The following is a 72,089-nucleotide window of genomic DNA, read 5'->3' as shown; positions in this document are numbered from 1 at the left end:
ACAAAAGAAATACAGTTTTGCTTCCGAGCAACAGTAGGCCATATAGAAAGAGGTGGACAAACTTTTAAAGGTAGGATTTCGAGAAGTCTATTACCCAGAATGGTTAGCTAATGTTGTCCTCGTTAAGAAAGCTAATGAGAAATAGCGCGCATACTATACCGACCTCAACAAAACTTGCCTAAAGAACATCTACCCTCTCCCTTGCATTGATCAGCTGGTGGACGCAACCTCAGGGCATCAACTCTTATCATTCATGGATGCATTATCCGGACTCTCATCATTCATGGATGTGTTCTCTGAATATAATCAGATACAGATGGCTCTTGAGGATGAGGAGAAGATCTCATATGTCATCGACCAAGATCTTTTTGGCTACAAGGTTATGCCATTTGGTTTGAAGAACGTAGATGCAACCTACCAACGACTCATCAATAAGGTCTTCAAGAAGCAAATCAGCAGGAACATAGAGGTATATAAAAGATATGCTTATCAAAAGTAAAACTGTCGAGCACCACATCATCAACCTTGAGGAGATATTTTCCATGCTGTGACACTTTCAAATGAAGCTTAACCCCAGCAAGTGCACGTTTGGTGTTACCTTCAATAAATTCCTTGATTTCTTGGTGTCTCAATGAGAGATCGAAGTAAACCCAGAAAAGATTCAAGCTCTCCAAGAAAAAAAACCTCCGAGGATGATCAAGAAAGTATAGCATCTAACTGGAAGAATCGCAGCTTTGAACAGATTTCTCTCAAGGTTGATCAAAAGAAGTCTCCCCTTCTTCAAAGCTCTCAAACAGACGAAGAACTTTTAATGATCAGATAAGTGTCAAGCCGTATTTGATGATTTAAAAAGATACCTCAGCTCGCCTCCTCTCTTAAGCAAACCAAAACCTGGAGAAGTACTATACCTGTACCTTATTTTTTCATCCTCGGCAATCAGTTCAGTCCTCATCCGACAGGAGGTCAAGGTGTGGGGAAATTCAGTGCAGGGGTAAAATGGTAATTTTAAAACTTTTCAAAATTACTATTTTACAGTAAAAATTATTAATTAATCTAATTAATTAACATGAATTTACCCTACACTAGGATCTAAATATGATATATAGCATGCATTCATTTAAATTTGAAATTCAAATGCAAACAGTAAACACTTTATTGTAATGTGTTCAGAACACAATACCTTTGTGCGGGTAGTAGATCGTCGCAATCTGATCATCGTCGGAAGAGTCTGATCATTGTGATGCAGCCACACAGTATATCTGGTCTCTGTGGATCATCCACATGAAGCTTCCAATCTGATCGACTCACGAGTGCTAGCTCGTTGTAGAGCCCTTTTGACGGTCGATGCTGATCGAACTCCTTCGATCGATATTTGTCGATTCTTCGGATGCTTCAAATCATCAACAGACGTGCTTGAGAGGATGTTGAAGATCTTTCTAAAATTTTGTGGGCTCACGATACTCGTAGCTCATTTTTTCACTTCTCGAACCCCAGGCTAAAACTCTAGGGAACTCACCGAAAATCTTGCACCCAATTTTTTTTCTTTTCTTTCTTTTTCTCTTGGAAGGATATGGACTTCCTTCTCACGTACAAAACTTCTCACACCCCAAAATTTTTCTCCAAAAATCTTCTTCTTGCACGCCCCACTCTTCTCCTCCTTTTATAACAACCTCAAACATCTTATCCAAAAGAAAGGATAAAGATGAGTAATTGCACATTTGAATTTCAATCAAATTTTGAATTCAAATGGACACCAACTCATCCCTTATTTACTAAAGGCGTGAGGCATGGCTTAAATTATGTATGGAGTGATTTCATGAGAAACCTTTTCTCATGTAATAAATGGGGCGTAAAAAAAGGGATAAGGCGCAAAGATTGATTGCCCATTCAAATTCAAACTTTATTTTGAATTTGAATGGCCAACTAATCATCCTTATCCATTCAAATGGCACATTAAAGTAGGGCGTCGAGAGGATTTGGTGTGAGAAAATAATTCATGAGAAATTCCTTCTCATGAATTCAAATGGGTGCAATGGAAGTGAGGTGGCGCATGGAGATTGGGTCAAGATGGTTTAATTATTTAAACCAACCTAATTGAACCAAATAAGTTAGGTCCAATTAGACTAATTTAAATCCAACTAAATTAGGCTTAATTAGGCTCAATAAAATTTTAATCAAATCAGGAATTGACTAAGTCCAATCCCTGATCAAATCAGGGACCAAACCATCTTGACGATTAGGTCAACTCTTAACCTAATCGGGTCAAACCCAACTGAATCTAATTCAATTGGATTTGTTTCAAAAATAATTACTCAATCAAATTGAGTTAATTAGCGATCAAATCACTAATTAAATCTCTCATAAATATTGAGTCCAAATCCGATGGGCAATCGAGCATCAGAATTCATCAATATGTAATCCTGATCGAAAAGTCCCAACCAGTGGGACTCTTGACCCCGGTACCAATAATATGTGAAACTCGTGATCAGAGAATCCTGATTTTCGATCACTGAGTCTCAAACATGTAGGATTCTACATCAGCCATCAGATCAGATAGGAACCTCTAATGCGTGTGACCCCGCAGGTTCGAACCTAAGCCGGTAGCACAGGAACCAATTCCTGTACTAATCGAAGTGACCATCTAGCAATGGTACCCGACATTCGGATAGGTCGAAGAGTCGCAATCGCAACACTCAGAACCTACATGAATATGGTTACTGTATAATTCATCCTTTTGACCCCTGTATTTAGGACGACTCAGGGTTAAACTGTCAACCCTGATCAGATCATCCGAATCGTGCTCAACTCAAACAGTCCTGTGACTCCTCACAAGGACTATCCTGATCAAGATTTTGTTAAATTAAAACACGACTGTACACAGCTCCTAAACTGGAGTGGTCAATCCCATCTTGACACACACACAAACAAGTCAAGTACTTGACTACACTCAGCAGCCTTCCATCACTGAATTAAAAATTCAGGTAGTCCAGTGCCTAGTGCAGTGAGTTGCTTGCAAGTCACCGTGGCGGTCTCAGATCGGAGGGATATTTATACTCATATTCCATCGGAGCAAATCTTGACAGCAGAAATAGCTCCGGAGTCGGTCACGTTCAGTGCAGATGTACCCTTACATCTCACCTATATGCCATACCAGTGTCTCCACACTCATTGGTTAAGAGGACAACCAACCTATATGGCACATAACGATCTATGCTTGATAAACATTGTCGTCCTTGGTAACAACGTATCATTTGGTCGCGAACAGATTTAAGGACTAAACGATAAATCTTCCTTTGTCGAGTCTAAATAGTCCTAAGGACTTCACCACAATATAGGAGTTCATTAGAAGATGAAATATTTTGTGATGAAAAATATTAAAATAATTTTTATTAATTCATAATTCATGTACATATACAAAAATGAGCACAACCGTCAACAGGCTGACGATTGGCTTTGAGACACTATTCCCAACACAAGGTGTAAAAGCTGACTTATTATGTCAGTCGGGTGCTCCATGATGTCGAGACTAGATATACAAAGCTTGAGAATGTAGCCTATGCTCTTATGATATCTTCTAAGAAGCTACGTCCATACTTTCAAGTACATACCATCGCTGTCCTCACCGACCAATCTATCAGATCAATACTTTATCAGTCTGATACTTCAGGATGACTAGCTAAGTGGGCTATCGAGCTAGGAGAATTCAAAATCAAATATCTATCTCAATCATCCAACAAAGCTTAGACATTGATCGATTTCATCCTGAAGTGCACCATCCCGGAAAAGGAATAAAATGGTAAGGAGGCGGCTCCAATGACTGACGAATGCTGGGTTCTCCATGTAGATGGTTCTTCAAATACCATGTGCTCGGGAGCTGGACTAATCTTAACTAGCCCAGAAGAAGTGGTCGCAGAGTATGCTCTATGATTTGGATTTTCTGTCTCCAACAACGAAGCTGAATATGAAGCATTAGTGACTGGTCTGAGAATGGCAAAGAAATTGGGCATCTGGCACCTCAGAGTTCATAGTGATTCTTAGCTCATCGTCGATCAGGTTCAGGGAGAATATGAAGTGTGAGAGCCGAACATGATAAAATACCTACAAAAGATCAAAGATCTTGCCTCCAACTTCGTTACCATGAACATCCAACAAATACCGAAGACAGAGAATGTACGGGCTGATCTTCTCTCAAAGCTCACAATGCTCGATGCAGCCAATCTGAAAAGAAGCTCATATCTTGAAACCCTTGAAAAGCCAAGCATTGAAAAGCCCTCTATGATGCAAATCGATCTTGAGCCGAGCTGGATAGATCTAATCTTGCACAACTTGCAAGATGGAGTGTTGTCTGCTGATCAAGACGAAGCCAAAAAGTTAAGACATCTCGCATCGTAATACCTTATCTACGACGAGAGATTATACAAAAGGTCCTTCACCTTGCCCTTGCTTCGGTGCCTTCGTCCCTCAGAAGCTGAGTATGTTCTGTGAGAAATTCATGAAAGGATCTGTGGTGGTCATTTGGAGGGCAAGGCCCTCGCCCATAAAATGCTACGACAAGGATACTTTTGGCCGATCATGCAGAAGGATGCCGTCAATCTGGTGAATAAATGCGACCAGTGCTAGAGGACCTCAAACATTCAGCATCGACCTTCGATCTCTTTGGCTTCAATTACTACATCTGGCCCTTCGCCCAATGGAGGATGGACATCCTTAGATCTTTCTCCATCGTAGTGGTGCAGAAAATTTTTTTACTGATCGTGATCGACTACTTTACCAAATAGATGGAAGTGGGAGTATTGGTGACCATTATTGAAGCAAAGGTCCATAATTTTGTATGAAAGTCGATCATCCACCATTTTGACTTACCGCGGGCCACCATCACCGACAATAGGTGCCAGTTCGACAATCCAAAGTTCATGGGATTCTATAACGAACTTGATATCTCCCACAAGTTGACTTTAGTAGCTCATCCTCAGAGCAATGATGAAGCTAAAGTGACGAACAGGACTTTGCTGCAAGGACTAAAAGCTCGATTAGGTCAGGCTAAAGGATTACGGGGTGAAAAACTATACCATGTACTTTGGACATATCGCATGACTTAGTGAATTTTGATTGGAGAGACCCCCTTTAAGCTGACTTTCAGAACCGAGGCCGTCATACCTCTTGAAATCGACTTGCCCATACTGTGGGTGGAAGAGTTCGACGTAGATAACAATTCCATTAGACTGAGAGCAAATCTAGACTTGCTGAAAGAAATCCAACAGCAAGTACGGATTTGGATGGCCAACTATCAATAAAAAGCAGCTCGATACTACAATTCATGAGTCAAGAAAAAAATCATTCATCGCTGGACAACTAGTTCTTTATCGAGCTAAAATATCTCATTCGACCGAACGATCGAAGCTTGCACTGAACTGGAAAGGCCCGTACCGCATTGCTGAAGTGGTTCGGCTAGGAGTCTATTGTCTTTGTCGACTGTATGGAACTTCGATTCTGAGAATCTGAAACTCTGACAACTTGCACATTTATCACCTATAAATTATAAATTTTTATCAAATTAAATAGTAAAGAATTATTTTTGCAGATCTACACATTTTCTTGAAACAACGTGTGCTCCTCGACCACGATCGAGGAGCAGAATGTGTCTCCATGTGGTTCTCCATTGCGTACTCCTTGACTACAGTCGAGAAGTGGAATGCATCTCTAATTGATCTCCATCATACGCTCTTTGGCCACGATCGAGGAGCAGCATGCATCTTCATGCAGTTCTCCATCGCACGCTCCTCAGTCATGAGCATCTCCATGCGGTTCTCCATCATGCACTCCTCAGCCATGATCGAGGAGTAGTACATATTTTCAATCGATCTCCATCGTGTGCTCCTCAGTCACGATCGAGGAGCAAAACTTATCTCCATTTGATCTTTATTGCATGCTTCTCGATCACGATCATGGAGTGGTATGCATCTCCAATCGATCTCCATCGCATGCTCCTCGATCACGACCAAGGAGCGGAACACATCTCCATTCGATCTTCAATGCACGCTCCTCAGCCACAATCGAGGAGTGGTATGCATCTCCATTCATCTCTATCATGCACTCTTCAGCTATCACCGAGGAGTGGTACGTGCCTCCATTCGGTCTTCAACACGTGCTCTTCGACTGCGGTCCAGGATCGGATGTCCCCAAGCTCGGCCTTCCACCTACTGAACTACGACAGTTGGTTTCACTCAGAGATAAACGATTTCCATTTCTCACTGCCAAGAAAATGACCTAAAGATGATGAACGGCCTTGCAATACTTGATATAGGTCGGATACCGAACCCAGTTACAATAAAGCGATCGATCTCCATGACTTCCATTATTGACACAATAATGAAGAAAAAGGATAATTTCATTGAAAGAAAGATTTTTATAAGATTCTGATCGGTCTGTTACAAAATACCTTGGTAGATTCTGAGGTTCCCAAAAGAGACTGACCAACTTTTAAGCTTGGACATGCCCAAGCTAAGATATAAAAACTTAAGCTCCCTCAAGAGAATGGGATTCTCCAACCTCAACATGGTCAAAGAGAATGATGACAGCTGAAGGCAGAGCCGATGTGACATCTTCGACGGCCTGATCTTCATGAACTGGGCTGAAGAGCTCCTTGACCTGCAACCCTTCATCTCCAACCTCACCGTCTAACTCTAAAGAACTGAGGTTGAGGTCAGAAAAGTGGTTCCTGACCTTTTTCTTGAAGTCCTTGATCCCCTGTAGGTATGAAGCCAAGCCGAACTCTGCCTTGATGTTTTGGAATTCGATCAAAGAGTGAAAGGCTTCGACCACGACGACCTTAGCAACCTCTAGCTTCTCCTTGCATTTATCTTTCTCGATGGACAGTCGAGCTTCAGCATCAGCTTGGGCCTTGGCGAGCTCAGACCCCAATCACTTCACCTCTTCTTTCAGTGATCTGGCCTCATCGTCGGCCTTCAGCTTGGAGAGCTGGGCATCATCCACCCTTCGGATGGCCTGAGCGGCCTTCTCCTCGACCCCCTTTGAAATTCGCTGAGCTTCATGAATTGTCTCCAAGAAATGATCTACGTGGTGGATGAGCTACAAAAAAAAAAGAAAGAAAAAGAGGAGGGAGATTAGTAAAGAACTAAATGAAAAGATCAGATCAAATTGAGGAATGGTGGTAGATCGTCGATTACCCTGAGGAGGGAGTCCCACGAATCGTGGATTCGGAATGCCCCACCTCCAGCATCAATGGGTTCAACATCGATAATATGGCCGACCTGAGTAGAGACCAGGTGATCCGGTAGTTGCTGATGGCCTTCTTGGTATCCGGGGCCTTGGCATCCGATAGAACCCTCCATCGAAGGGGATGCCTTAGTCGGTAGGTCGGCTGGCCGAGAGGACATGTGCACCAAAATTCGGAGGATGCCCAAACTCCATTTTAATGAAAAAGTAGAAGGTCGGGGGGTCGATTTTCCCGGCACAGCAGAATGGAGAGGCTGTACGGCCTTCGCTGGTGCCAACTCCTTCCTCGATGGAGCACTCTTGGGCCTCGAGGATTCCTCAACCCTAAGCTGGGCGAGGACAGCTTCAGTTCGACCACGCTTAGGAGCTAGGGCCACACTTGCCTTCTTTCTCTTTGCAGCCCAATGAAGAGCTTCCAAGTCTTCGGGATTCATCTATGCACAGAAGATGAGGTTAGTTAAAAGAGGTAAGTGCTGAACCAAAAAAGATGCAAAAAAATACTTACTCTTAGGATCGATCGGGCTCAACCCGACCTTGAACAAGCTTTCCTCAGTAAGAAGCTTGGACAGTGGAGGGGGAGTGAGACGAAGATGTGCGCCAATGCCTCCTCCTAGACATTTGATAGTGTAGGGGCTCTGACTATCGATTTATGAGGTCGACCCTATGACGTTGAAGTTCTAGGGTTGCTCGATTGAGACAAAGAAGAAATGCTCCTTCCAGTTATGCACTAAGGAAGGAGCACCTCGGAAGAGACGATGTCCCTTTCGAAAAGAGGCATACCACCATCCGACCTCTGTAGGATGCTTCTTCAATGTGAAGCAAGTTCGAAAGAAATGGGAGGTCGGTTCGACCCCGAGGAGAAGGTAGTAGGTGAAAAAGGCCAAAATTTGATGCCACAAGTTCGATGCTATGGTACAAGGATTTATTCTATATAGGTTAAGAAATTCTATAATTAAAAAATAGAAGGACATCCTGAGATCGGTCTTCAGAGATTCCTCATAAAGGCCTACTCAACCCTAACAAGAAAGAGCTATCCATTCTCTGGGAACAACGACCTCCAGCCTGAACTCGGTTGGGACTTGGTATTTCAATCTAATGATCTCCAAATGTTCCAAGGTGAGGATGGAGTTTCTCTTTCTGAATAGTAAAAGCAGTAAAACTAAAAGTTATAATGGCCTCTATTTATAGAAGACCTGGATGGCTCCGATCTATTGTCGATTTATCTCCTTCGGCCAATATTCGATAAATGACAGTTTCTGATTGGTCAAAATATGGCTCCTATGGATCCGATGATTCAACGGCCCAGTTTTGAAGATGGTTCGCCTCAGAATGCTGATCTTCGACACATGTTAATAGAAGGCAACTCGACGAGATCAGTCTCAACCTCGAACTGGTACTCTCTTCAGCCGCCCTATCGAAAGTTCGATCTCAAGAGTGGGGGGCATCTATTGTGGATCTATACCTCGACTTCGGTGTCACATCCTCAGCTTCGGTCGAGCTATGTGAGATATGCTGCGAGTATACGATAGATATGAAGATCGTTAGGCATGACCTATTGAGTTTGCAGCAGTTCCTGCTCCCCAGCCCGATCTTGCTCTACCTTGTCTTAGACGACCTACTATAGCTCGTACATGACCGACCAATCTCAAATAATTTAAAATCAACACGTGCTCCACGATCTCCAGAACCTCAGCCATGGATGATCTATCATAGTTCATCCGTTGCCAAGCTAAGCTCCTTGCCACCAAATCCATTTCTCTTTTAAATTAAGAAAGTCCAAATAGAATAGCATTCTTTTGCGATCAAATCTCTCATAAAAGAAAAATATCTTATCCGAATCAATTTATGCAACAAATCCGAAAGATTATCAGGACTCTGAGATGGATTCGACTCCAACTCCTCTCTTATAAATAAAGGAGCTCTGGGATCCTCAAAGTAAGCTCTCGACTCTCTACTCTCTCCTCTCATTATTCTCCATCCCCTAACTTGAGTGTCGGAGGGTCTTCACTAGAGAACACCCCGATGAGAACTTCTTTGCAGATATTCGAGTGGAGCTTCAACAATGGTCCCATTTCAGCCACATCCACCTCGACGGCCAACCTCAGGCTAGAAGATCAGGAGCAACAGATATGATTTTTTGCAACTGTATTCGTATTTGTATGCGTTAAAAAAAAATATATGAATATGAATGTGCTAGTATCCGATCCGATTTCAGCCCTATCTTGGAGTGATTTTTTTATTTTTTAATTTTTTTTCCTGATACTTTACACCATTTTTTTTCTTTCAATAATTAAATAATATCTCATCATTATTTATGATAACTAAAAGTACTCTCATGAAAAATTAAATAGATCCTAATTTATGTTGCATAGAATGATATCAAACTTTTTATATTAAAATATTAATCATTATTGACTGCTAATCGAGGAATAATGATATTTTTACATGCTCTAATAGAAATCAAATATTAAAAATAGAGAATTAGAGATAAATCTCTAGTTCTACTTTTATGTAAAAGTATCTATCCATTCCAAACATAAATTAAAAATAACTATCCATTTTTGACTGAAATTATTCTTATACCCTTATACTCTTACACCCTTTAAATTACTTTTATACCCTTATACCCTTATAGTATAGTATTATTTTATAATATACAGTATTACTTTATAATAGTTTAGTATTGCTTTACAATTGCAAGGACAGTTAGGTTATTTCATCTCATTTGAGTAGTTACTTTTAAATTATATTTCAAATGGAGAGGATTTTTTATTTGAAACTTAAGTGGGTAGCTGTTTTAAGTTTAAACTCAATTTGATATTTTTTATTAATTTTTTTATTAAAAATAGATAGAAAATAATTAATTTTTAAAATTTTTAGTTCAAAAATAAAAAAAAATAAAAATTTGGGTTGATTCTGATTTTTATCTTTATCTGAATCAAACAAGAATAAGAGGAATCATTCATTCCATTCTTATTCCAATTCTGATTACGAACTAAATATTTGAGGATATGATCATTTCAACTTTTATATTTTAATTTTGATTCTGATTCCATCTGAGAATTAAATTAGTCCTAAAATCTAATTCTAATTCTTTCTTCCCATTACACGGCCATTCTAATTTTTATTTTAACTAATTTTTTATCTTATACATTGTGCACGGATTATAAAATCACATCATTGATTATATGATAAAAAAATAATTTATTAAAAAATATTTTGAATAAATAGTAAGAGCATATACATTCATGTTTTGAAGATCAATAACAACAGACTTTAATTATCTAATTAAATAGACAAATAGATTTCAATACTATCCATTAATAGCACAATATTTATATTTAATACTGAAAGAATGGTTAGGTAGGAGAGTCTTGATGCGTAGTGTTGGGTATAAAATACCCCCTCGGCCGAAGTTTGTAAAAGACCGATCCTTCGGGGCTCTTCCGGCTCCCGACCTTGTATGTGGCGCCTCTCCGAACTCCCTCGGCCGTCCGGGCTTCTCCGATAATGGACTTCTGCGTTCACCCACTGGGCCACCCCAAAGGCCTTCTGGGCCTCACTGACAGTCGACCTCCTACAGCAGCCAACCATTCTCTGAGTCTCTCCTGGACTTCTTCCGACCACGGACGACCCTACTCCAAACTTCTTCTGGGCTTCGTCAGCATCCGAGCTTCCCCAACAATGAGATTTCTACAGTAACCAGACTCCTTCCAAGTTTCTGCGGCGGTCGACCGCCTTTCAGATTCCGATCGAGCTCCTACGAGAGCCGAACTTCTACTACAAATAATTTACTCCGAACTCCTACAGTGGGCTGTCTATCCCAGACGTCGACTGTAAGTAAATTCTGACTTAAGCCTCTACTATAAATAAATTTCTTTCGAATTTCTACTACAGGTAGACTTCAACCGAGCTACCCCGTAGCGAGAGGGCTCTGGACGAGCTTCTACAGCGGGACACTACTCCGAGCTTCCACAACAACTAGTCCTCGCCCGAGCTCCTACAATAAGCGGCCCCTTTTCGACCTCTCGCGAGAACCGAAGCCCATCTGAACTTCTCCAGCGGATGGATTTTGGACGAGCTTCTATGACGGACGAGCTCCAGCAACTGGGTCCCTGCGATAGCCGATCGTCTTCGATGTCTATCGAGCCTCCCCAGCGCTATCCGAAGTCCATCATCGGCCAACCTCCTACCAGGCTCCCCATAAAATCGGACTTCCCCGACGGACGATCTTCAGATGAGCTTCCGCATCAAATAAATCCTAGAAGGACTTCTCTGGACTTCGTCAACAAAAATCTCCGTTCGAGCTCCTATTACAGGTGACTCCCGTCTGAAACGTCAGCACCCGAAGCATCCGATAATAGTAGATTCGTCAGTGACCTCGGAACATCCGAGCCTCTCCTAGAACGATGATGTAAAGAGCCATTCTGCTCTATCAGGCATCCCAGTCGAGCTTCAGCCGATGGATCCAAACTCTCTGGCAAGTCATGACAAGGGCCACTACCTTACTCCACTCGCTGCAACGGATTCCACACGGTTCCACCATTCTCTGACAAGCCACGACAAAAGCCGCCATCCCGCTCCACTCGCTGCAACGGATTCCATACAGCCCCACCTCTCTCTGGCAAGTACCGACAACGGACACCACTCCACTCTCCGCAACTAGCTCCACGTGGTCCTGAACAACCCCTGACACCACTACTCTCCGTAACAAACTCCACGCGACTCTGAGTGATCCACTACCAGACAGTTACAGATGTCGCTGTCGATCAGTTACACCCTCCATCTATAAATAAGGATCCCCAGATACGTTCTTCTCTAAGCTGGTAACTCTATCTCGAAATTCTGTCAAAATTTTCGCTCGAGCACTCTATTTTTGTTAAAGTAGAGTACTGACTTGAGCATCGGAGGGTCTTGCCGGAGCACCCCCAACTCTGATTTAGATTTTCTTTGCAGGTCCCGACGGCGGCCGCGGTCATCCCAGCTCTAGCTTCTCCGACTTCAACGGAATTCTGCACCAACAGAATTGGCGCTAGAAAGAGGGCCTGTATCTTTGCAGTACCCTTGTTCTTAAAGGAGTGCTCAACGGGACTGATTTCGATCATCTTCTCTGACATCCTCTTCTCCTTCTTCTACTAGATCTTCACCTGATGCCTCCCCGCAGAGCATCCACCAGGCGATCCATGGCCTCCGCAGCCAGATCTTAAGCTCCGACCTCACCTCCAGTTTTTCAGGCCCTTCCTCCTCCTCCGACAATAGTGGTTGACAAATTCATCCGACGTCGGCTTGAAGGTAGGGAGAATCGACCGAGGGCCCCACCACGATCGGAGCCGTCGAGGAGGGAAGAACAACCTGAAAACTGACCTCCAATCGAGATCGTCTGCACCATCTCTGGAGAGCCCCGGAAGGGAGCGGCCAGCGGATCGATCGGACCGCCCAAGCGGTAAAGAACCGAAGGACCCATAACCTTTACTGAAGAAGACGCCCGAAAGATCCGATTTCCCCAAAATGATGCGGTTGTAGTTTCTTTAAATATTGCTGATTATGATGTACGCCGCATTCTTGTTAATAGTGGAAGCTCGGTTGATATTTTATTTTACGGTGCCTTCTCAAAAATGTCCATCCCTGACGGTCGTTTGGGGCCAATTAGCTCCCCTTTAGTAGGGTTTACCGGTGATGCTATCCTGGTGGAGGGAGTAATAACCTTGACTGTAGATGCAGGTCGATATCCAAAACAATCCAGGGCTCTGGTGGATTTCCTGGTGGTGAAGGCGCCGTCAGCCTACAACGCAATTCTCGGCCGACATGGCCTCAACGCTCTCCGGGCTGTAGTATCAACCTACCATCTGAAATTAAAATTTTCTACTAACCAGGAGATTGGAGAAGTTAAGGGAGATCAAGCCCTGGCAAGGCATTGCTATAATATAGCCCTGTAGAGAAGTGGTCAGCCTGACCCCTGTCCAATTGATGGATTGGACACCCGCGACGACCTGACAGAAGAACGGGGCGGGCCAATAGAAGATCTTGTCTCAATTTCTTTGAATGATGGGAATGAGGAACACGTGATGAAGATCGGCTCCAACTTGGGGAAGGAGGTGCGGACGCAGCTTATCAATTTCCTGCAAAAGAATGCGGACGTTTTTGCTTGGACTCCGACGGACATGCCAGGGATCGATGCTGAAGTCATGCAACACTACCTGGCCGCTGATCCCAAACACCGACCGACGAAGGAAAAAGTTCGAAGTCATGCGTCGGAGAGACAGGTGGCAATAGTCGAGGAGGTTGATAAACTCCTGAAAGTCAGGTTCATCAGAGAGGTCAACTATCCGAGCTGGGTTTCCAATGTGGTCTTGGTTAAGAAGGCGAACGACAAATGGAAGATGTGTATAGACTTCAAAAAACTGAATAAAGCCTGCCCCAAGGATAGTTATCCTCTGTCCAGAATCGACAAACTAGTAGATGCAACCTCGGGCCACGAGCTTCTCACCTTCATGGATACATTCTCTGGCTACAATCAGATCAGGATGGTGCCTGAGGACGAAGAAAAAACCGCTTTTATAACTAACCGTGGCCTTTATTGTTATAGGATCATGCCTTTTGGCCTAAAAAATGTAGGGGTGACATATCAGTGGCTAATGAATAAGATTTTCAAAGAGCAGATCGGCCACAACATGGAGGTCTACGTAGACGACATGCTCATAAATAGCAGATTCTCGGTGAACCACGTCGTCGACCTTGAGGAGACCTTCAGCGTCCTTCGAAAATACAAGATGAAGCTAAATCCAGCCAAATGCGCTTTTGGAGTAACCTCAGAAAAATTTCTGGGCTTCATGGTATCGGGGTGCGAGATCGAGGCAAATCCGAAAAAGATTCACGTCATCCAGGAGATGACTGTCCCGAGGTCAATAAAGGAGGTTCAGCACCTCACCGGGAAAGTAGCGGCTCTAAATTGCTTCATCTCGAGATCGATTGAGCGATGCTTACCTTTCTTTCGGACCCTCAAGCAGCCCAAGAACTTCTGTTGGACCTTGGATGTCAGCAGGCGTTCGAAGAGCTGAAGAACTACCTCGGCTCATCACCATTATTGGCAAAGCCCGAGCCTGGAGAGGAATTGTTCCTATACCTGGCGGTTTCCCCCGTGGCCCTCGCTGCAGTTCTGATCAAGGAAGAAGCGAAAATCCAACGACCGATCTACTACATAAGCCGAGTATTGAGAGATGCCGAAACTAGGTATACTAAGTTAGAGAAACTAACTTACGCCTTGTTGATTACAGCTCGAAGGCTCCGACCTTATTTTCAAGAACACACCATAACGCTGCTCACCGACTAGCCGATCAAGGCGGTTCTGCATCGAGCGGATGCCTCTGGGAGAATCGCGAAATGGGCAGTCGAGCTCACAAAGTTCGACATCAACTATCGACCTCGACCAGCGATCAAAGCCCAGATATTAGCAGACTTCGTGGTGGAATGCACTATCCCAGAGGAGGCCGAACTTGGACAAGATGAAGCCGATAATCCCGGGCTCCGACTGAACTCCCCCGAAGAAAGAGCCGATCTCCCTGATGGTTCTTGGGCCCTCTACGTGGATGGTTCCTCCAACATATCAGGCGCAGGCGCGGGCCTGATCTTGGTCAATCCAGATGGAATTGTCGCGGAGTATGCACTGCGCTTCGAGTTCCCCGCAACAAATAACAGAGCAGAATATGAAGCTCTGATTGCGGGACTGAAGGCCACCAAAGAATTAGAAGTAGATCAGCTTCAAGCCTACAGTGATTCTCAATTAGTAGTGGGACAGGTCAGTAGAAATTATGAAGCTCGGGAGGACAGTATGGCTAGATATCTCGAAAGGGTAAGGGAGATCATCCCTACCTTCAGCAGCTTCGACATCAGGCAGATCCTGAGATCGAAAAATATCAGGACCGACCTTCTCTCCAAGTTGGCTACACTGGCTCTGGCTGAACTGCCTAAGGAAGTCTTCTTCGAGGTTCTAAAGTGCCCAAGCACGGAAGAATTACAGTCTGTTATGGAGATCAGCTATGAACCCAATTGGGTCGACCCACTAGTTACATACCTCAAGGATGGGGTTCTTTTTTCTGATGCAAAAGAGGCTCGGAAGCTTAAGAACCAGGCCTCCCGATATATCCTCTACGAAAGCAAGCTATACAAGGGGTCGTACTCCTTGCCCCTCTTGAAATGTCTCCGACCTTTCGAAGCCGACTTCGCCTTGAGGGAGGTACATGAGGAAGTCTGTGGAAATCATATGGGGGTCAGATCTTTATCCCATAAGCTGCTCCGACAAGGTTATTACTGGCCTACCATGTACCATGACTCCATCGAATATGTCCGAAGATGTGATCGGTGTCAGAGATATGTCAATATACAAAGGCAACCTGCCTCCGAACTGACACCATTGAGTACCCCGTGGCCGTTCGTGCAATGGGGGATGGATATCCTCGGACTTTTTTTCATGGCATCAAGGCAGCGGAAGTTCCTCCTGGTGGCAATAGACTATTTCACCAAGTGAGTCGAAGCTGAACCTTTGGCAAAAATCACGAAAGCCAAAGTGCAGGACTTCGTCTGGAAGTCGATTGTCTGCAAGTTCAGCTTACCCAGAACCCTCATCACTGATAATGGGCGATAATTTGCTGGAGCAAAGTTTGCTGAATTTTGTGAGGACCTAAACATCTCCCACAACTTCACTTCAGTGGCCCATCCTCAGGCAAATGGCGAGGCCGAGGTGACCAACAGGACTCTGTTGCAGAGCATCAAAGCGAGACTTGAAAAGGCAAAGGAAACTTGGGCTGACAAGCTCTATTATGTGTTGTGGGCATACCGGACTACTCAAAGATTGCCCACGGGGGAGACCCCCTTTGCCTTAGCTTTTGGGACAGAGGCCGTGATCCCAATAGAACTCAAGCTTCTGTCAGCACGAGTCATAGCGTTCGACGAACAGCGCAACCCACAGGATCTCAAGGCCAACCTCGACTTGTTAGAAAAAAAGCGGGAGACGGCTCAAGTTCGGATGGCGGCCTACAAATAGAAAGTAGCCCACTACTACAACTCCCGGGTCAAAAGCAAAGTCTTCAGAGCGGGGGACCTGGTGTTACGGCGAGCTGCTGCCTCACGACCTCAGAATCAAGAAAAACTTGCCCCAAACTGGGAAGGCCCGTATGAAGTCAAGGAGGTAGTCCGACCTAGAACATACTATTTAAAAGAGCTCAGAGGAGCAGAGCTTTCACAACCATGGAACACGAAAAATCTACGAATCATGTTAGGAACAGGAAGAGAACCTCGCCTTAACATGAGCAAAGTCGAAGGCCCGATTTCTAAAAGATCGGATGGGGGGAGAGGCCCTCACAATGGCCCTGATGTGCCCCCACAGCCTTGTTAGGAACAGGAGAACCTCGTCCTAACATGAGCAAAGTCGAAGGCCCGATTTCTAAAAGATCGGATAGGAGGAGAGGCCCTCACAACGGCCCTGATGTGCCCCACAGCCTTGTTAGGAATAGGAGGAGAACCTCGTCCTAACATGAGCAAAGTCGAAGGTCCGGTTTCCTAAAAAATCGGATGGAGGGAGAGGCCCTCATAACGGCCCTAATTTGCCCCCATAGCCTTGTTAGGAACAGGAGGAGAACCTCATCCTAACATGAGCAAAGTCGAAGGCCCGATTTTCTAAAAGATCGGATGGGGGAGAGGCCCTTACAACGGTCCTGATGTGCCCCCACAGCCTTGTTAGGAACAGGAGGAGAACCTCATCCTAACATGAGCAAAGTTGAAGGCCCGATTTTCTGAAAGACCGGATGGAGGGAGAGGCCCTTACAACAGCCCTTATGTGCCCCCACAGTCTTGTTAGGAATAGGAGGAGAACCTCATCCTAACATGAGCAAAATCGAAGGTCCGATTTTCTAAAAGACCGGATGAGGGGAGAGGCCCTCACAACGGCCCTGATGTGCCCCACAGTCTTGTTAGGAACAGGAGGAGAATCTCGTCCTAACACGAGCTGAATCCGACTGTCGAGAGCAAGGGGAAGACCTCGTCCCGACGCAAACAAAGACTTGGTTGATCGATAAAGAGGAAAGCTTCCTCAACGACACCTCTACGCTTTCACGACCCCGTTAAGAGCAGAGGGAAAACCCTCACTCGAACACGAAAAGGAAAGGAAAAGATGAAAGAGAAAGGCCGACGAACTACTTCTGCGACAAATAAAAATAAACTACATCAAAGACATAAAGAACTTCGTCCCAGTCGCCAAGAGGGAACCTGACATGGGTCGAGGATAAATCGACCTCTTCTAGGTAACGAGAAGTTCGGATCTCCAAACTCGAGCATCGGGAGAAAGCGTCAAACTCAAATGATCTTAAAAGAACCTACGATCATAAACCAAAGGGCAAATCGACAGTGCAACGATCGGGAACCCCCAAACAGCGTCGGCATTGAACACGACGAAAGACAAAAGGAGTCCGATAAATAACCGGTTAATACCAGAATGGGCGAGGTAATAAACAATTTCATTCTCATTTCATTAGTGAAGTATACATTACAAAGCCTTGAAGGCCCAAAAAAGAGGGGGGATGAGGTAACGAAAAATTCTCTTCTCATTCCATTGGCAAAGTACATATTACAAAGCCTTAAAAAAAAAAAACAAACAAACAGCTCTAAAGAAGCTCGGCTTCATCAGACTTCGAACTCTCGGTTCCAGCCATCGTCGAGAATTACTTCAAGTATTTGGCTTCTTCTTCCAGTCCCCCTTTCGGATCAGCAATTACTCTAGCATTATCTTCGAAGGACATGTAGACACCACGATGATGGTGAGCATGATCAGCAATTACTCCAGCATTATCTTTGAAGTACATGTAGATGCCGTCTTTGCCGCACCATGATTTTTGCTGCCTTACGATGACGGCAGGCATGACCTTCTTTCTGAGGTCAGGTTCCCCCTCACAGTGACGGCGGACATGACCTTCTTCCTGAGGTCAGGTTTCCCCTCACGATGACGCGCACCGGGAAGCCCTCGCGGTCGAAGATGTGACATAAGCGTGGGCTCTGGGCCATCAAGGCGAAACACGGCCAGATCTGTCTCTTCTATCCTCACCTTCTTCGCCAACCCGAAACTTGCAACGTCTTCCCGCTCGTGGGCTTTCAGGCTCTGGGCTAACATCAGAGCCGCATCCGCACCCATATCTACAACGAAGGAAGACCAGCGCAGTCTACAAACGGGGCCGTGGAAGCAGAGAAGGCTTTGAGGCTAACCCAAGCTGGTCTGAGGGATGCGAGGGTACAGAGATGAGGACAACTCGACGGACGCCTAAAGCTAGGAAGGAAAGACTGAAGAAGCTCCCGTACAAAGTGAGATCCCTAAAGGAGGAGGCAAGTTTAAATAAGCAATGGGAGCCGGTGCAATAATGACTGTAAAACTCCTCAGACCAGACCGTGATCGCCATGTGGCCCACTCACCGTGGCAAGCGGCTAGAGGTGGCCGACAATTAGTAAAACCATTATGGCACCGTACCTGGGACTGCACTCTAGCTGGAATTCCAAAAAGAAGAAATCTTTTTCGAAAAGGTTCCAGTATCAGTGTTCCGAACGTCAAAATATCTGGCAATCGTCGAGTACGAAAATCGAGGAGAGCAGCTTCGACCGTGAGAATTTCTCTATACTTCCTTCATTCGGAACCCGAACTCGAAAGTAGGGAGACTGGTGTTGGGTATAAAATACCCCCCCGACCGAAGTTTGTAAAAGATCGATCCTTCGGGGCTCTTCCGGCTCCTGACCTTGTATGTGGCGCCTCTCTGAACTCCCTCGGCCGTCCGGGCTTCTCCGACAATGGACTTCTGCATTTACCCATCGGGCCGCCCCAAAGGTCCTTTGGGCCTCACTGACAGTCGACCTCCTACAGCAGCCAACCATTCTCCGAGTCTCTCCTGGACTTCTTCCGGCCACGGACGACCCTACTCCGAACTTCTTTCGGGCTTCGTCAACATCCGAGCTTCTCCGACAACGAGATTTCTACAGTAACCAGACTCCTTCCAAGTTTCTACGATGGTCGACCGCCTTCCGGATCCCGATCGAGCTCCTGCAAGAGCCGAACTTCTACTACGAACGGTTTACTCCGAACTCCTACAGCGGACTGTCTATCCCAGACGTCGACTGTAAGCAAATTTCGACTCAAGCCTCTATTATAAATAAATTTCTTTCGAATTTTTACTACAGGTAGACTTCAACCGAGCTATCCCGTAGCGAGTGGGCTCTGGATGAGCTTCTACAGCGGGACACTACTCCGAGCTTCCACGACAACTGTGTAGGAACCAGATCTAGGGTTTCAGGGTTAGATCTTGAAATTTTTTCAAGATCATACAGCGGAAGACTAAAATAAATCAAAATTTATTTTTTAAGATCAGAAAATCTCTAGATCTAAGATCCTATTACATGATTATTACATAGCATTAAATCAAAAATTAAAATATATATAAATATAGTATGAACTACATGTTGATCATATCAACATGTTTCTATACTAGCTACATCTAATGTATGTATTAAATAATAGATCAGATCTATTACCTTGCAAGTTAGACGCTCTAACCTCACTGATCCGGGCTTAAGGATGATGTTGCAAGCCGCATACGCGTCCGGGCTCTAGGAGTCATCCACACGAGCCCACGAATCTCGATCAGAAGTCCTGCTTCAGGAAATCAGCACAGTATGCTAGTACTGCGCTGATCCTTCTTTGATGGTTGATCAGGTGCCTCATTCTTCTTGATTTGGACTCTTCCAAAGATGCAAAGTAGAAGGAGGAGTTTCAGATCTAAGATGCTCTCAGGAAACTCAAGATAAAAGGAGGAAAGATATGAAAATAAAAACCCTAGAAGAAGACCCTCTTCTTCTTCACGTTTTTCTCTCTAGACACCCAAACTTGCATCTTTTATATCTCCATGACCCAAAGGTATTTCTCTCTAATTTTTGGATGGCAGAAAGGTCTCTCAAATATATATCTCCCCTTAAAATTTCACGAAGAAACTCATCTTATATAGAGAGATATGATAGAGTCCTTGTCTAGGTCAAACACCTAGTCAAGGCTTATCCAAACATGGCAAGTTAAGGGACGCCCAACTCTTGAGCACCTCCTCCATATTTTCATGCATGGATCACCAGAAAAGGGTGTACAATGTAAACCCTAAAAGTCATGAAAATTCCAAAAAAAATTTGGATAAATTCGGTGCAAAATTGAAAGAGTTTTGGATTTCTAAAACTCTATCTCATAGAATTCGAAATCCAAACTTATTCCTTTTAGATTTGATCCAAACCACCTTCCATGTAAGAAAGAAGAGAGGAGACCTTTTGTGAACGTGGGAGAGATCTGGGAGAGGGCTTTTGTCGCACAAAATAAGTGGAGATTGGCGTTGAATAAGAGAGAGGGCGTGGAGAAGGTTTATGTGGCGCAAGGTGGAATCCTAGTCCTACTAGGATTCTGTCTCATAACTTGTTTTAATTTGGTTTCCCAAACCAAATCAAATCAAAATTAGATCAACCAAATTAAAATAGGTCTTAACCCAATTAAGAACCTAATTTAATCAGATTAAATTATATTTAAATCTGATTTAATTTTCTAATCAAATTAGAAATTAGATTGACCCAAGTCCTAGTTGAAATAGGACTAGTTTTTCCTTGCACTTGGCTTATCCAATAAACCAATTGGACTTGATCCAATCAAGCCCAAACCAAATCTAATTAAATCATATTTAATTAGACTTAATCTCAGCCCATTGGCTTAATCAAATTAAGCCAATTAGCAATCAAATTGCTAATCGATCCTCCTGCAACACTTGCACTGGGTTAAATGTCAATCGTATTGATTATTTAACCCTATAATGATTCTTAATCGTTGATCAACCATCCGATCGGATCATGAACTCTAATGTGTATGACCTCATAGGTCCGAACCTAAGCCGGTAGCATAGAAATAAATTCCTATACCAATCGAAGTGACCATCTAGCAATGGTACCCGACGTCCGGATAGGTCGAATGTGTAGAACAACATCCTTAGAACCCATGCGGATATAGTTTTCATATAATTCATCCCCTTGACCAAAATGATCATAGGACACCCCAGAGCTCAACTGTCAACTTTGATCAGGTTGTCCATATTGTATTTCAAAATATCAAATCCATCTGATGGATTACCCTGGCCAAGGTTTTGCTAAATTGAAATACAGCGACTCATTCTTCTCCAACTCTTGGAGTGGTCAATCCCATCTCGATCACACTCTGACTTCGCAAGTACTTGACTGTGCCCAGAAGCCTTCCGTCCCTGAATTAAAAATTCAGTTAGTCCGGTACCAAAGCACAGTGAGTTGCTTGCAAGTCACTGAGGTAATCTCAAGTATAAGGGACACTTATACCTATATCCCATCAGAGACATTCTCGACAGCAGAATGCTCTGGAGTTGGTCACGTTCAATGACGATGTACCCTTACATCTCACCTGTATGCCATACCAGTGTCTCCACACTCTTTAGTTAAGAGGACAACCAACCCATATGGCCTACAGCGACCTATGCTCGATAGAAGCTGTTGTCCTTATTAACAGCCTATCATTTGGTCGTGAACAATTTTAAGGACTAATCGATAAATCCTCTCTTTATCGAACCTAAATAGTCCTAAGGACTTCATCATAACAACGGAGTTCATTAGAAGATGAAAGCTTATGATGAAGATGCCAAATATATTTTATTTATTAACAAATCAATTACAATACTTGGTCGCTCAACCGTCAACAACTTGACGATTGGCTTTTTGGGACACATTTCCCAACAACTCCCACTTGTCTTAAAGCCACTCGGCACAGTATCTAATACCCATCTTCGACTTGTGGTTGTCGAACTCCTTTATTGCCAGGGCTTTAGTGAAGGGGTCGGCTAGGTTCTCTTTTCTGTCGATCTTCTGAAGGTCGACGTCACCTCGATCCACGATCTCTCAGATCGAGTGGAAGCGGTGTAAAATGTGCTTCATCCGCTGGTGTACTTTGGATTCCTTCACCTGAGCTATGGCACCAGTGCTGTCGCAGTAGAGCAGGACTAGACCATCGAGGGAGGGTGCTACTCCGAGCTCGTTGATGAATTTCCTCAGCCACACAGCTTCCTTCGTGGCATCTGATGCTGCGATGTACTCTGCTTCACAAACAGAGTCTGCCACAGTATGCTGCTTGGAACTCTTCCAGCAGATGGCTCCACCATTCAGAGTAAAGATATAACCCGACACGCTCCTGCTGTCATCATGGTCAGATTGAAAGCTAGAGTTTGTGAACCCCACAAGTTTCAGATCTGACTTGCCATAAACCAACCATTGGTCCTTAGTATTTCTCAAATACTTAAGGATGGCTTTAAACACTTTTCAGTGATTCTCTCCAGGATCAGATTGGTATCTACTCACTACTCCTAGTGAGTATGCCACATCTGGTCTTGTACATGTCATGGCGTACATGATAGATCCCACGGCTGAAGCATATGGGACTCTACTCATACGCTCTCTCTCTTCAGGAGTTGTCGGACAATCCTTCTTAGAGAGAGAAATTCCATGGCCTATCGGTAAATAGCCCTTCTTGGAATTCTCCATGCTGAACCTTTTCAGCACAGTGTCTATGTACACGGACTGGGATAATCCAAGCATCCTTTTAGATCTATCCCTATAGATCTTCATCCCTAGGATGTAGGATGCTTCACCCAAGTCCTTCATGGAGAACTGTGATGACAACCAAACTTTTATTCCCTGTAGTACGGGGATGTCATTCCCAATTAAGAGAATATCATCTACGTACAAGACAAGGAATACCACAACTGGACCATTTTCTCATTTATAGATGCAGGGCTCTTCTCCATTCTTAATGAAGCCATACGTTTTGATCACCTTATCAAAACGCATGTTCCAACTCCGAGAAGCTTGCTTCAATCCATAAATGGATCTCTGAAGCTTGCACACCTTGGACTCATCTGTGGATGTAAACCCTTCAGGTTGTATCATATACACCTCTTCAGTCAGCTCTCCATTCAGGAAAGCTGTCTTTACATCCATCTGCCAGATCTTATAATCCAGATGGGCAGCTATTGCAAGCATTATCCGAATAGATTTGAGCATTGCCACAGGGAAAAATATCTCATCATAGTCAATACCATAACGTTGACGATACCCCTTGGCAACCAGACGGGCTTTATAGGTCTCCACCTTTCCGTCTGCGGCCCTCTTCCTTTTGAAGATCCATTTACACCCAATGGGTTTAACTCCTTCAGGTGGGTCAACCAATGTCCATACATCGTTGACCTTCATGGACTCTATTTCGGATTTCATGGCTTCAAGCCATTTCTCGGAATCAGGTCTCTGCATAGCATCCATATAGGTGATCGGATCCTCATTATTCTCATCAAGTTCGATGGGATCACTGTCCCGGACCAAGAAACCGTAGTATCTGTCCGGCTAACGTGGTACTCTACCGGATCGCCTTAATGGTGCAGGTATATTGGGCTCCGGATCTGATCTAATCATATCTGACTCAGGTTCAGCTATTGGTGTCGGTCCTTCTACCTGTTGAACTTCATCAAGTTCAACCTTAGAGGCAACGGTTCCTTCACCAAGGAACTCCTTTTCTAAAAAGATTGCCTTAAGGCTGACGAACACCTTTTGTTCATCAGCATGGTAGAAAAAATATCCTTTTGTCTCTTTGGGGTACCCAATGAATGAGCATTTGTCAGACCTAGGTCCAAGTTTGTCTGTGACTAATCGTTTGACATAGGCCGGGCACCCCCAGACCCTAAGATGTGAAAGTGCTGGCTTACGTCCCGTCCATATCTCATATGGAGTCTTAATTACAGACTTACTTGAAACCCTATTTAACAGATAACAGGTCGATTCGAGTGCATATCTCCAGAAGGATATCGGCAAGCTAGCAAAACCCATCATGGATCGGACCATGTCTAACAGAGTCCGATTCCTCCTTTCAAACACACCATTATGCTGTGGTGTTCCTGGAGGAGTCCATTGGGAGAGAATCCCATTCTCTCTTAGATATGTGAGAAACTCACTAGAAAGGTATTCTCCTCCTCGATCAGATCGAAGAGTTTTAATACTCTTCTCAGTTTGTTTTTCTACTTCACTTCGGAATCGTTTGAACATTTCAAATGAATCCGACTTATATTTCATCAGATAGACATATCCATATTGGGATAGGTCATCCGTGAAAGCTATGAAGTAGAAATATCCACCTCTAGCACTGGTGCTCATGGGCCCGCATACATCAGTATGTACTAGGCCCACGAGCTCAGTAGCTCTCTCACCTTTTCCAGTAAAAGGTGACTTGGTCATTTTACCAAGAAGACAGAACTCACAGGTTGGAAGTGATTCACAATCACTGACTTTGAGGATTCCCTCTTAAGTCAACCTGTTTATTCTGTTCTTATTTATATGACCTAGCCTCCAATGCCATAAGTAGATATTTGACACACTATCTAATCTAGGATGCTTGCCAGTAGAATAGACTCTTATCAGGCTTGATCTTTTTGGTTTGGCTCTGCACAGATGTCCCAGCCTGAACTTGCACCTTCTTAACTTTCTTCTTCTTGTTCTTCTTTCCTTTCTCAAAGGATCGAGAACCAGAAGATGAACCTCCCACTGAGTTCACTGAGTTCACCGACTCCTTGAGGAGTTGGTGATCCTTCTCAAAGTTCTGAAGCAACCCCATTAACCCATGGTAGTTTACTTCAGGCTTTGTCATTCTATAATGAGTGAGGAATGGGAGACAAGACTTGGGCAGCGAGTTCAGTATTGCATCTTTCCCAAGCTGCTCATGCAAGGAAAAGTCGAGCTTGCTCAATCATTCCATCAGCTCGATCATGTACAATACATGATCAGTGACAGAGGCACCATCCCGCATTTTGGCATTGAAGATGGCACAACTAGTCTTGTGCCTCTCCACGTCATCGGGTGTGCCAAAGGCATCCTCCAACATTTGAAGCTTGTCCTTTGGCTGAGCCGTCTCGAATCTGCAACTGAACTCATCGCTCATGATAGCAGCTAGCATGATACAGCACATCGTGGTCCGATCACTGAGCCACTTCTGGTAAGTGTCTCTGACTGTTCCACATGCATTGACAGCTGGCTCCTCAGGTGCAGGATCTAATATCACATATAGGATCCGTTCATGCTCCAGGACTATCTTCAACTTTCGATACCAGCTATCGAAGTTGGGTCCCACCAACTTATCATTGTCCAACAATGATCGGAGTGATAGGGAAGTGGCCATATTTGCACAAAGGAGAACCATAACCTAATTAGTAATTGATTCATTAAACCTAAAGATTTAGACTTTAATCAAAAGGTTTCTCCCACTATTTTATTCGAATTGATAGCCTCTACCTCCAACTCAAGGAATTACCCTAATTCCTTAGCGGGTACTAGAATCCACTTAGACTGCACACAAGCCCAACTTTGGTTGGTCAACCCATGTACATCTAAGGGTAGGTTCATAACCAATTATTTCTCTAAACAATTTCTAGTAATTTTAATTTTGCCCCAGAAACCTAATCAGTAGGCTTTGGCCTCCACTGTAAGGATCCAGTTAGGTCCAACCATTAACATGATCATACTTGGTGTATCTAACCAACGAATGATTAAACCCAACTTTGGTTGGCTCACCTAACCACCATTAGAGAGACACTTCCAAGTCATCATATGATGAGTGATAATTCCATTAGTCAACAAGCACCAGGCCTTTGGGTCTGCAATGATTATTGAGTTAATGGACTCATTATCAAACACCTTAATGGGAGGCTATGACTCAGTTATCTCCATAACTTTATCATTTTAAGGACCTAATAATTTTAGAAGATTTAAATAATTTAGAGGATGAGGTCAGATGAACCAGCTTATCATGATCCTCCCACTGGCTTCACCAAGTCAGCTTAAGGGAGACCATTAAAGGGGCTGGTCTAGGAGCACCTAAATCAGTCACACTTATTTACCTAGCTGACATGGGTCAGCTCGAATAGTCAAGTGATCCGATCAAAATATAATTTCACCAAGAGGCCAGGTAAGTTCGATCAGTGGGAGGGTCTGCCAAAGCTTGCCTTAGACACCATCAGAAATGGCCAGGTAAGCGGGCTCCCAATTAAAAACCACCGATCTGGTTTACCTTAGACACCAACTGGTTTAATTAGTTTCGATTAGATCAACCTAACAGTTCGTGCTAGACCGCTTAGCCAAGAATCAAGTCCATTTGGTTCTCGTTAAAGACATGGACTTGACCAACTACAACTATTGTAATTGATCTAGAGAATTCTTGACCTAATCTAAGACAACAATTGATTAGATTTAGTCAATTCTCTAATTAAGTCCATCTTTAATCTAACCATAGGTCTAACCCAATTAATGGACCTAATTCCCACTAACCCATTAACCCAATGTGTTATGATTTGTGTCTTAGGTTCTTCAATTCACAATCCTAGAACCTAATCAAACAACTTCTTAATTCTTAATTAAGTTTTGGGCTGAGGGTTGGGTTCGGCTTTTCAAAAAATAATTTTTATATTTGTAAAATAATTTTACAATATGATTCTACCAACCATATTGCATGTTTGATTCATAATCAAGATGCAAGTGAAATAAACATGAAACTACTTTAGATCTAATCTAAACAGGTTCATGTAATTGAAACAATTTCAACTTTAAACAATTTCTTTGCACAAAAATTATTAACAAAGAGATTTTATTTCAGATTTAAATATCTTTTAAATCTAATAAATCATAAATTTAATCTAGATCATATCTAATAAATTTATGATTAAAGATAGATCTACACAAACTAGGACAACCTTTGCACTGTAAGGGGTAAACCTTACAGCAGGACAACCTTGCAGTTTGTGATTGATCTAAAATTTTAATTTCAGATTTAATAATTAGATTATAAATTAGATCTAATCTAAAAATAATCTAAGTATGTATAAATAATCATGTAATAAAGAACCTAGGCTCTGATACCAATTGTAGGAACCAGATCTAGGGTTTCAGGGTTAGATCTTGAAACTTTTTTAAGATCATACAGCGGAAGACTAAAATAAATCAAAATTTATTTTCTAAGATCAGAAAATCCCTAGATCTAAGATCCTATTACATGATTATTACATAGCATTAAATCAAAAATTAAAATATATATAAATATAGTATGAACTACATGTTGATCATATCAACATGTTTCTATACTAGCTACATCTAATGTATGTATTAAATAATAGATTAGATCTATTACCTTGCAAGTTAGACGCTCTAACCTCGCTGATCCGGGCTTAAGGATGATGTTGCAAGCCGCATACGCATCCGGCCTCTAGGAGTCATCCACACGAGCCCACGAATCTCGATCAGAAGTCCTGCTTCAGGAAATCAGCACAGTATGCTAGTACTGCGTTGATCCTTCTTTGATGGTTGATCAGGTGCCTCCTTCTTCTTGATTTGGACTCTTCCAAAGATGCAAAGTAGAAGGAGGAGTTTCAGATCTGAGACGCTCTCAGGAAACTCAAGATGGAAGGAGGAAAGATATGAAAATAAAAACCCTAGAAGAAGACCCTCTTCTTCTTCACGTTTTTCTCTCTAAACACCCAAACTTGCGTCTTTTATATATCCACGACCCAAAGATATTTCTCTCTGATTTTTGGATGGCAGAAAGGTCTCTCAAATATCTATCTCCCCTTAAAATTTCACGAAGAAACTCATCTTATATAGAGAGATATGATAGAGTCCTTGTCTAGGTCAAACACCTAGTCAAGGCTTATCCAAACATGGCAAGTTAAGGGACGCCCAACTCTTGAGCACCTCCTCCATATTTTTGTGCATGGATCACCAGAAAAGGGTGTACAATGTAAACTCTAAAAGCCACAAAAATTCCAAAAAAAAATTGGATAAATTCGGTGCAAAATTGAAAGAGTTTTGGATTTCTAAAACTCTATCTCATAGAATTCGAAATCCAAACTTATTCCTTTTAGATTTGATCCAAACCACCTTCCATGTAAGAAAGAAGAGAGGAGACCTTTTGTGAACGTGGGAGAGATCTGGGAGAGGGCTTTTGTCGCACAAAATAAGTGGAGATTGGCATTGAATAAGAGAGAGGGCGTGGAGAAGGTTTATGTGGCGCAAGGTGGAATCCTAGTCCTACTAGGATTCTGTCTCATAACTTGTTTTAATTTGGTTTCCCAAACCAAATCAAATCAAAATTAGATCAACCAAATTAAAATAGGTCTTAACCCAATTAAGAACCTAATTTAATCAGATTAAATTATATTTAAATCTGATTTAATTTTTTAATCAAATTAGAAATTAGATTGACCCAAGTCCTAGTTGAACTAGGACTAGTTTTTCCTTGCACTTGGCTTATCCAATAAACCAATTGGACTTGATCCAATCAAGCCCAAACCAAATCTAATTAAATCATATTTAATTAGACTTAATCTCAGCCCATTGGCTTAATCAAATTAAGCCAATTAGCAATCAAATTGCTAATCGATCCTCCTGTAACACTTGCACTGGGTTAAATGTCAATCGTATTGATTATTTAACCCTATAATGATTCTTAATCGTTGATCAACCATCCGATCGGATCATGAACTCTAATGTGTGTGACCTCATAGGTCCGAACCTAAGCCGGTAGCATAGAAACAAATTTCTATACCAATCGAAGTGACCATCTAGCAATGGTACCCGACGTCCGGATAGGTCGAATGTGTAGAACAACATCCTTAGAACCCATGCGGATATAGTTTTCATATAATTCATCCCCTTGACCAAAATGATCATAGGACACCATAGAGCTCAACTGTCAACTCTGATCAGGTTGTCCACATTGTATTTCAAAATATCAAATCCATCTGATGGATTACCCTGGCCAAGGTTTTGCTAAATTGAAATACAGCGACTCATTCTTCTCCAACTCTTGGAGTGGTCAATCCCATCTCGATCACACTCTGACTTCGCAAGTACTTGACTGTGCCCAGAAGCCTTCCGTCCCTGAATTAGAAATTCAGTTAGTCCGGTACCAAAGCACAGTGAGTTGCTTGCAAGTCACTGAGGTGATCTCAAGTCTAAGGGACACTTATACCTATATCCCATCAGAGACATTCTCGACAGCAGAATGCTCTGGAGTTGGTCACGTTCAATGACGATGTACCCTTACATCTCACCTGTATGCCATACCAGTGTCTCCACACTCTTTGGTTAAGAGGACAACCAACCCATATGGCCTACAGCGACCTATGCTCGATAGAAGCTGTTGTCCTTATTAACAGCCTATCATTTGGTCGTGAACAATTTTAAGGACTAATCGATAAATCCTCTCTTTATCGAACCTAAATAGTCCTAAGGACTTCATCATAACAACGGAGTTCATTAGAAGATGAAAGCTTATGATGAAGATGCCAAATATATTTTATTTATTAACAAATCAATTACAATACTTGGTCGCTCAACCGTCAACAACTTGACGATTGGCTTTTTGGGACACATTTCCCAACAAACTGATCCTCGCCCGAGCTCCTACAGTAAGCGACCCCTTTTCGACCTCTCGCGAGAACCGAAGCCCGTCCGAACTTCTCCAGCGGATGGATTCCGGACGAGCTTCTATGACGGACGAGCTCCAGCAACTGGGTCCCTACGATAGCCGATCACCTCCGATGTCTGCCGAGCCTCCCCAGCACTATCCGAAGTCCATCGCCGGTCGACCTTCTACCAGGCTCCCCATAAAATCGGACTTCTCCGACGGACGATCTTCAGATGAGCTTCCGCATCAGATAAATCCCAGATGGATTTCTCCGGACTTCGTCAACAAAAATCTCCATCCGAGCTCCTACAGCAGGTGACTCCCGTCTGAAACGTCGGCACCCGAAGCGTCCGACAACAGTAGATTCATCAGCGACCTTGGAACATCCGAGCCTCTCCTAGAACGACGATGTAAAGAGCCATTCTGCTCCATCAGGCATCCCAGCCGAGCTTCAGCTGACGGATCCAAACTCTCTGGCAAGCCACGACAAGGGCCACTACCTTACTCCACTCGCTGCAACAGATTCCACACGGTTTCACCACTCTCTGACAAGCCACGACAAAAGCTGCCATCCCGATCCACTCACTGCAACAGATTCCATGCAGCCCCACCTCTCTCTGGCAAGTCCCGACAATGGACACCACTCCACTCTCCGCAACTAGCTCCACGTGGCCCTGAACAACCCTTGACGCCACTACTCTCCGTAACAAACTCCACGCGACTCTGAGTGGTCCACTACCAGACGGTTACAGACGTCGCTGTCGGTCAGTTACACCCTCCGTCTATAAATAAGGATCCCCAGATACATTCTTCTCTAAGCTGATAACTCTATCTCGAAACTCTGCCAAAATTTTCGCTCGAGCACTCCATTTCTGTTGAAACAGAGTACTGACTTGAGCGTTGGAGGATCTTGCTGGAGCATCCCCAACTCCGATTTAGACTTTCTTTGCAGATCCTGGTGGCGGCCGCGGTCATCCTAGCTCCAGTTTCTCCGACTTCGACAGAATTCTGCACCAACACGTAGTATATGAAAAATTAATTTTAATCCACAAGATATTTATGGATGAAAATTTATTACTGATATGGACAGTTTGCTTGACCACTCTATTTTTTCTCCTTTTTTTACTTTATATATATATATATATATATATATTAGATTCATTTCGGTGTTCATTCTCGTCGCCAAGCAAACACCCCCGAATGGATCGTCACGAAACCGTCTCACGTGGCACGGAGACCAAATATCCCAGGCGGGTCCCACATGACAGCCGCCACGCTGTGAAGTGCGGAAAACACACCCGGCCTGGAAACCTAAAACCCTGATCATCGCCTTTGGGTTTTCTTGGTAGGCGTCTCCTTCATTTCTCTCTCGGCCTCCAGCCTTCGTCCATGGCGTTCTCCCTCGTTCTATCAAGCCCTAAACCCTTCTACCCCTCCTGTAACCCTAACCCCAATATACCCCGCTCCCATATCCTCTTCAATCCATGGCTCTCCCCTCCATCCTCTCGCTTCGGCCTAATCCCTCATCTTTCTTGCTCCTCCTCCGTTCTTCTCTCCAAACCATGGAGTCGTTCTGGAGCCCTCCGATGCTCTCTCCGGTCCCGCCCTGAGTACATCCCCAACCACATCCCCGACCCCTGCTACGTCCGGGTCTTCGACACCACCCTCCGCGACGGGGAGCAGTCCCCCGGCGCCACCATGACCAGCAAAGAGAAGCTCGTCGTTGCCCGCCAACTCTCCCTCCTCGGCGTTGACATCATCGAGGCCGGCTTCCCCGCGTCCTCCCCCGACGACCTCGATGCGGTGCGGTCCATCGCCATGGAGGTCGGGAACCAACCGGTGTCGGAGGACGGCCACATTCCCGTGATCTGCGGCCTGGCGAGGTGCAACAAGAAGGATATCGATGCGGCATGGGAGGCGGTGAGGCACGCCAAGAAGCCGAGGGTGCACACGTTTATCGCCACCAGCGAGATCCACATGCAGCACAAGTTGAGGAAGACGAGGGAGGAGGTCGTGAGGATCGCTTGCGAGATGGTAGCGTATGCCAGGAGTCTCGGGTGTCAGGATATCGAATTTAGCCCCGAGGATGCTGGCAGGTTCTTTCCTTTTCTACTTTTCTGTTAAATAATTCTTTTTTCTTTTGAAAGCTTTATATTTGAGCTCACTGTGTTATAATTTTTGGTCCCGTGAAACATTTTGTGCGGAACGTTGTTAGCTCGCATCAATTGTCTGGCTTGATTTGAATTTCTTTTGAAAAATAGGGGATAAAACTGATCACTTTGTTGAGATCAAATATCTTAACAATTTCAATTCTATCTAACTTCTTTCTTTATCAGTGATTCTTCATTAATGCCATGTCTTAGACTCTATGTTTACTTACCAAACGTTTGGCTCTCTTTTCCTGTCCTTTGGTCTACTTAAGATCTGGCACTTAGAAAGCCTTTTGAGTGAGATAGCAATCTTGACTTCCTTTTCCTTGTAAGATTGCTGTGATCTTGGACAATGTTAGCTTGGAAAGTTGAAGTGTAAACCTCAAGGCAGTTTGAAACATAAGCCTCAGATAATTAATTAAAATAATCTGTATGAATATGCGAACATAATGTAAGATAATAACCTAGATGAAATTCGACAGCCACATTTAAAATAAATGCAAGATCAGTGAAAATCTTAATCTAACTCTATGTGAATATCATGTACTCCTAGTTCCACTCAACAACCAAAACATCTCTGCCTATATTTTTTGGCTCATGTGTGCTCCAGGAATGAGTCTTTCATTTTGAGAGAGAGGTTTGGGATTTGGCCTGCCTTGACATGCTCCAAGAATGTGAATTTCGCTTCAAGGCAGTTGGACAAGGAGGAGAGAGGAAAGGGGGGGGGGGGGAGGGGGTGTGAGGCGGGTGGCGGGCATGGGAGAGAGGATTCTGGATTTGGTCTTGTGTGGGGTTTCCTTGTGGGCTAACAAGCTTTTATTGAAGACTTGGGATACCGATTTCATGCAGATGCATGCCTCTTTTATTGTATTGGGCATGCATCTTTAAGTGGATGCAACACTCCTCTTATTGATAAGGGGAAGTGTTGCAAGGTTGCAGCTCTAGCCTATGTGAACACTTGTGGTGGGTGGAGTGCTGAAAGGCTGCTTTGTCACTTTCAGAATAGTAGAAAATTTGAAATGACTGAGGTAACATTTTTGTTCTTGATTATCTGTAGTGGGAGAAAGGGAGCTGATCTTCAAAGAGAGAAAGCAAAATTTATTATCTTTTGTTATTGTTACTTTGCCAGATATGCCTAACCATGGTTTAGGCTGCTTCTTTTGAATCATTGACAAAATATTTCTTTCTCATCATGCATGTGGAATTGCCTAATTCTCATATGAGGTAATTTTGTCAGATACCTGCTGTCTCTCCTTTGCAAAATAAGCAACATAAAATAGATTTATTGGTGACTGTTAATAAGTTCTGCACTCTATTTGATAAATTAAAAGTGTTATTATCAGTTCTGTCATAATTTTGTTTGCTATTGATTTAGAACTAGCCATTTATTGAGTTGCACTTTCTTTTGTATGATTGTCTGCATGCATTCTAAAGCGATTTACAGATGCAGGTTTTGTCAGTTATAAAGTTTTGCTTAAATGAATCCAAAAAATTAGCAATTACTTTTAGGGAAAAGCTGTCGCTTCTCGAGTTAAATGTGAAATTTCATGTCACAATTTATTGTAAACTTCCTCGTCATCTTCAGGTCTGATAGAGACTTTCTTTATCATGTTTTGGAGGAAGTTATAAAAGCCGGGGCAACAACTGTGAACATCCCTGACACTGTTGGCTATACACTTCCTTCAGAATTTGAAAAATTAATTGCAGACATAAAGGCAAACACTCGTGGGATTGAGGATGTAATAATATCAACACACTGCCAGAATGACCTTGGACTCGCCACCGCAAACACATTAGCTGTATGAATCTAACTTTGTTGTTGTTGTATGGTGGTCTGCTTTAACAATTGTTCTCCTTTGTACTCACTTCTTGGGCAATCTGAACACAGGGTGCTTATGCAGGAGCAAGGCAAGTAGAGGTCACTGTCAATGGTATTGGTGAGAGAGCTGGAAATGCTTCTTTAGAGGAGGTATGAGTTAATGTGTTATATATCAAGCTTGTCTGATATATCTTAGAGATGCCTGCTTATTAGTGGAGTGGTCAACACAAATATTGAGTTATCATAATTTTGGGATATATGGGTTGTAACAGCATATCATTCTAGGAATGTAGAGCAACTTCTATTGGAAAATTTCACCTATTATCTGCATTTATCATTCTATCTTGCACCATGTTTTACCACAAGTGTCTCGTTCCTTTTGCAAATGTAACGAAAGATTCAAAATGCATTTTCTGATCTTCTTCAGACAATTCATATGCAGTTAATCAACATCTATACTGCAAAAAATGTGCCCTGTTTATTTTTGCTATGAGTGTATGGAGATATACATTTATGAAGGATTGATGAAAGCAAAAAGTTCATTTGTTATGGTATCACAAACAGGGGGGGAATTAACAATGAAGATTTTATGAATGTCTGATAGAGAATAAACAAGGAGGCCAAAAGGAAATAAAAAAGCTCGATCAACCAAATACATATGTGAGTGAACATCTTTTTGAATCAACTAATAGGAGCTCCTTGGAATTCTCAAAGCTAAATTCCAAGGACAGGAAGATGATCTTACTCATCGTAAAACTTCAGAGTCATCAAACTCCATGTCATTTAGATTTCCTTTATGTTTTCCCCCTTATGGTCACCTCATTCATAAAAAGTAAACCACACCAGCAACCCTTTTGTGGATGGGGAAATGGAAGTCTATGAGATTTTGGGAAGTGGACTAGGAGGAGACCCAAGAGTTTTTGAGGGCACATAAGTGGCAGCAGAGAGTCTCAGACAAGGAGATTTAATGTTCAGGAAATGTTCTCTCCTATTCATCCTGCGTCTTTAATAGTCATTTTTGAGGAATGCCTTATAATCATGGTTGAAATGCAAAAATTTGGATTTTGCATAATCAAATTTAGTCCAAATACATCTGCTTAAAGTATGCTACTTAGTGCCATTTAATCAAAATTACTGGAAGCTCTGCCAAATAAGGTGCAACTATCTCTGTTATAGAGTTGACCATCCTCCCTGCTTGCTATTTGAGTGCTATAAAATCATGTGATTGACCTCCAGAATTAGCTCCTTCATCACTTGTGTTTGTAATTACCAATTAGCATGCCAAGTAGTAATCTATTGTATGTAGATGTTCCTCAACCTTGGTAGTCCATTATGTGGCGACTATGTGAACAAGTCTAAATGAATGATAAGAATAAGAAGCAATTGTAAATATAGGATGATGTGGTGATGATATTTAAATTGCAGAAACTATAAAGCTGACATAAAGTTGATGCGATAAAGATTTTCTGGTTATTGTCTATGACATACTTTTGGAATAATATAACAATATTATTAAGGAAGAAAAGTGATTGTTTTGTGCTTGATATTTGTCAGAACTGGTCAACAGTTTGTTTCTTTTAGTTCATTAAATGGAAAAAATTGTTAATTCTACTCTTTCTTTCTTTTTTTTTTGGGGGGGGGCATGTGTGCATGTGGTGATGATCAATGGATGATGGTGTATTATGTGCTAACTCAGTTTTATTTCTAACTGCATCAGTAAGTTACATTTGAGAGTTCGGATATGTCTGAATTTTCTGATGGTTAATTATGAATAATTAATTTTACTTTTGTCATTTCATACATAAACAGATAAGATCTCTATCAAGAAACTGTTGTTTGTCTGCTAGCTTGAACTTGTACTTGCTAGTCAATTTCCTTAATATTTCTTACTACTTATGATGGTGCCTCACCTTGGAATTTACCCTCTGTAGGTTGTAATTGCCTTGAAGTGTCGCCAGGAACTCATGGGAGGGCTATATACTGGAATCAACACTAAACATATTGTTATGGCGAGCAAGATGGTAATCTAACTAACTGTCATGGAATGTTCTATATTACAAGTTACTTATAATGTAATATTTGTGATTCTAGGTAGCAGAGTATACTGGACTGCATGTACAGCCACATAAAGCTATTGTTGGAGCTAATGCTTTTGCTCATGAAAGTGGTATCCACCAGGTATGTGTGTGCAATGACATCCGATTTAGAGTCTATTTGAGCCATGAAAATGGAAAGAGCACCTTTTACTCTTGAAAGATTGTTGTGTTGGATGCTTCTCTTATATGCTTCTAGTCCGTAATAAACTTCTGAGATCAGAGTTTTCCATTTTCTTTTATAAAGATATTGTATACAAACTTTTATATCCAGGCTGATGAATTTATGATTCATTTAGAATTAGTAATTCCCTTTTCTGTTTCTCAGTTATGGAAACATATGTGGTGTTTAGCCTATTTGTAGTTGCATGAGACGAGCAATCATATTTGAGATAGACTTGCTAAAATTCATGTTCAAGTAGAATCATTATTTGCTATATGCTCTGTTGGATAGATTTTTGTTGTGGGAGTCATTCTGCAGCATTTAGTTTTCTCCAGTTCTTCCTTCATGCATGGTGTTTGCATTTGTCCAATTTGATGAAGGAAAAGAGGATCTTATGATTCACCCATGTCTGTCAGGCAAAGCTTATTTTGCACTCCTGTGTTGAGTGCTTCTTTGTGGTGAGATAGTTGGAGTCATGAGCAAGCCCAAGATACACTTATACCATCCTTAGCATGTGCTCTTTTCATAAATTCATGTTGAGTATGTGTCTGCAATGTATATGAATCATAGAATCAATCATGCATGACTTATTATCTTGGTAACCATGCGAGGTAGATGATATTGACCAAAATATGTACTGCATCTTGCGAACCATCATAGATTCTAAATCTGCTAGCTGACATCCTTTGGCAGCATCTCTGACCTATCATTTGCTTCATTTTGAGAAATGATCGAAGTATCACATGCTGGTAGTGTTCAGGCCTGACCTGGAATAGTATGTGCAATTTGTGCCATTCTGTGGTAGTTTTTGGCATGCACTGGCATGAGATCATGCCAAGTACTAGCATGCAGCAAGTACTGTGCCAATGCTGTGTCTCATGAAGACACCAGCACCTTACATATTCACAGTTAACACTTGAATCCATGATTTTTCGGTTTTACATTTCGTTTTGCTCCCTCGTAAATATTTATCTAAACATCACTGCTGTGAAGTCTGTATCTGCATCTGATCCAAGCATGCAGGGGCAGGACACCTTCCTTATTTTTTTCTGACTCGTTGTTTTGTGGTCTGTCTATCTAGTCATTCCTTCCTTTCATTTTTCCTCTCCTGTCCCATAATATGCAGATATTTTTTTTCAGACTTGTTGTTTTGTGATCCTGTTTATCTAGTCATTCCTTCCTTTCATTTTACCTCTCCTGTTCCATAATATGCGGACTTGTTGTGATGTTTGTTGCCAATTTTTTGTGTTGCTCATCTTGTCTTAGATCAACTAGCTCAACATCAACTGGAGCTTCAAGTGTTGAAATGTTGGTAAATTTCATGTAATGACTGCTTCATCCAAACACAGGATTTAAAAGTGCAGGCTGCTTGCTTATGACGCAGGAAGCCTAGATGTTTATAAATTTAGGGTCTCTTTTATGTCTAATATATGTCATCCTTGATAAGATACCCTTTGGATGATCTTCATATTCCTGTCCATCCTAAAGGTCTGGTGGAACTGCCATATTTGGCAAGTCTGAAGCATATCCCGGGCACGTAAAAGAGTACATGTCAAAATCATTGGAGCAGAGAAATTTTTTATGTCAGTTCTTAGTATAGGTCTCTTGACAGCTCTTTCTTCAGGTTGACATCATAAAACTATCCAAGAACATGTGCTCCCTGCAATCGAAGAACTCATTGAATCATGTTTTGTTTTTAAATGTAATGAACTTAATAGTTTTTTAAAAGCCAAGAAAAGGACAACTCTTCTTAGCAAGGTTAAATATCATCAGTCAGCACCGAAGAGGAATAGCAATTTAATATGAAGATTCATTACCATTTATTACATTTCTACCTCCCATATTTTCAAAAGAAGCAAAATGATATGTACATATTAGAATAGTGTTCTATCCTGATGATCATGGAATATGATGATTGCAGATACTTAGTCTTTTACTAAAACTTTATGCAGCAATAGGTACACAATCATCTCCATTTTTTAAGAAAATGATGGATAAGCTTTTTTAGCATAGAGTTACTTGGCTGTTCTTTAAGGCCAGCTTGTTATTTTGATATTTTAATCTAGATGCTTTTGTTTCTGTGTAAAATTTTAATTTTATAGTTTGTGACAACAACTACCTTCAAAGTGATTTCTTGTTGGTTGCACTTGGCAATGTTTTCTTGTTCTTTTTCAAGTAAATTGCATAATTACTTAGCTCATGGCTGAAGTTAAGTGTGATGCCAAAATCATTTTTGATATCCGCATGATTCGTTTCTCACATAAACTTTTGCAGGATGGAATGCTTAAACACAAGAACACTTATGAGATTATTTCACCTGAGGACATCGGATTGTCTCGTTCTAATGAATCTGGTATTGTGCTCGGGAAGCTTAGGTATGAAGGTCTCTATTTGTGTTCTCCACTGTAGAAAATGGACTTTGTGTTTGCTTGATCGTTAAGTTTTTTAACTTGTGATTTGGTTTTTTTAGTTGATTGGTTTATTCAGTACTAATCGCGCCATTTTTGACATTAGTTTATTTATTTGTTGAGTACTAATCAATCCATTTCAAAAATTTTTATTGATGTACTTTTTGTGGACTATTTCATTATTGCTTTTGTATGCAAGCTAGCAGTTAGCATAATTCGTGCACATTATTTTTTGTTGTTATAATTATCATAATGTAAGTCATTTTACTGCAAACTGTTTCATCTTTTAATGGACAACTGTGAATTTTCTTATTGTAAAGTTGCATGTAAAACTGTGCATACATTTTTTCCTGTTATCTGTATATATTTATATTTGTTTATGGCACCATTGAGTCTACTTTCAGGTTTAAATTATTGTTTAAGACGTGTAATTTCAGCTCATAATGCAATTCTAGTTTAGGATAGATTTGGTAGATAGGGAGGCGCATTCTTTCCCCTCTGAGAGTACAAATCTGCTGAAAAGGGTGTTAATATTTTTGGGTTTTGTTAAGTAAATGAATATGTTTCAAAACTATTCTAAAGAGTTCCTTCCAACCAAATCTTTTGGGGAAATATACCTAAACAAGCAAGAACATCTTGAATGTGGGTTTAAACAAATTTGGCAAAATGACTTGGCTGATCCTATGCTGATGGACAACCGAAGTGGCATCTTACCTCCTTCCATTTAAGAATTGCAATTGTTTGGCTTGTATCGACTCCAGGAAAAACAGAACCTATAGATTAGGGAGGTTATTGCAAAATATCATGCAATTTTTTTCTTCTACTCAATTGCATGGCATCTTCGTTCCGTGCCATAATCTATAGGATGAGTTGCCCTCACATTGCTAATTTCATCATGAGAAAATAATGCCTGAATCAAAATTTGGTGACAATTTATTCTTATACTTGTCTGTTCTCATTATGCTTGTTTTGAGCCTATGTCAAACCTAAATCTTGTGAGAACTTCGGAGAAGAGTGACTAAACAATGAATTAGGAGAGGGCAGTTTGCTTCTAACTCAAGAATGATCAAAATTATACCAGCAAAGTCATCATTTGGACCGCCACCAAGTTATATCAAAATATATGGGACTGAGGTAAATTCATATTTTTTTTCCTTCTAACCCCTTGAACCTCATGTTTAACATGTTAATTTGTAAGATGAATTCTTAATAAGTACATCATGAAGTTTCCTTGTAAGTTTCATTACTATTTGATCTATATTTTCATTATCATTTAGATGAAATTCTAGACCCAGTTTTTCTGGGAAACTCCTGCCATTTTGTCCTCCTGGCTTGAATAGATCTGAAGTAACGGAAGGAGCTTTTTTGCAGAATTTCTTGGCTCTTATTTCTAATTACATTCTTGACTATCACATAATTCAGTGAACTTGCACTTTCTTGTATAGTGTTTCGATCTTATTAATTTTTAAACCTTTATATTTGTGAGCGTCTTTGTCATTCCAGTCCAATATTCCTTTCTTGAGCCCCAGTAACCAATTATTTCTCATTAATAACTAGCATGGATCAAGATCCCTTCTTTGACCTCAGGGGCTTGTCATCTTTTAAATCTACTTATGGTTGCACTGTTTTTGTGTTAACTTTATTTATGTTGCTTTTTCACTTCGGTGTTTTAATTAGGTAACTTTGAGAATATCAGCTAATATAATTTCTACCATTAATATTCTGTTTCACATGCAGTGGTATCAATTGTTAAACTTGTGTACTTAAGAATTTGTTTCCTTTTTTAACTGAAATGAGAAACTTCAGAGACACAGCAGAAAAATATGAATTTTCTGCTTTGTATAGCAGGTTGACTGTGTTATTTCATCAGCAGCACTTAGGAACTTATGCAGGATTATAGTTACAATTATGATTTTTTCTCCTGATTGTTGGGGTAGACATTTCATGGAAATTATCTATGGGTTCAGAAATAGTGAAGACATGATAATCTGTAATATTGTAACTAAAATTTAGGTAGCAACTCAGCACCTAAAACAGCATTGGGCATCAATACTGATGCTAGAACATCTATATGATTGTGCCTTAAGATGTTATCAGGGCTGCTGATGGGCAGATACGATGCAAAGACCAATTTGTGTCACAGGGCAAAATTAACCTTACAGCTGCTTCTGCTTTAGTCACCCATGTTGTGTGAAAAAGGGTAGGAGGGTATCAAAGAAAGCCATATGCATGCCAATCACTGGGAAGATGCAGACAGCCAGTCCAGCTCGAGCAAGAAGGAATGGAAAAAGATGTGCATGTGCGTGCGCATACAGGCCTCTCTGTGTGCTATTTGTGCTTGCTCCTTGTGCCATGAATCCTTTTCTTTCTCGTGCTAACATGAAGCTTGGTGATTTTATGTCATTTTAAATGTGATAGTTTATCTCACTGATGTTTTGGTTATACGTTTTTGTAGTTGAGTAAGGTGAGATTGCTGCCTTCCTGGTGCCGCTTATATTGTAGTTCAGTCTTTTTCCTGTTGAATTCTGCTTTTTTTTCATAATGAAAGAATATAAGATACAGTGACACTTTATATTCTTCCCTTGCAGTGGACGCCATGCTCTGAGATCTAAACTATTGGAGGTACTATTTTTTGTGGTTTTATCTTGTTACTATCTTTTTTCCTCTTGCAGATTTTAGATTTACATGCTTATGATGTATTTGCTATTTATATATGCAGTTTGGTTATGATATAAATGGGAAGGAACTCGAAGATGTTTTCAAGCGTTTCAAAGAGGTTGCAGAGAAAAAAAAGGTGAACAGTGGTATAGTATTTATTTGGCTGATCAAATTGTTAAGTTGCTTTTTATATTGATTTGCATTTGAATCTCACAACATTCTGTATAAAATTAAAACAAATCAGATAGAGAAAAATGGGAGGTAAAATCCTTATTTTGGGCCTGAATGTTGAAAAGACATACACTTCCATAGTAGAGTAGTTTGTTGGAATCATTGTTCAAGAGACCTCGTCTGTGCCTGTGATGCAGACATCTGCATCATGGGACAGGTGCCAGGTCACCTTTGAGATAAAATATGATAACTTTGACAGATAGAAAGAAGGATTTTTCTCTGAGTCATCAAGCTCTCATATAAAGGTCTGAAGGCTTCTTTTTGCACCATTACAAGTTTCAGAATCTTTCTTTTTTCAAAAGTTGGATATGTTGGGTTATTGAATTATCTCTAGTTGAAAATTATCAAAATATCCACATACAGTGTCATGGCACTGTATACCTGGAAGAAATGAAGAAGCATTCTTATTATGAATTCTAGAGTCCATGTCACACCCTTGCTTTGTCTGGTAATGACATTTATATTGGTGATTGGTTGAGCTGAATTCTGGTTTCATATATCGGCATAAGATGCAAATATGATCTGCATACATTTGTTTTGACTTTTGAAACTCAGATTTACTCACAGTAACCAGCAGCAACATTGCTTCCTTTTCTTGATGCCTTTGTTTCCTGCATTCTTTAGATATTGCTGCAAAAAACTCTTTGAACCGAGTAGACCCCGAGTTTCTGGCTTTCACCTTTCTGAATCTCAGTTCTAAGTCTTGCAGTGACTGCCATGGTTCAAACATGCATCTCTACATTCTGTACCTATCCATGCTCACATGCTTAGTTTTTTTGTATCCTCTTGTTTAGCAGCCATCTTGATTAGTGCTTTTTAGTGAAATGGTTGATATTATCCAACATCTCATATGTTTGGGGTCTTTTTACCCTTGCATTTTTTTAGGTAGATTCGACCTTAAGAAAACTCCTTGGTAATTTACTATATTATTTTCTGTGATCTTTATCATCTTCTTACAGTGAAATCCTAGCTAAAAAGATAGTAGATATATGAGCGGCAATTGTAATAAAAAAAATGTGAAAAATTGCTGATATCTTATTTTAGGAATTCTGAGCTACATTGCCAGCAGAACAAGAGAACAATTATGAAGATCTTTTGTTAGACAATAATACATTAGCTGGAAGGTCTATAAGTGAGTTTCTTGTCCTCTAATGTTCATAACAATCAAAATGGTTTTCTTCATTATTTTAACAATTATGGATTAAAAAGACCGACCAAATAATGGTGCAATAGATAATGTCAGCTAGAGCCCTCTGTTATGCATATCATTTATTAGTGCGTATCAAGATTTCTAGGATTTGTATTTTGTTACTAATACATACATGATTATACCAATCCATGCTTTTTTTCATTGATAACCGTTTATGCTTCTAAGATGCCCTATTTCGAGCCTCAAGTTTATTTTTTACTAAATGCCTTTTGTCCAATGAACTAGCTGTTCTCATGCAAGTTATTGTGACAATTTAAATGATTTACTGTCTGAGGTGTCACTTACGATCACAGTGATTCATTTTCTCTCCTTCCACAGCTTTTTTCTCTTCTTGCATCTTCGTTTCATCAATTTCTGTCTGTCATCTAGTTTTCCAATTTGAACCAATACTTACGGGAGAAGTAATTTCATTTAATATCTTGTTCCCGGTGGCAGATTGCTGCTAAATTTGTTTTGCTCTTTAATTTTATCGATTATTGCATTTAGCTGCGGCAAATTATTACTTGCATAGGTAAAACTTTCTGGGGAGACTGTCTGCTTGTCTTCAATCATTTTCTTAATTGCTTGTCTATCTTTGCCTTGTGAGATTTCTAGCTTAGCCACTTCCCAAGGGCCTGGGAGTTCATGTGTTATAGCAGTCTAAGCAGCTCAAGAGATGCCTTCTATCATTTATGTGAAAACATCATGTATTGATATCTACTGTAATTAATGACCATGCCTTGATATAGTTTACAAAGACATCACCAAGCAAATTCTTTTCTGGTGGCAGCGTATATCAGATGAGGACATAGAAGCACTGATATCTGATGAGATATTTCAGCCTGCAGTCATTTGGTCTCTTGGAGAGCTACAGGTGACCTTAAACTTGATTAGTTAATATATAGTTCTGCTCTGAAATCAACTTTGTGCGTGGGCAGATTATATTAATTTTGTCTCAGCATGCAGGCTACCTGTGGAACACTTGGCTTGTCTACAGCAACTGTAAAACTAGTAGCATCAGATGGAGAAGAGAAGATTGCCTGCTCAGTTGGAACAGGTCCAGTGGATGCTGCATATAAGGCCATTGATAGCATAGTCGAGGTGAGACTTGAAATGTGAATCTTTTTCTTTAAGTTGTCCATTAGGTAGTGATTATTATTGTAACTTAATTATCTATCACTGATGTGGGAAATGAAAGTGAAAATCTCTTATGATAGATAATGATATGAACATGAATGAAGGGCAATGGTGATTTGCATTTCTTTTCTATTGTTGACAGTGTCAAGGAATTAGGAAAGAAAAAAGAAATGCACCTTGAGAAACTACCCACGGATTTTTATTTGAGGAGAAGAGGGTGAAAAACCCTGCATTTGTTCAACAAAGATCCACAATGAAAAATGTTGATCAAGGAACCAAGACCAGCAATGAAGCAACAGGGCTACCCAGACAATTACACATGCAATGGCAGACTATCTACCTTACCCAAACTTGAGCTGAGCAAACCTTTATGTTGGGTACTACCCAGATTTCTCTGACCATTGAAGGAAAACAGGATGGGCTGAAAGCCACCCATGTAGAGGCACTTTGACCTAGAAAAATCCTTGCATTCCTTGCTTACATACTCCACACTGGACAGCCATAGCCGCATGGTCCAAGCACTACATATTCTTGCCAAGACATGCTTCATTATTGATTTCCACAGGGAAAGGACCATCACAGGTCTCTCTTCTATACCAAGGTTAATGTGAAGTAGCTGCCGAAAACTTTTAACAAATGAACAATATAGGAAATTGTGGTCTTCTGTTTCAGTGATAGATCTGGAAAATGCACAACTGATTGCTCAATGACAATGTTTCTTGGCCAGGACTTCCCCGTATAAATATGATTTCTAATCACTAGCTAGATATGCACCCTAACCTTCCAGACCCTGGAAGATTTCACAGAGCCTTACCCAGACCTTCTGCAGTACCAGAGCTTTCTGCATGGCCCTACAAAAAGGATAAAGGAGGGCCTTCCTCTTGCATTGAAGATTTAAGTATAGAAGTTTCTTATTTTTAAAAATATAATACTTTCTAAACATGAGTACCAGGTTTTATGCTTTTTGGTAACCATAAGATATCACAGGCTAATTCCGTGTAATTTATTATCTTTTGAGTAGATTACAAAAATTCTTTTGAAGTTTACATTTATTACACTTATACATTAGTACTTTGCAAGGTTCATTGTCTCGATACCAAACCACATACCAGTACCATCCTATTATAGTATCAATACATGATATGGTACGAGATGGCAAGGCATACTAAGTGCTGGTATGGTACAAGATTGCTTACAAGTTCGGTACCAGTACGGTACAGTACACCCATTATATTATGGTACTAATCAGTATAGCAAATCTTGATAGTTTGTAAAACCTACACTTACCCTCAGTTAAATTAACGGCATTAGTGAAATCATTTATCTCTTATGAAAAGTCAAAATTGCCCTTAGATGGGAAGGAAATGTTATTTTGGTTATTTTTAAAATTTTTTCTGATGAGGCATTTAGGTTGTCCTATTTAAGGTTAATGATTTGACTAACATTCTGTTAAGTTATGGGTTAAAAGTTTTGGATAAAAATAAACCTCATAGGGCTAAGTGTAGGTTTTTCAAACTATTTAGTGTAAGTGTGATTAATCCTAATCTCAAAGGGGCTTTTACTCCTTTTTTAAAATGAAATTTGCAGTTAGTTATTCATAACATATATGTTGGTTCTGTATGTGATTCTAGGATTTTCTAGAACTGGACAATGAAATTAATTTTGATTGGTACCTAGCCATATTTAGGACACAATGTTAACACCTGCAGGTACCAGCAACTCTTCGAGAGTATGCCATGACTTCGGTCACTGAAGGCATTGATGCAATTGCCACCACAAGAGTGGTCATAGGTGGAGATGGCAGCCATATGTCTACACATGCCTTAACTGGAGAACCCGTCCACCGTACTTTCAGGTCTCTGTGTGTTTTAATCTAGAAACTATTCACTGCTTGCTTTGTCATCTTCCTTGTGTTGTGCTGAAAAAACAACTTTTCTTTTCCCCAGTGGAAGTGGTGCAGCAATGGATATTGTTGTTTCGAGTGTCCGGGCCTACATAAGTGCACTCAACAAGATGTTGGGCTTCATGTCTGCTGTGAAGGCTACCAGGGAAAACCCTCAAGGCAAAACATCCCGAAGTTCAGAGTAAAATGTGTTGCCTTTGGCGACCATAATGTCTGTTCTTTGCTGCACAAAGAAGTGATTTAAGGCCGAAGAATATTCCCTATTTTACATGAATTAAGTGTCAGAGCATTCAATCAGACTTACTTCAAAGGTGAAAGTGTTCTGGAATTATTGGCGAAAGGTTTGTCTTATCCATCTGTTACTAATTTCCCATCATTTTATGTTGATCAAAAGCCACAAGCATGTTTCCAGGACATTTTGTCTTTATTTCATGTCTTTGTCTATATATCTTAGGCCTGCTTGTTCTGTCCTATGGGGTGGTTGTGTAATAGCTTTCCGCTTGTTTACATAAATGTTTGGCCTTGCTGAGTTGGCTTGCAAAGGATGCAGAGTACTGTTTAATCACTGTCCTGTGTTGGCAACATCTTTTTCCTTGAACCAAATTTAGACCTCTTTTCACCATTCTTAGGCTTAAGTTTTGAAATCAAAATGCAGGGCTCTTAGAGATTGCCTTGCCAAGCTTTACATTTTGTATATTGTTGTGTTGTGACACTGACTGGAAATTCAGTGCGACATTTATAAACCATTGCATGACTACCAGGACAGTGTAACAAGGCTCGGCGTGGAGCCTGCTTGCAAACATGATCTGCTCATCTCCTTAACCATGACTGGCTTATTCTTGTAGTTGATTTTGTTTGGCTTAATCATTCAGCCTTTCATTTAACTAGATTCTCCTGCTTCGATTTGATTGAGTTTTTTTAGGGCTATGATTAGGAATGGCACATCAGAAAATCACTACTTCCTGGGAATATATGAGAGTAGGTGGGTTGCAGAAGAAACCAGAGCATAATGAGCTTCAACTGTCGATTGGTGGCTATTTGGTCTTTTGCTCTATCAAGGGGGTTCTGGTCTCTTAATCCGTGAGTACTACGTTAAATTCAGAGGGAGGTTGGTGTTTTTGAGATGGTTATTCCTAGTTTTTATGCTTCATTGATAGTTTAGCTTTTCCTTACATGGCATTTGTTCATTTGCAAGGTGATGATCTATTAAAGTTGCCCCCTGTATAAACTATCAACAAGCATGCATATGATGCTCTGGTTTCAGGGTAGATGTATTGGATTGTATACATGAAATTGGGGGACTTGGTTTTTGATGGTGATGCAAGAAGTAGGGTTACAAGTCTGTTGTAATTCTATAACATCAATATTTTTCGCCATTCTAATCCATGCAACTTGGAAAAGAGTGAGGAAAATATACTGCATCTTTTAAATTGACAATATATCTATCAGTTTAGATTAAATTACAGAGATAAAATGGCCCGTGGTTATTGTGGAGCGAGTAGTAGGAAAGAGGACAATGATCTCAATCTGATGATGCCCGGACATTTGAAATTCAGCATTAAATAGCATTACAGCCATCCTGTCAGCGTTGGATCCCTTTCTATATAGGAATTGGTTCGATAACCGTAACTCAATGGAGCTATTTTGCAAATACTTTCTTATTGTCATGGTGAAACAGATAGATGTGCTGCTCTGCGGAAGCAGTACCAGAGTAGTTACTGCTATAAAATGTCCTATTGCCGTCATAGTGTATACATAATGGCCATTTAATTGTTCAAAACCATATTGTTTGGTCGTATTGGCTTTTTCTCTGGGAGGGCACAACTGCTGTTTGTGATTTCTCATGCTTAGTAAATCGGGAAAATGTTTGCAAAGCTAAATCGTGAGATGGATTAAGTGTGAAGAACTTGGAGGAATTCCAGAGTATCCTTTTGGCGACATCAGATTGAAACTTTTACCGGCAGAAAGAGACGCTGTAGCAAAAAATAATGCATGAAGCATATTACTGAAGGAGAAAGTTGAGGGACGAAGTAAAAGCTCTTGATCATTCTCATCTTTAAGATATCGGTAATGTTCTTCAGCTATTTTGGTGTTGTTTGACTTCTGTTCTGGGACATGGTGAGAGCATACGTTTTCGGGAAGGAACTCGTGCAGTTGGATAACTTCTCTCTTAGCAGCTTATTTCAAGTTGTACCAAGCATCTCTCAAGCAAAATGGGGCTGTCTCGGAGTTCAGGAATAGAAGGAAAGGTTCCTCGCTTGTAACTTTCAGGAGGCCACCATCCTTTTGAAGAGAATGGTGATTGGAAAATCTATCTAGTCTATCGAACTTGGTTAGGCCTGTAAGAGAATCTGATCTTTCATATCTAAGCTTAGTTCTGATAAAAGATTCTGTTAAAACCTTTTAGTCCTTCTTTAACTTGAGGGGAGGTTAGTGCCCTTTTCCACTTTTGTTTTTTTCTTTTTTTGTTTTTTGAACGCTGCAGCGTCTGAGAAAACTGGGTCTTTATATGGCCTGTAGACCTGGTCATATAGCGGGTGGTCTGCCCGGCCTGTTCGAGGCCGGCCTGAATTAACTGGTTTTGGGATATTATTTTCAACCCGACGGATTAGGCCGGATCAAAAAAACTAAGTTCAGAATTTTAAATGGGTCAGGCTCAGGTTTATTTTGATTTGGCTTGGATCTGACCCCAACCCATATCCCTATTTCTAATCCCCGAATCCTTAAATCCTCCTTCCAGTTTAAGTCTTCATGGCTCTTCCAAACTTTAGATCTTGTTTCCGATGTGCTCCCTTTCTTCTTGATGTTCCTATCATTCGGCTTTCTTCTCCTCACCGTCACCATCTAGTTGCATCGTCCCATCTCCAACTTCCTCTTTGCGAACTTGAGCCTCGGTCACCTCCCTGTGCTTTCCTCCTTGCGAGTCGTTTCATCCCGATGCACCTCTCTCCTTGTTGGCTTGCCGTCTTTTGCCTTCTTACCTTCTTCTCTTTTTAACTATCTGTTGATCTTATGATTAATTTTGATGATCATCAAATTTTGAGTAATTATGATTCTAATCATGTGTTTTCAAAGTTGGATATAAGATTTTTCAGATGCTTTAATTAAAGAATTAATTCATGAAAAAAATTTCTCAAAATAAACTAAATTAAGGATTTTAAAGAAGATTTTTCAAGTTTTAGACATAGGCCTGTTTGGTCAAGTTGTGAAAATCAGCTTATTTTGAAATCATTTTTTTTCAAATGGAGTTTTAGAAGAAGTGCTGCGAGGGAGAAGTAGTTTGTGTTTGGCAAAATCATTTGATAAGCATTTTTATCAGTATTTGAGAAGCAATTTGTGTTGGACAAATCTTTCAAAAAAAAGTGCTTTTAACTGTCAAATTACGAAAAAGGATATGTATTTATGGTAAATATTGAGAGGATTAGGTGAAAATAAATAAAGATAGTTATGATAAATAATGATTTTGAGTAAAGATATTTTTATCTTGAAAAAAATAATTTTCTGTTTTTGCTTCCAAGGAGAAGCTTCAATTTTCTGCTTCCTCCTTGCAGCAGAAAAACTGCTTCTGCTACCACTCATAAGCAAATTATTTTTTAAAATAAGTTTGGCCAAACATCCTATTTTTTTAAAATAAGTATTTTTTTTAAAAATAAGCAGTTTCTTCCTCCCAAAAAGCTTGGCCAAACAGGACTTTAGTGGAGTTAACCCCAGAAAGCTGGAGCCGACCCCTGCACTGAAATAGACTGAAACAAAAGAGTTTTTAAGTTTCAGGATGATCAGCAGTTAACCCCAGAGAAGAGTCAACTCTGGCACATTGAAAGAAAACTGGCATGGATTTGAGTCAATTCATGCATAGGACAAGCTGACTTTTTCAGAAAAGAGACAAGACTGTATTTTCAAGGTTGCAACTCGGGTTGACACCTGAAGAGCTCGAGTCGATCCCAGGAAGATTGGAGTCGACCCCCAAGGAATTGGAGTCGACCCCAAGCCTAGGACTGCACTAAATGCTAATTTTTTGCACTACTTCTAATGGCTATTCCAATCATTTCAACAGCTAAAACTTACTCTCCAGCCACTTTTAAGCTTTTTAAATGCTAGAGAATCAATTAGGAAGTAAGCTAAGTGGATCAAAAAGAGAAAATCATCAATTTGAGTGAGCTTCATTGAATACCATTGAAAAAGGGAGAAAAGAGAAGTTTAAGTGCACAGATTTGAGAGCTTTCAAAAAGTGATATTCTCCAATATTTTCTACATCCTCTCAAGCATTAAAGAAGATAAGTCAAGTATCAAAAGAGCAAGTCTTCATCAACTTTCTCTATGTCTAAAAGAGTTTATTTTCTATTTTTTTTTTGTACTGAAATTTTTATTTTTTGTATTTTATTTTCTTTACAAATTTTTTTAGGAGAAAGAAACTTGAGATAAAGGCTCATCCAAGCTCAGAATTGAACTGTGTAGATTTTGGTTGGTAAGCCAATAAAATCAGTTGAGTTTAATTGTGATTCTAAAAAATAATTGCGTAAGATTGTAGTTAGTGATCCCATAAAACCAACTGGATTTAATTGTGATCTCAAAAAATAATTGTGTAAAATTATGATTGGTGATTCCAAAAAATCAACTGAATTTATTTGTGATCTCGAGTAAAATAAATATGCTGTGATCGAAGAGATCATAGTGAAATTCTCAATGAGCTCTTGGAAAGTAGACGTACGTGCATCGAACCACTATAAAATTTTTGTCTTTGTATTATGCTTCATGTGTTTGCTTTTAATTCTTACTTTACATTCTTACTTTACTTTTATTTTTTAAATTCTGCTACAATATAATTATATACACTCTATAATCACTTAAGATAGGTTAAATTGAAGTATATTATTATTGAGGTTTCAAATTTAGTTAAAATTTTTAAAGAATCCAATTCATCTTTCTCTTGGATTGCTATCTTTCTGAACAATAAGTGGTATTAGAACAGATGTTCTAATATTATTTGTTGACCTAGCGGTCTTGAGTTAAAAATCATAGTAAACCAATTTGAATCTTTTTTTAATGAAGATCATTTTATAGATAGACCTCCACTGTTTAATAGATTAAATTACATCTATTAGAAAGCTAGGATGAAGATTTTCATACTAGCATATGATTATAATTTATTAAAAATTACAGTCGATGGTCCACACATATCCAATGTATTAAATGAGCATGATAAAGAAATGATTCAACTAAATTTTAAGGTCATGAATTTACTTTATTGTTCATTAGATATTAATGAATTTAATATAATTTTTTTTTGTATTTTAGCTAAACAAATATGGAATAAATTAGAAGTAATTTATGAGGGAACAAATCAAGAAAAAAAATCTCTCCTAAAAAGATAAGGAGGCTATCCCTAACTTATGCCTTATAGCTCATGAGGATGAAAAGAAGAAGAAGAAACAAAGAAAAAAAAGAGCATTAATTAAAGGGGAGAAAGATAAAGAAAAAAAATTAAGAAAGAGGAAGAATGTATCTAAAATCCTCACCTCATGGCTAATGACAATGAGGTAATTCTTGAAAACTCTTCCGAATTTACTTTTGATAAATTGTTTGAAGTCTTTAGTGACTTAATAGATAAATACAAAAAAAATAAAATTAAAAAATTAAAAAATTAAAAATTTTAATATAATTTTTACTGAAGAGAAGAACAAAATTTTGATTGAAAAAGATGAGCTTTTAAAAGAAAAGAACTCTTTGGCTGAAGAAAAATGATATCTTTTGAATTTTGAAAAATCTCTAGTGGAAGAGAATGCAAAACTAAGAAACGAGATTGAAATATTAAAGTCAATTACTGAAAAGTTGATATTTACTTATGAAAAACTTCAATTAATGTTGAAAAATCAAAAATCTATTTTTGACAAAGCTGGAATCGAATTTAATCCTTTAAGAAAATAAAAATTTATTAAAAATATGTTTGCTAGAGCTTTTCATAAAAATTATATTATTACTTATTTTAAATGCAACAAAATAGGTCATAAAATTTTTGAGTACAATATAAAAAAAATTGATCATATTTTTGTTAAATAAATTTGGATTCTAAGAGGAATCATATATACTAACTCTAATGGACTCAAGATGGCTTGAGTACTAAAATTTGAAAAATAATTTTGTAGGTATATCTAGCATCCAAGGGCATAAAAATAGTAAATTTTTAAAAATGGATACTCAGAACTTAAAGTGGACGAACGATGATATTTGATATAAGCTAAATCTCATATTATATTATCATTGTTTGCTAAATTTATTTTGCTTGAATGATTGATTTTGATGCTTCATACATATGCATGATATTGTGATAATTTTCATTGCTTATTTGAATATATTGATACATATGTTCTCTTAATCTTAGTATTATATTGATTGTTAGAAGTATAAATTTTATTTTAAATTCAGCATGCTCTCATAACTCATGATATATTATCAATTATTTAAAAAATCTAATTAAAATAAGTTTGATTGTATAAGATCATATTTGGATATAAAATTTATAAATTAATTTTTAACATTCACATATAATTATTAAAATATTTTAAAAATTATTTAATTTAAAAAAAATAAGATAAGTCATCAATTCATAAAAGATCATGTCTTTGATATTGATGATTTGCATTGCATCCTAGGCTTGACCTTTAAGGATTTAAAAATCCTCTAGTTGAACCTAACCCTTAGAACCTTCATCTAGATTCTCCAAATTGTTTTGATTTGATCCTATTTGCTATGATTGATTATCATTCCCCCAACTTATTAAATTTTGATTCCTTAAATTGAGTTGAATATCTTTCTTAATCTCTGATTTGATTACCTTTTGGTCCCTATTCAATTTGAGCCAATTTTCTTTGGATCTAAACTTCTTGAGCTGTTTTCTATTTTGAGAAGTCAATTTTTGGACCTGGTGAGCCGACTCGTGATTTTCAGAGGAGAAACAGTTCTGTGAGGAGCTGACTCCCAGTTTTACTGGAGTCAATCCCTCTTCAGGAGCCGACTCATATTTGGTAAGAGTCGACCCCTATGTTTGGGATGAGTTTCTTAATTAGAAATATCTTAAAGCTTTATCATTCTATTTTCAATTTTTTCGAGCCGTAATTCCTTTTAAACCCCTTTCCCATCAAAATTTGAACTTTCTCTCTATTTCTACTCAATTCTTGTTATCCTTATTCTTCAATGGCACCCTGAAAGCAATTCACCCAAAAGAAGAAGAAGTCCCATGCATAAATTCAAGAATTTAAGGCTTCTCCAAGTAATTCTCCTGTGTAAAAAAAAAAAGAAAGACCAAGCTTCGAAATGATCATGAGCAAAAAAAAAGATTTGAGTTTATGAAGTAAGAAAGAATTGTAATTGATCAGAAAATTAAAAGGATGAGTTGGAAGTCTAGTTTTCAAAATGAAAGATGTGTAAGTTGAGATGGACATTGATAGTATTGGACACACACTACATATATAGACCGATAGAAGCATCTTAGATCATCTTGAGTAGCGACACATTAGATTGAGTTTTGTATTAAATCGAGATGATCAAGGATATTGAGGATATTAGTGCCAGCACTCATACTATAGCAGATGATGATGATGATGAGCCTCCGACAACTATTCTTATGATACAAATATCAAATTCGAGAAGTCACTAGCAGCACAGACAGGGGCAGTTTCTAATTATCCTGAGAGTTTAAACAGACCATCTATTAGATTGGATGAGGATTTATTGGTTTAGAGAGTCTCTTCGAGGATCGTGGATATGGTCCGCGCACAAATTCAGCAACTCACTTCAAAGGCCATTTCACTACTCAGGGAGGAGACTGCACGGTTGATCTAGGAGATTTCTATTGTGAGGTCGGATGCTCAAGAGCAACCATCTGGAGATGCTCATCCACCCTCACCATCTCAGCCTGAACCCTCTACCTAAGATTTTATCGTTCTATCCTTTTAGGATGCTAGGACTCATCTTGTAGAGCTTTTATATTCCTAACAATCCACCTTTTGGTAGATATTATTTGGTTTCATGCATGTATTGATGACCTTTTGTAATCATTATCTTTTGCAATCACTTTTTAAAAATCAATGAATGAGAATTGTTCTTTTATAAAAATGTCCAATATACAATGTTATTGATTCAATTGAGCTTATTGTATTTATATTTACACACGCTTGCTTTATGTGCCTTGTCCATAACACTAAGGGGGAGAAATATGTAAAACTTATTTTTCTTGAAATTAATTGAATATATATATTTTGGAAGAAAAAGGAGGAGTATCAAGATAAATAAATCATTTGGCATTAACTATTAAAAATAGGAAGAGAATTAAGTAAATTAAGATTTTCCAGCATTTGTTATGAAAAATAGGGGGAGTTAACTTTATTGGTTTATTGGAATATTAAAAAAAAAATCTTCTTTATAACTTAACAAAAATAAAAATTATCAATGATCATTAATCTTGTTATTCTATTTATTTGATTTGTTTAGAAAAATCAGAATTTAATGTTGAACATTGATACTTTGATTTGATCAATCATATGTTTTTCATTCATATTTTGTATGGTTTGAATTGATCATCATTTTTTATATTTAATTGGTATTTGAAAAATATTTACATCAATTGATCATGAACTTGAGAAATGCTTTTAAATGGTATCAAGACATTTCTTCTTAATTTTTTTTTTCAAATTTGGTATCAATGATATCATTTTTGCCTTGCATCTTATTGCTTCTTTTTTATGGACAAAAGAATTGAATATTTAATCTCAAATTTGGCGTTGCATTGATATATTCTTAACCTCTGTTGAGACAAAATCGAGAGTTTCATGCCTCTTTGAACTTAATTGAGATTTACTAAGATGAGGATGATATGGATTTAAACAGAAAATCTCTCTACGATATATTTTACATGATCTATTGATATCAATTCAAAATAATTGGTCTTCAATAATCTATTGACGTCAATTCTAAATAATCCATCATTTTTATTTAAATTTCATTGATTCATTTCTTAACAATTGATATGACTTATTTTTTTTTAATTCTTTAACTTTTAAGCTAAAAAATTAGTTTCATCTGAGTTTAATCGATTCATTTGAATTTGAAAGAAAGAGATGAGTTTTGAAAAACTAAATATATCCTATACTTTGCTTTGAATAGTCTATTCAAAATCTTTAGCATTGAAAAGTTCTTACTCTTGGATCTTTAGGCACAAAGCATATATCTAACTAAATTTGAGAAAATATTTTTGCATCCATACTTTTGAGAATGAAGTGCCATCAAACTTATAATGCTCAAAATTTAAGTGACATTTTTTCTGAAACTAGTCAAATTTGAATTAAATTTGATACATATCTTTAATTCATTAAAAAAAGAAAGAATCAAATCCATTTAAAAAAGGGGGAGAGCCATTTTGACCAAAAGGAATCTGAATTCAAGTTATCTTTGAAAAAAAAAAATCCTATAAAATCTCAAGAGATGCTTGGTTGGGGGGGGGGTTTGGAATTGGAATGAGAATGGGTCACTTCCGTTCTGACAGTTTAGTTGGGGGGAGTTCTATTCCGATTCTGATTCTGGAGTGGAATGAGAATGTTCAATCTACATAGAACTCAATCCCTACTCTCATTTATGGATTCAAATTTTCATTTCAATTTCGATTTCGATTCTAATTCCGATTACGAATCAAGTGCTTCGTTAATTTCATATATTTTTTAATTAAAAAAGGAGAGAAGAAGATTTAATACATTTAATACAATTCAATTGATTTTGATGATATATCTTGATTTTTCCCATAAGCCTTTTTGATGCAGTCAAAAAGGGAGAGAGTTATGATGAGTATATGCTTGAATTGCTTAAAATGAAAATGCTTGGAATCACATGTTTCAAATTTTTGAAATGCTTGATATTTTAGATCAATTAAAATATGAAATATTTAAAATCTGAATTCAAGCTAAATTGAAGTACTCATGAAATGTATATTCATATATGATTATTTTGTCACTTTATGCTCTATGTTAGCAATTTAATTGAAACACATTATATTTATTATTGATGCATATACTTAAAGTTTTATCATCATCAAAAAGAAAGAAATTGTTGACCTTATGATTGATTTTAATGATCACCAAATTTTGAGTAATTATGATTCTAATCATGTATTTTAAGGTTGGATATAGGATTTTTTAGGTACTTTAATTAAAGAATCAATCTATGAAAGATCCCTTCAAAAGAAGCTAAATCAAGGATTTCAAAGAAGATTTTTCAAGTTTCAGACTTAGTGAAGTCAACCCCAAGAGGCTAGGAGCTGACCCTTGCACTCAAGTAGACTGAAACAGAAGAGTTTTTAAGTTTCAGAATGATCAAAAGTTGATCCCAAAGAAGAGGAGTCGACTCTAGCATGTTGGAAGAAGATTGGCATGGGTTTGAGTCGACTCATGTACAGGACAAGCCAATTCTTTCAGAAAAGATAGAAGGCTGCATTTTCAGAACTACAGTTCAGATCGACTCTTGAAGAGCTCAAGTCGAGCTCAGATCAATTGGAGTCGATCCTTGAGGAATTGGAGTCATCCCAAGTCTGACATTGCACTAACGATTAGTTTTCTGCATTATTTCTAACAGCTAATTTTTACTTTTAACGGTTATTCCAACCATTCCAATAGCCAAAACTTACTCTCCAACTACTTTCAAGCTTTTTAAATGCTAGAGAATCAATTGGGAAGTAAGCTAAATAGATCAAAAAGAGAAAATCATCAATTTGAGTAAGCTTCATTGACTGCCATTGAAAAGAGGACAAAAGAGAGGATTAAGTGTATAGATTTGAAAACTTTTAAAGAGTGATCTTCTCCAATATTTTCTATATCCTCTCAAGCATCAAAGAAGAGAAGTCAAGTATCAAAAGAGTAATTTTTCATCGACTTTCTCAGTGCCTAAAAGAGTCTATTTTCTGTTTTTCTTTTGTGCTGAATTTCTATTTCTTGTATTTTATTTTTTTTACAAGTTTCTTTGAGAGAAAGAAACAAGGGGTAAATGCCTGTCTAAATTCAAAATTGGATTTTATAGATTTTGGTTGGTGAGCCCATAAAACCAATTGGGTTTAATTATAATCCCAAAAAATAATTATATAAGGTTGTGGTTGGTGATCCCGTAAAACTAGCTGAATTTAATTGTGATCCTGAAAAATAATTGTGTAAGATTGTGGCTGGTGATTTCGAAAAACCAACTGAATTTATTTGTGATACCGGATAAAACAAACAGGCTGTGATTGAGGAGGTTATAGTGAAATTCCTAAAGAACTCTTGGAAAGTGAATGTAGGTACGGAGTTACACCGAACCACTATAAAATTCTTATCCTTGTGTTGTACTTTGTGTACTTGCTTTTAATTCTTGCTTACATTCTTATTTTACTTTTATTTTTTTAATTCTGCTGCAATACAATTGTATACACTCCATAATCACTTAAAATAGCTTAAATTGAAGCACATTATTATTTAAATTTTAAATTTAGTTAAAATTTTTAAAAAATCTAATTCATCCCTCCTCTTAGATTACTATCTTTTTCAGTAACACTACCTCACTATCTCTCCACCTCCTCCTCCTCCTCCTCCTTGCCATCTCCTCATCATCCCGTCCCCCGCTTCCTCACGTCATCTTCACCTCTCTTAGTCTCAGTTGCCTCCTAACTGACATAGCTACCTACCCACCTCCCTTTTTTGTCCTCATATAGATTAGCCTGAGGCCCGACCTAGAGGCCCAAAAGCTGATATAGGGTAGGTTTGTATTTGGGAGGAGGCCTGAAGGCCGGGGCAAGCCGGGCTCGGGCTTGAAAGATGGTTCCAATCCCCTGTGCTACATCCGGCCCCACCCGTCCGACAAGCAGGTCCGGTGGCCTGTCACGCAGGGAAGGTGCTTGGGAAGAATGGGTGGCATCTCACCTCATGTTGCTGCCTTTTTTTTTTTTTTTTGGGTGTGTGCATGTGTGTGAAACAACAAATGGAGACCATCAAATTATATTTTTGTAATGTCTTTTCGTCAACCCAATGTGAAGAAAAAAAAAAAAAAAAATGAAGGAAAGAATTTTTCGGGGTTTACCCTCCTATGTAATTGTCCTATGGTCACTCTGAAAAAAAAAAAAAGTTTACCCATTTATAGTTAATTTAAAAAAAAATTATCAAAATAATGTCTAGTTCAAACTATTTATAGAAATATTGTTAAGAAAAAAGTCGTCCTTTGAAAAGGTAATTCTGAGAGAAATGATTTATAAATCGCTCTTTGATATGATGACTTTTTCTTTTTCTATGCCAGCTAGCTTTATAACTCTCTCTTGGCAAGGCGACTCTTTCATTTTCTATATTTTTCTTCTTTATTTTAAGTTAATATTTTCATTTATTTTACTCTCCATTAACTTTAAAATATAAATATAAATAAATAAATATCTTTCTATTTGGAATTAATAAAAATATTAAAAAAATTAAAATCTTTAAGAATAAAAAGTCAAAACTTGGATTTCAGATCAAATTTTTTTCAAACTCAAAATTTTGAAAACTTTCCTTATTTAAAATGAATAGGTCACAGGGTCTCAAAATTTATTAAAAATTATTTTAAGACTCACTAATATCCAAGGATCAATTACCGTCAATTTTGATTTCAAAAAAATATATATTTTATATAACCTTCGTAACGATAGATAGTTACAAATTATGTTCAACTGGCTTCAATAAATTTTGGCAAGATAAATTTAATTCAAAGTAGTTTATAATTCAATCTTAAATTCAAAGTAATTTGAATTAAACTTACTTTGTCAAAATCTGTTGAACTCAGTTGGATACAATTTGTGACTATCTGCCGTTAAGGATTCTAAAAATTTTTTAAGTCGAAAAACTAGCATCCATATGAAGGGCTATAAAATATATATTTTTTGAAATCAAAATTGATGGTACTTGATCCTTGGACGTTAGTGAGTCACAAAATAATTTTTAATAAATTTTGAGATCTTTTAACCTATTCGTTCTAAAGAAGGAAAGTTTTAAAAATTTCAGATTTGAAAAAAAATTGAACTAAAACTCAAGTTTTGACTTCTTATTCTTAAAGATTTTAATTTTTCTAATATTTTTATTGATTTCAAATAAGAGATATTTTTTTATTTACATTTATATTTTAAAGTTAATGGGCACCTACATGAGGATGTAAGCGCCTACATCCTATATCAGGGATGTAGGCACCTACATCCCGGACGCCTACATGAGGATGTAGGCACCTACATCCTGGATGTAGGCGCCAGGGATGTAGGCGCCCACAAAGATAGATGTAGGCGCCTACATCCACTATATTGGGTCCAATTTTAGGTGCCTTCCTTCCATCATTTTTGCATTCATTGAATCCAACCCAAGTCACCAAACTAGTTCGAAATATCGACTCTTATTCTTCCCCTCAAGATCCCTATCTCACCGTCTCCACAACTATCGTACTATCTCCACTCACATCTTAAATCGTAAACCAAAAATCTCCTTTTCAAACCAAAAACTTCCTTCCCATCTCCTTCTCGGCCAATCTTCAACCTGATGGCTCTGAAGATGCGTCTTCCCCAACGCCAAAGAGCAACCAGAAATGAAGAAGCAGGAAAAGAGGAGCAAGTGAAGCATCAGCTTCATCACCTCCTTCAAGATCACCTCCTCCAAGAACTCCAGTGACAAAAATATTCTCTAAGGCCGTATTGTTGATATGAATTTTTTAGACTTAGAGGGATTTGAGATTGCAAACTTAATTAGAGTTATGGGATGAAAATTCATGTCCACAGTTTAAGCCCCAATATTTATGAAGTTAGTTAGAGAGTTTTATAAGAATATTTTATTTGAAGAAGAAACCGTATCATCTTTGGTGAAAGAAAAGAAAATTTATTTTGATGATAAAATACTAAGATAAATTTTGAAACAAGAAAATTTATTTTGATGATGAAATATTAAGATAAATTTTGAAACTTTCAACTGTAAGTGACCTACGGGACAGTAGAAGAGATAGAAGTGCAAGAATAGTTTCTATTCTTAGGGTAAATGATCACAGTCAATTCTGTAAAATTTATGAATGACACTTAAATATTAAAATGTGACTCCTCCATATCAACCTAAAATAGGATTTGATACTGTAACAGAGAGGGACTTAGCAATTATATATCATGTAGTCCAATGCATCCCACTCAACTTTCTAAAAATGATCATCAAGACTATGCAAAAAGCAGTGGATAGAGCACAGATATCCCTACCTTATGCCATGATTTTAACCCATATCTTTAAATATTATAGAGTAAAGAGTAAGGATTCAGAGTGAACAATCAACAAAATTAGGCAGAGGTAGCAAAATCAATGAAGAAGCCCTCCACAAAATGCATTGATTTAAAATTGATGGTGAGTAGATTAGAAAGGATGGAAGCAAAGAACATGTAGAGGAGGATATTTCAGCTGATAAAGAAAGACCTCAATATAGGAGTGAAGCAAGACCTTTCAGGTCTACGGAGCGTGTAGAACCTATTAAGCAAGTGAAGATGACTCCACATGTGGTCAGTGCAATCGCTCAGGAGGTTACATCTATTCTTCAATTCTCGTCTTCAAGAGAGAGCACTGCACGTATAGATTCTAGCGACATACATAGTTCTTCATTCGAGCAAAAATTGGACAATCTTATTTCAGCTAAGACAGGACATTCGTAATTTGATCTGTCATATCGAAGAATTAGAGAGATGTTCACCTCATACAGATATACGACATCAGCTATGTGAGGTTATCTGCACTCTTAAAGTGATCTAGACTACGATACAGAGAGAATCAGATGGGATAGAAAGACAAAATATTCTCTTTACTGGATTGGCTGTAGTTTTGCAGAATATTGTCCAAATTAGCCAACAAATAAATATTCTTGTTTCGAATCTCCCAAGTGATCAATCCAGTCAGCCTCCTCAGCCATCTTCCTCTAGACCATCCTCATCTAGACCATCTTCATCTATCTGTCGCTAACGTCCTGCAATCTAGTCTGATCCTAAGGATGAGACTGTATCGAGTTTTATGTGTTATGTATTATGATAATGTAGTATTTTGGTTTTATATGTTGTGTGTTGTGATGATGTAAAATTAGATCCTATCCCATTCAGGAATTGCATTAATTCTATAGGTAATTATGATAATCAATCGATGCGCAATAGGGGCCGAAAAAAATTTCGGTAGTATTTTTCTTTAGTTCTCCCCACACGGCTGAAAATGTGTGAGAAAAACTAAAGAAAAATACTGTCCGAAATTTCTTTCGGTTCCTATATAAAGAAAAATGCATCGGTTGATTACCATAATTACTTATATAATTAATTACAATTCTCAAACTGTCCAAACTGGATGACCAATGTACATAATTCTCCCATCCGTACAAAAAAAATATAATTGTACGGATATTTTAGAATATGTACCTTATCTATGATTCCATGTAATGCAAAATTTTAAAAAAATATAAACTTAATGGTTGGGTTCCAGATTTTAGACCCAACCATCCAACCATTATAAAAATAAATTTATAATTCAAATAAAATAATAAATCATAAAAATTAAAAAAAATAAATTAAAATTATCCTTGAGGAATGCCGGCGGCAGTTCGGAGAGGTACGTCGGGGAGGAGGGGACTGAGGTTCTCGCACCCAGAGAAGGGAGGGCCGTCAGAGAGAAGGGGGATAGCCGTAGAGGACTGAGGTGAGGCATTTGCGCTGGGGACCGAGAGGAGCGGCGGGGTTCGTGCGGGGAGGAGGGGGGCATCGAGCGGCGGGGATCGCGCGAGGAGGGGGGCCGAGAGGGAGAGATTGTGTGGGGAGGAGGGGGGATCGAATGTCACGGGGAGGAGGGGGGACTGAGTGTCGTTAGAGAGGGAACCGAGTGTCACCGGGAGGAGGGGGACCGACTGGTTTGTCGTGGGAAAGAGTGGGGCCGACTGTGATTTTTATTTTTATTTTTTGGTAAGTCCCTTCGTTCCACAGGTGACTGATATAGTCGTCCTTCCATAAGGCGACTATAAAAGTCACCCTTCCATCAGGCGATTATGAAAGTCGTCCTCTCAAATACCAATATTATCGACTGACTCACCACCCCACACCCTCCCACATAACGTAGAGGGGGTCCAGATGACACCTAAAGTTTTTCTACCATAGGCCGACTTTCTTGTGGGCAGTAGTTTAGTAAATATTTTTTAAAAAATATTATTTTGATAAATAATTTTAAAAATAACAATAAATAGATAAAAAGTCTAAAAATTAAAGAAATAATACAGCTGTTTGGGATGAAGTTGTACTTGATTTTATGAATAATAGTTTTTTTTTATTATTATTTATTTATTTACAGAAAGAAAGACCAGTTGCAGCAATTGCTTTTTAAACTCTGCAGTCTGGACCCCTTTAAAGATTGGAGCTGCCGTCTGGGAAACTCTTAAAGTTCAACAAACTACCAGAACTTGTGGAAATGTATCTCGGCAATCTTTCCTTAGCTTAATTTTTTTGTCCTTCTTTCTTCTTTCTTTCAACTCCCTTTTTTTTTTTTTTCAACTAAAGAAAAGGTTCGGTCGTATTATCTTAACCCGAGTTGAACATGTGCATTTGAGTGGAAACATTGATAGACTATACGAGAGTAAGCACTCTAATTACGAAGGTCTAGATATTTAGAAATGTACCATCCAAAAATGATATCCAGAATATCTGATAGCTAAGCAGAGAGACAGTACCATTGGAACAAGTTTCACAAGCTTGACATTACTTTAAATCATAATTATAATATATATGTCAGTTCTATAATGCAAGCACTGACCACTTCATCACTATAAAATATGCAACTCATGTCTGGTCGCCTTTGAAGGTTCTGGTGGAGTAGTTGTTTGGTGGGCGAAGTGGTTGACATTACCTTGCTCCTTTCCCTGCGCGAGGAGGGAGGGTGACGATCAATTTTGTAGGGGATGAGTTGGAAGTATTTTTCTTGGATGAGATATAAACAAAAGATATGTTGATTTCCCCAATGACGCTTACATTGGAGAGGATAAAGGGATCTGACATTTGAGATGGATTTGTATTAGGTAAGCTGAAAAAATCTCTCTTCTACCAGTTAAAGACTAACCAGAGATTTAAAATTGCATCCTTCCACCACCACCTCTTCTTAATATGATCTCATGAGGGTGGTTGTGGGATGGACTGGGTTTGGTTGAGGTCTAAAGTGATTTGGAAGGAAACATCCTATGTTGGATTTAGACTATGACTGTGCTAAAGTTTCATCTGAACTTTAGGATGTTAGGTCTGGCATCTATCACTTTTCATCTTGGATGAGACTCATAGGTTGTCGAATTATAAATTCAGCATATTGTTTTTTTTTATTAAAACTAGGATGGAAAGAAAGTCCGGCCAAAATCGGGTGATGGTAGGATTCGGAACGTAGTCATTGTTATCAAAACATAATTGCCACATATCATAGTTCGAGAAGCCTTTAGAAGACAATCCCTGTTTAGATGATATTGTTCTTTGAGCAATGGAAGAAAAGAATAAAAAACCCATAAGAACTTTTCCTTGGTCAATGGGATTGGAACCATTTGATGACACGTTTCCAATGATTCACATAAATAATAAATTTGCAACAAAAGTTAGTCATATAAATTTACCATTTGATGCGAGCAACCACCAATGAAAATATGTCTTTCACTCAATTTTGTTATTTGTCGCAAATAATAAAGTTTCTGCTATGCATCAAATATCCTACCCCTCCAATCAAATACATTTATTGTATATGCAAATAACCTATAATGAAGAAGTATAGAAATTACTAATCTCATGCATTTCATTATTTTGTAAGAGCATAATATGTCCTCAAATACCGAGGTTATAATCTCCTCAAAATTTCAAACCTGATGGCAATATCAAGTATTTCTATAATAACTTAGGTTTCTTGGCCAAAAACAATGATGTTAGATCTTTGTGTGACTGTCAATAGTTTTATCCATTTCTGCCAAATCCCACAAATTATTTTACAAATTGAGTATGCATGTAAAAGCTGAAGCATATGATTACCTTCACCTTTTTCACTCAAGCTATACTAGAATGACCACTTTAAATGATGTATCCTATATCAACATGACATTACTTAGGTTCAGAAAAAGCAATGTTTAAGTCCTTTTAATGGCATAGTGATATCCAGTTTATTTCATGCTTATGAGAGATCACGCCTCACGAGACTTGTACTATTACTTGGTCCACTCTTCCACCAAGCCTTCCAAAGTATACTGTACAGAATTGATCGTATATTTAAACGTTGGATTGCATTGATTACCTCATTTTTTATTTAAATCAAGTAGTGCTAGGACGACCATTTCATGAGATGCATCTGATAAAAGAGGGATATTATGGATCCTTCATCAATATAACATCAATTAGATTCACAAAAATAATATTTAAATGCTTTTTATGGGGCCCTGCTGATATCATGCTAATACAATATGCCAAACCCCTCTTATGAGCTCTTCTATATATCAGATTTATCCTATAAACTGGTCCACTCCAAATCTTTCAGTATATAGTGTATAGAAATTAAGTGCATATGTTAAGCTAAGAGTGCACTAATTACCTTCAGTTTTCTTAAATAGTGTTAGGAGGACCATTTTATTGGACATATCTCATAGGATAATTAATATGTCATGAATTTTTCGCCAACAGGATACCAATATTCACAAAATAATACTTAAATGTCTTTTATAGACCCCAGCTGACGCACGCCTCTCTTGTGAGCTGCGGCGTGAGACTTGTTCCATAAAGTGGTCCACTCTTCCACTCGTGAAATATAGTTTATATAAATCGACTACATATATAAAAGCTGAAGTAAATTAATTACCTTTATGTTCACCAAAAAAAAAAAAAACCATTAATTACTTTAAATTTTCACAACCAAGTAATGCTAAAGGACCACTTTATGAACCCAGATAGTTTTTATGTTATGAGTTTTTTATCAATCTGATATCAATTAGGTTTATCAAATGTAATACTTAATTACCTTTTACAATTTGCTTAATTACGTTTTATAGTTTACACTAATAAAACATACATGACCCCTAGTGAGTTGTCTTATGAGACTTGTATCATAAAGTGGTCTGTTCTTTTAATTACCAAGACTTGCAAAACATACTATACCAATAGAATGTACATATAAAAGTTTGAGCACGATATTTTTACTTTTCTCAATTGAGCAGCATTAGAAGGGCCACTTCATTAGATCTTCCCATAGGTTAGTTGATGATGGAGACTCATATACCGTAAAAAGTAATTTTAAAGTATTTTTTCTGGAGACCATTTGGCATCATGCTTACGCAATGTATGTATCTATGAGACTTATTTGATATACAATCAAGATTTTTTACTATACATGGACCGCATCATAGAGTGTTATGCATTCTTGGGTTATTACCATCATGAAATGGATAGCCATCAACCAATGCATGCCATATATGAGTTGATATGCAGTATCTGGTAGCCATCCATTAGCACATATTTGATGGTCATCCATCTTTGAGCATTCATCATAGAGCATCCATACTCATGTTCACCCATCTAGCTAGCAAGTCTTAATTTTAAAATAAAATATATAGAAAATTAAATGCATGTATAAAACCCGAACATTAATTACACTTCCTTTTCTTCAACTAGGAGAGTCATTTTATAAACTTATGAGACAATTAATGCATAACAAATCCTTCATCAGATAATACCAGTTAGGTTCAGAAAAAATAACATCTAGTTATCTTTTAAAGAGTCCAATTACATCAGTACTGCTGAAAGATGTACACCTCACGAGTATTTCCATGAAACAATGACTCATGACACTGGTGTTTAACACATGAACCAGCACAAGAGTCTGTTGTGAAATTTCTTTCTAACTGAGATTAAAAAAGGTAGGCAGCACCAGCTAGCAAACAAAACAGGAAAGACAGAAGAACAGGTAGAACGTAACGTAGACAAGTACAACGTTAGGAAAGGAAATTAAGAGGGAGGCATCCACCTGGCTGGAACTAAATGGAAGCATTTAATCTCTTCTTTTAAGAACAGAGAAACCAATGGGCGTTACATCGAAGTACCATCGGTTTCATCGAGGAGATAGAATAAAATAAATAAGAATTCGGCATTATATAAAGGGTTCATCTCTTCGTTGCACCTCTGCCAAGGCCCAAGCTCTCCCATCTTTAATCCTTCTTGAGTTGCTGTTGAGAAGAACCAAAAGAGAGATGGCTACGCTTACGGTTCCTGAACCTGTTCCTTCTCCAGTTGAAGATGCTGAGAGGCTTAGGAAGGCCTTCCAAGGTATATAACTTCTCTCTATGTTCCTTGCACTTCTCTTTTCATGGATCTAGTATTTTAGTTTGGTGTTGTTCTATCTAAGAAGTTTCGGAGAAGCTAATGGATAAGATGGATAGGACATCCTTTTGGTTGCCCATGTCCCTATCTTGACCTGCTATCCTATTCCATCCACCTGATAAAGCTCAGTATCTATGCCCATAGGGGATGAGTGATCGATGACGTACGGGTGGATAGGAATGGATCATAGATCGGGGATATCCAAATTTCCAAGCTAAACATATTTGTGGATTTTTAAACCTGATATCCTCACTACCAAGGTGGGTGGCTGATAGGATACCAGTTTATCTTGGCCAAAATAGATGACTTTAAAGAAGGGTCAAAATGGATCAACTTCATGAAGACATTAACTTTAATATTCGAAAATGAAAATTTTATTTAGAGTTGTTCAAATGAGAAAACAAAAAAAATCTGGCAATCTAATAAATCTAATAAATATATATTAAAATGGAATCTGTGTTAGCAGAGCTCTCCATTTACTATATATTTGTATATTATTTCGCCATCTGTGTGATACTATAAATATTATTTAACATCTCATCAATAATATTTAATTCAATAATACAAGTGTAAAAGAAAAAAGAAGATATTTCATGAGAGCATTCATAAGATTTTATTATTGTTTATGAGCACCACATATTTGTATATTATTTTGCCACTTATATAATACTCTAAATATTATTCAATATCTCATCAATGATATTTAATTCAATGATGTAATAGAGGATATTTTCATGGTGTAGAAGAAAAGAGGATATTTCATAGGAACATTCATAAGGTTTTTTATTTTTGTTTATGAAAACTTGGGCCCACTAGTTAATTATATATGATGCAAGTAGGGCCATGTAGCAGGTAGGGTTGGCTAGTGGCTACGGTCTAATAAGAGGTGCATGGGACTCTATCATTATTTATAAAAATAACTGATATTTTCATAATAATATTTTAAAAAATTAATAATATTAGTAATTTATTAAAAAATATTAAAAAATTATATTTTTATTAAAAACTAATAAAGTATTTAATGATGAAATAAATATTATATAAATTAATAAAAATATAATGGCTTTTAGATAATGATATAATTTCTAAAATAATATTTTGGGGATGCTATCCATTTTAAATAAAAAAAAAATCTCATATATTTGTATGGGTTATGTGCTAGTATATTGATGTGATATTGGCCTCCATTCATATCCTTACAAACTAATATCTCAGCCTGAGATTTCATCTGGATAACAAAAAATTGCCTTTGTCTCTTTATGCAGCCCGGGTATTCTTTTATTTTTCTTCTTTTTCTTTTTTTTTTTTTATTTTTCCCATTTCAGATGAGTTTAATATATTCTTCACGGTATCAAGGAATATGCTTTATATATGGACATGACATTATGCTAACATGCATCCGCCATCCATTGGACCTTAGGATGTACAAAAATATGGAGGTGCATGCGCGCATATATCCCATGGTGTGATGGATAGACGGTTTGGACCATCAAACATCCGATTTGCTTATGGTCCGACCTACTCCATTTTCTTTCAACATATCTGTGATGCTATATGATGTCAGAAGCACCAAGATATAAAATGAATGTTATGTGGCTGGATGATTAGGCCCTGGGTGCCGGACTAAACTGCCACCATTGGATCTTTTCATGGGAGTTCATGATAAAGGCATAGTCACAAGTCAATAGTATGTTATTTTTTTTCCCCTATCATCCATTAACTCCATGATGCAATTTAGATTGTATGTACCAGCTCTCCGACGTGAACAATTACATTGACATGCTAATTAGACTTGGTCCTCCTTTCTTTTTTTCTTTTTCTTTTTTTTTTTTTTTTTGTGTGCGTGCGTGTGTGTGTGTGTGTGTGAGAGAGAGAGAGAGAGAGAGAGAGAGAAGCAAAGATGCAAAAATTTTCAAAGCCATGTGTCCCCTACAATCTATACTCACTCCAACACACCACCTTAACCCATATAAATCAAAATCTCAGTTTATTCATCTAGCTATCCGCCGTCCATCGAAATGATGACCTCAAGTTTTGAAATCACTGATCGTTTGCATCCATTAGATCAGATTTACAATCAATGGTCACAAAATAAATTCATGAAAGCAAATATTAAATATTGAAACCCCTATCCTTCAGGAAAGGAACGCCATATGCTGCCTTATAATTTTAATAGCCTAACACAGTTTCTGTGTTTCGTTCCTTAAAAGGGGAAGTTCTGAGGTTGGGTGAGAGCACAATATTATTCTCTCTCTAATACAGTTTTCACTCAATTGTGCTATCCTTGACCCTATCACAAATATAGTTGTAGACACGTACATAGAAATATATGGACATGCCTTCAGGTATACTGATCAGTCAGCACTCATCAGCAACCTTACTAAGATGACTTCTAGGCCAAGATTATTTTTTATGACAAATTCAAGCTTTCAAGTTTTGGGTCCAGTTGGGTTTAGGACCTAATAGTTGAGGTCTAGCCTAGTTTTTCTTGAGGCAGATTCATGTGCAACCCAGACTAGCCTGGCCCATTGGGTTGGGCAGCATATTGCACTGAAGAAATTATATGATGTGTCGCATGCTGTGCATCATATCTTGCATTAGATGTTTAGATCTTCCAACAAGAAATGGACCACCCAACATGCTCCCATGGGTGTTCTTGTTGGTCACTACAAGCATGTATAGTTATGTTGTTGTAGTTAGTTTTGACTATTACCATGAGAACCATGCCCCTCCATACACAAAGTTAAGGAGACTTCATTTGAAGTAACTGGTCCACTGCCAAAGAAGGTAGCAGATACTTCAACTATTCTGATAGACCATTAGATGTATTCTTCGTCACTAGAACTTAATTGGTATCCACAATTATCAGTGAACCACCCACCTGACATTCAGCCTTGATTACATGATCCCTGGCCTAACCAATTCTGAGAAAGCAATAGCGATCAGCTTCGACATTTTAATGCTTGATTAGTATCGATGCAGAGTAGTAGGTAACTTACAATGATCTCTACTGGCATCATCAAGGATGTTGTGAACTGCGCAAGTGGTATAGAAAATATTTGAGTTCGCAAGAATGCGGGTCTTTTAATTCCTTTATTAATTATTAATGGAAATTCTCCATTGGGACCTCAGGCTAAAGTTCGTAGGACTAATAATTGCAAATAACTCAGAATGTAGTCAATTATTCAACTTATGTTTCAGCAATTCAGAGATAAAGCAGGTGTACACTCAAGGTACAAGAGAGAAATATCAAAGAATGGGGTACTAAAGGTTATTAATCGTTTTCTTACAAGCAAATTAGGTGCAACTGTTTTGACCACTATAAATCATGAATCATAAGTCATAAACCAAATGTGTGATCAATTGGAAGCAAAATATAGAACTCTTTGTTATCATCGACAAATCTTGCAGAAAAGAAAAATTATCATATGCTTAAATCCCAAATGAAAGGAGTTTTAATTTATTGTACTAGGATGGGGGACCGATGAGAAGGCGGTTATTGCCATATTAGCGCATAGAGATGCGGCTCAAAGGAAGCAAATTAGGTTGGCCTATGAAGAACTTTACAAGGAGAATCTCATCAAACGGCTTGAATCAGAACTCTCTGGAGACTTTGAGGTATCCATCTTAATATCTTCCTATCTTTGTCCTCTTTATATAACATGGCATCATAGACACTTTGGCCTTCAAAACACATTTTTATTAAATGCAGTATATCGAAATTTTCTATTGCAGAGAGCTGTCTACCGCTGGATGTTTGACCCAGTTGAGAGAGAGGCTATTATGGCTAATGTGGCCTTGAAGAAGAATGTAGATTACCAAGTGATCATAGAAATTGCATGTGTGAATTCCCCCAAGGAGCTTTTGGTGGTGAAGCAGGCCTACCATGGTCGCTACAAACACTCCTTGGAAGAAGATGTCGCTTCGAAAACAATTGGAGATTTTCGGAAGGCATGCTTTTAAAAATCATGGCATATGTTCATATTGTTTCTATATTATGCAGTCTCTTATGTTTTTGTGGTTCACGATTAATTTGCAGCTCTTGGTTGCACTGGTGAGCACGTACCGGTATGATGGTGAGGAGATAGATACAGGTTTGGCTAAATCAGAAGCCAAGATTCTTCATGATGTTATCGAGCAGAAGATCTTTAATGATGAGGAGATAATTAGAATTTTGAGTACTAGAAGCAAGGCACAACTTAATGCAACTTTTAATTGTTACAAGGATGAGTATGGTTCTATCACCAAGGTAAGCTTATCTAATCTAGTATTTTAATACCAAATTCTTCTTTCAACTAGGAGTTTACGAATTTTTCACAATAATAATAATATACTGCTTTTATATACAATGATAAGGCTTTGGCTAGCGAGTCTCCAAATGAATTTGCTCTGGCACTACGTATAGCAATCCGCTGCATCACCTCTCCTAAGAAGTATTTTGCAAAGGTGAATAACTATGATGATAGAAGGGGTTTTCATGTTTTCCAACTTCATTGAATAATCCTAGCTTGCTCTATCATTCTTAATTATATAGATATCTTTGATTTTAGGTTCTACGCCATGCAGTCGACAAATCAGGCACTGATGAAGATGCGCTAACTCGTGTGATTGTCATGCATGCGGAGAAGGACCTGAAGGAGATCAAAGAGATGTTCCATGAGAGAACCAATGTTGCTCTTGAACATGCAGTAGCCAAACAGACTTCAGGAGACTATAAGAGCTTTCTCCTTGCTTTAATTGAAGATTGAACATGATGCCTCTGTGTGCATTTCTATCCTTTATGTCTGGTGGTCTTCATCTGGTTTAGAAGTATGCTGAAACAAGAGCTGGTTTTCCTTTATGTTGAGATGCTGGCCTTGAGACATGAACTGCTTTCTGGTGCTGTGTTTGTGTTCATGTTGAACTTGCATGCATGTTTTTCTGCTCCCCTTCATATTTTAGTGTCTATGTGCTATTAAATATTTTTTGTTCAGTAGTTTGTTATGTTAATGCTGCCCTCCATGCCTTTGCTTTTTAGCTTTAATCTACTCGTTGAATTGTTTCCCATGCCTACTTCTCAAGAGCAAACTGCTATTTGATATTTATAACAGTACTAGGATGATTAGGAAATAATATTTACAAAGGATCCTATTTTAACTATTGTATTGACTTTAACTTTGAATTAAGTTATGAAATAAATGATTGGAGATATAATAGGCGACATAATGCATGCTCACATTATGTTAGCCTTCTAGAGGCATTCTTAACACGTAGAAAGAAAATAGCAAAAAGAACAATCATGCATTAATGTACGTTTTACCCTCAACACACACACACACACACACACACATCTATATTGAAGTATGGTTGCTATAGAGATTAGTGCAAAGAGCTTTATTATTCTTATATTTATGTGGTTCCAATTTATAATTCAAGTTTTCAATGACACGAATACTATCTGTATGAAATTAAAACAAACCAATATGGATTTTTCAGATCAGTTTCATTAATAACTTTTCACAAAATTTGGTGGATTAACATTATTTGCTATATTCTTACGTAGTTTGAAATTTGAGTTTTTAACTTTTGTATGAAAATTGCTGGTTCTCAGAAGGCTTTGTGTGCAATTGATGTGGTTTGAAATTTGCTATAACAACCAGCAATATAGAGCTGAAGAGGATTCCCACTGTCTACGGTCAGCGGAATTTAAGTAAAAGAAAGATCATATGCCCGATCGGCAGAATCAAGGTGCAGCAAAATTTAAAATTTGATCCGACATGCAATCCGATCGAGATCACATCTCGATCTGTACCAAATCGTTCATGAATCTAAGATTAAAAAATTTTAAATAATTTTAAATCTGATTATTATCATGATGATCGTATCATCATCTTTGCACGGATAATGAACACCACTATCCGATGATTATGGAGTTGAAGTTCGCAGTCGAGCCACACACATGTCCGGTCTCTACATATATCCACTCGGGCTCGGGCTTGAACTAGGATGCTTTTTCTAACGTCGATCCATCTTCTCCAAGATGGTTCAGCAAGCTTGTGGATCAGCCTACGATCAGATTTTTGATAAAACCTCGATCAACCCTTGATCGTCGCATTATTCTTCCTTCACGCAGATCAACCAATGCTTGACCCTTTGAGTGC

At 38.7% G+C, this 72,089-nt stretch overlaps 2 protein-coding genes across 5 annotated transcripts; both read left to right on the top strand.

Moving 5' to 3' along the window:
- The first annotated feature begins 31,117 nt into the window (after positions 1-31,117).
- Positions 31,118-47,014, top strand: LOC105052750 (2-isopropylmalate synthase A). 4 transcript variants are annotated; one of them, XR_003801923.2, is made up of 14 exons: positions 31,118-31,899; positions 33,539-33,752; positions 33,842-33,922; positions 35,704-35,793; positions 35,864-35,950; positions 38,303-38,403; positions 41,025-41,058; positions 41,156-41,230; positions 43,305-43,388; positions 43,481-43,615; positions 45,361-45,506; positions 45,598-45,895; positions 46,489-46,662; positions 46,750-47,014. XR_003801923.2 is itself a non-coding variant. In XM_010933688.4 (12 exons), the coding sequence occupies exons 1-12, from the start codon at positions 31,193-31,195 to the stop codon at positions 45,737-45,739; spliced, it is 1,896 nt and encodes a 631-aa protein (XP_010931990.1). In that variant the 5' UTR covers positions 31,118-31,192; the 3' UTR covers positions 45,740-46,119. The 4 variants fall into 4 exon arrangements, 1 of the variants encoding a protein (XP_010931990.1); XR_003801922.2 differs by having other exon boundaries at positions 46,489-47,014; XR_003801921.2 differs by having other exon boundaries at positions 46,477-47,014.
- Positions 47,015-65,595: 18,581 nt separating this feature from the next.
- LOC105052749 (annexin-like protein RJ4) lies at positions 65,596-70,938 on the top strand. The gene is made up of 6 exons (XM_010933687.4): positions 65,596-65,895; positions 69,422-69,567; positions 69,685-69,900; positions 69,989-70,198; positions 70,306-70,395; positions 70,500-70,938. Exons 1-6 carry the CDS (start codon positions 65,820-65,822, stop codon positions 70,695-70,697), a joined length of 936 nt encoding a protein of 311 aa, XP_010931989.1. The 5' UTR covers positions 65,596-65,819; the 3' UTR covers positions 70,698-70,938.
- Positions 70,939-72,089: the final 1,151 nt, after the last annotated feature.

The sequence above is a fragment of the Elaeis guineensis genome, chromosome 10, assembly GCF_000442705.2.
Source record: "Elaeis guineensis isolate ETL-2024a chromosome 10, EG11, whole genome shotgun sequence".
Taxonomy (NCBI): Eukaryota; Viridiplantae; Streptophyta; class Magnoliopsida; order Arecales; family Arecaceae; genus Elaeis; species Elaeis guineensis.
The sequence above is the reverse complement of the archived record's forward strand: the minus strand, read 5'-3'. Positions and strand labels throughout refer to the sequence as shown.

What these genes read in the sequence shown, in the direction of transcription:
- LOC105052749 (XM_010933687.4), top strand. Translation starts at nt 65,820, where the DNA reads ATGGCTACGCTTACGGTTCCTGAACCTGTTCCTTCTCCAGTTGAAGAT. An exon ending in AACTCTCTGGAGACTTTGAG is followed by an intron (nt 69,568 to 69,684) that starts GTATCCATCTTA and finishes TTTCTATTGCAG; the next exon opens with AGAGCTGTCTACCGCTGGAT. An exon ending in CTAAGAAGTATTTTGCAAAG is followed by an intron (nt 70,396 to 70,499) that starts GTGAATAACTAT and finishes CTTTGATTTTAG; the next exon opens with GTTCTACGCCATGCAGTCGA.
- LOC105052750 (XM_010933688.4), top strand. Translation starts at nt 31,193, where the DNA reads ATGGCGTTCTCCCTCGTTCTATCAAGCCCTAAACCCTTCTACCCCTCC. An exon ending in ATTGTGCTCGGGAAGCTTAG is followed by an intron (nt 38,404 to 41,024) that starts GTATGAAGGTCT and finishes CTTCCCTTGCAG; the next exon opens with TGGACGCCATGCTCTGAGAT. An exon ending in CCATTGATAGCATAGTCGAG is followed by an intron (nt 43,616 to 45,360) that starts GTGAGACTTGAA and finishes TAACACCTGCAG; the next exon opens with GTACCAGCAACTCTTCGAGA.